The sequence below is a fragment of the Bos indicus genome, chromosome 29, assembly GCF_029378745.1.
Source record: "Bos indicus isolate NIAB-ARS_2022 breed Sahiwal x Tharparkar chromosome 29, NIAB-ARS_B.indTharparkar_mat_pri_1.0, whole genome shotgun sequence".
In the NCBI taxonomy this organism is placed as follows: domain Eukaryota; kingdom Metazoa; phylum Chordata; class Mammalia; order Artiodactyla; family Bovidae; genus Bos; species Bos indicus.
In genome coordinates, this window is record NC_091788.1 from 9985013 (window position 1) to 10057101 (window position 72089).

A 72089-nucleotide genomic window follows, 5' to 3' on the forward strand; every position below is an offset into this window, starting at 1 on the left:
TTTACTTACAGCAGGAGGTAAGAGTTAAGGTTTATTTTTTGCCATACAGTTGCCTAAGCATCATTTATTATTAATATTAAAAAGACCACACCCCTAACTGAATTATAGTGGTATCTTTGCAGAAATCAAGTGACTGTAAATGTGTGGATTTGTTTCTAGACTCTTTATTCCGTTCCCCTGGACTTATTCTTCATCCTTGGACCCATGGGGTGCTGTCTTAACTAATGAAATGTTATATGAGGCCTTGCAATTTGGTACTGTTAAGTGCTGCAGATTGTTGCTTTTCTTCAAGATTGTCTTGGCTAATGTAGGTCTTTTGCCATGTTATAAATTTCCATAATAATGTCAGAAACAACTTGTTAACTTCTATAAAAAATGCTTTAATTTTGATCTGGATTCACTGAGTCTACAGATCAAATTGGAAAGAACAGGCTTCTTAACTATTTTAAATCTTCCACTTCATGATAATCGTGTATATATTTATTCCATTTAAGTCTATTATCTCAACAATGTTTGTCTTCAGTATAGAAATTTGGCTTATTTTTCATTATAAGAATTCCTTGATATTTGATGTTTTCATGCTATTATATTTTATTGTTGCCAATTGTTTGTTGCTGGTATAAATACATTAGATCTCTACTGACCTTGTACTCTGTGACCTTGCTAAACTCACTTGTAAATTCTAATAGTTTGTAAAATACTTTGCACTATCTACATACAAAACTTGATATCTATAAGTAAGATAATTTGCTTCTTTATTTCTAATCTCTATGTTTTTAATTTCTTTTTCTTGCCTTTTATTGGATGGGTTAGAACACTTTAGTGTTCAAGTCAACACTGTTGAATACAAGCATGATGATGAACATATATGTCTTGTTCCTGACCTCAGTAGGAAAATGTTTAATATTTCACTATAAAGTACAGTATTAGCTATAGGTGTTTATTTAAAAAGATACTCCTTGTTTGCTAAGAGCTGTATCATATTGCTTTAAATTTTTATCACAGTCTTGAATTTTAGCAAATGCTGTACCTACTAAGATGATCATATGAGCTGCCACCTATGTTCTGTTCATTATACCCTTAATTTTTTTGTTTTGAGACAACTGTAGATTCACATGCAATTGTAGAAAATAATACAAACAGATCACGCAGGCTTTTTCTCCATTTTCCCTCAAAATAACATTTTTTTCAAAATTCAGTACGATGTCACAACCAAGGGACTGACATTGGTCTTGTTCATGTTTCCGCTCTGATTTTTGAATATTAAATCAACCTTGCTTTCTTTATTCATGAAATATTATTTATTATTATATATTGCTAGATTCAATAAACTAATATTTTGTGAATGATTTTGCGTCTATATTCATGAGAGATACTGGCCTTTAATTTTCTTTTCCTGAAATGATGTTGCCAGCTTTTGATATTAGGATTATAGTGACCCCACAGAGTACTTTGGAAGTTGTTTTTTTCTCCATTCTCTCAAAGATTTTATGTATGTTTGATATTATGTCTTTCTGAAATGTTTGGAAAAATTCACCAGTAAAGCAAGCCAGCTGGCTTTGAAAAAATTTAAAATATAGATTTGATTTGTTAAAACAGATCAAGGCCTACTCAGAATTTTTTTGTCCTGTTTTTCAACAAATGTTTTCATTTAATGTAAATTGTCAAATTTATTGGGAAAGTTTTTTTTTCCATAATGTCTGTAATCCTGTAGTGATGTCTCTTTTTTTCCATTTATTTTCTCTATTTTTTGGTTAGTCTTACTGGTGGTTATCAATTTTAATTAACCCTTTTGGCTTTGTTAATTTTCTCTTTTATACATCCAATTTCTATATAATTAATTTCTGCCCTTTATTTCCTTTCTTCTACTTTCTTTAAGTTTATTGTTGCTGCTTTTTTTTTTAAGATTTTTGAAATAAAGGATTCAAAGATTGAACTTTCAACCTTTCTTATTTTTAATATATAAACTTAAGCTCCAGGAGTTGGTGATAGACAGGGAAGCCTGGCGAGCTGCAGTCCATGGGGTTGCAAAGAGTCGGACATGACCGAGCGACTGAACTGACCTAAGGTTATAAATTTCCCTTTAAACAACACTTACCTGGTGTTACAAGTTTTGATGTCATATTTTTCATTATAATGAAAAGTATTTTTCCTTGTGATTTCTTCTTTAACCTATAGCTTTTTCAGAAGTATCTTGCTTACTTGAAAATTATAGTGTTTTGTTATTGTTGTTGTGTTATTTTCTACCGTGGTCAGAGAACTGTTCACGCATTTCAACTTTTTGAATATTTGTTGCCACTTACTTTATTTCCCAGGATACAGTCTATTTTTGTAAATATTTTATGTACATTTGAAAAATATGTGCATTCTACAGTTGTTCAACTTTTTAAATCCTTCATGATTTAGGTGTTTTTTTATTTTGTTTTGTTTTTGTCTATTAGTTACTGAGAGAGGTGTGGTAAGATCTTCAAGTTTGACTTGGGATTTGTTTCTGCCTTTTTTGTTTTTTTTTATTTTGGTAAAATATACATAGCATAAGGTTTACCATATTGCTTTTTAGTTTGGTAAATTTGGCTTTATATATTTTGAGATTATGTTATTATTTAGAATTGTTATGTCATCCTGATAAATTAATCTGCTTATTATCATGACATATTTTGCTTCATTTTCTCTTTTTCTTAACACTTCTTACCTTAAAGTCTACTTTAATAGTTTAGTCATACGGCCTTCCTTTTGGTTAATGTTTGGTCAATCTATCTGTGGCCTTATATTTAAAATGTGTTTCTTGTAAAAAGCTTTACAAGTAGAACTAGCTTTAAAATGAAATGCCAGTGTCAAATTCAGGTACAGTCAGAGTGTCCTTGCCTTGTGGTACCAGTAACAGGGAAGTAATGATGGCCTTGGAAGGGGACTCAGAAGTTTAGATTTGATATCGCTGTTGGGAGATGGACCTCTCTATTTTTTTAAATCCTTTTTTCTCTTTCTGTTTATTTTTGGCTGCATTGGTCTTGGTTGCTGGCTTTTCTTGGCTGGGGGCTGCTCTCTCGTGGCGGTGTGTTGGGCTTCTCGCTGCAGTGTCTTCTCGTTGCAGAGCACCGGCTCAGGCACACGGGCTTCAGCAGTTCTGGTCCAGGGCTCGAGAGCGCAAGCTCAGTGGTTGTGGCGCACGGCCCCAATAGCTCCGCAGCCTGTGGGATCCTCCCCAGCCAAGGATCGAACTTGTGTCCCCTGCATTGTGAGGCAGATTCCTAACCACTGGACTACCAGGGAAGCCCTGGACCTCCCTACTGATGGACTATTTCTACAAAACAAACTACCACCCTCAAATGGGTTTCTAAAATGTTTGATATGCATTATAAATCGTGTCAGGGTAAAGAAGAGTGGACTTGAATTGTGGACTGGCTATCATCCAGCACCCTCAAAGGGAAAGATATATAGTCAGCGCTACGCAAACCTCTGAATTTTCCTCAGAAAATCTGTAAATGAACTATCTCATATGGGTATCCTAGATCAATTGGTAAATGTCTAAATGGTAAGCACCCTAGGGGACCACTGTTATGCTCCTGACACTTGAAATATGAAGTGTACTTTCATTTTTGTCTCTCGGGCCATGCAAGTAAATGAATAGCTGAATACTCAGAATTTTGATTTTAACTGTAATTATGACCTTTAGAAATATTCACTGCTTTAAAAATGGACCAAAGTGTAAATAAAATGGGCAACTGATACATCTCAGTTCCCCAAAGAAAAGTACAGGAAGTTGTTTTTCACTTTTCAGTTTTAGAGAAAAGACTTCATCATTTTATACGTGATGTGGCTTTCTGGGCTCCTGACATCTTCATAGAATTTGACTGGAGTTTCCTTCTCTTGGAAGTGGATGGGCATTTTCTTGCTCTCCACAGTCATGAGCTTCACTTCCAGGGGGCCCAGGTTTACATAATCCTGCGGTGAACAGACACAGAGGAGACAGGAGAGGTTAGTTAGCAAGTTACCAGTCTTTGGGGGTCAGGTTTTATTTATTATAGTTGGCCTTTATCTGGCAGATTACACTGTATCCTGATTGTCTGAATGCTGTATAACACGTGAAAAATAGGAGCTACTGTAAATAAAAAACTCAGTAAACGCATACACCCACTGGGTCATGGTAGGCAAGATCCCCCAAAGAGCAGGCAGCGAGGCTGGCAGGCTTGTGTCTTGCGAACTTGGGCCGTGGGTCGGGGTGGCAGGGTGGGGGGAGTTGGGAGGCATCAATAGAGGAGGGAGATATATCCTCTGCAAGCTCTTTAATCAGTAAAATAAAGTATTGGCTGCATTTATATAGCCCTCTGCTGGCCAGGATATAACCACAGCAGAGTTTTATATATTATTCGCGATCAAAGGGAAAGATCTGCTAACATTTTTGACAATGAATATCTTAATACTGAGCAAATCCACATGAGTTTTACACATTTCACAGGATCTACTATAGCTATAAAGCTTACCACATTCTGCCAAACTAAATATAGTTTAACATATCAACAAACAGAATGGGAAGTCTAATTGATATGAAATCCCACAGCTAACCCCAAACTGGGTTGAAACAGCTCCAGCCCTGTTCAGTGCACACCTTCCTTTTGAAAGCTTCTCCAAGTCATACCTCCTCCTTTTGAACTCCTTCAACACTTCAGCAAACCTTTCCCAAGTGCCCACTATGTGCCAGGATGTGTACCAAGTGTTGGGGCACAAGACTGGTCACAGAGACAGATAACAGGTATACGTTCCTCCTGAACAGTAGTCAGTGATTGTCCTACCTGCTTTCTACTAGCAACATGTGATTTCGAGTAGGGCCTGCCACACGGGCATCTTGAGACTATACTTCTTCCTGTTCTCCCCCCTTTAAATTCTCAAGCATCTAACAAGTACCTGGCATGTTGTGAGGTTATCAGTAGACATTTATAAGACTTTAGGAGAATCAAAGAATGGAAAAGGAAGGCGATGTTTTATTTCTCAAAAATGCATATAACTATATTTAACTTTTAAAATACACAATTCTAGAGCTGCAATAAATGCATGAGAGAAGAAAAGCAAATTAATGGAACTGTACCATATATTTCAGAACCATCTAGAGCAGGATTCTGAAGTGAAACCCTATATTAGTCTGCCTGAGCTGCCACAGCAAAATACCATAGGCTGACTGGCTGAAACAGCAGGACTTTATTTCTCACAGTCCTGGAGGCTGGAAGTCCAAGATCAGGGGGCCAGCACGATTGGGTTCTGGTGAGAGCCCCTTTGCAGACGTCTGCCTTCTCACAGTGACTCACAGAGCAAAACCTCTTCTTATAAGGTCACAGTCCTATCAAATTAGGACCTTTATGACCTCACATAACCTTAATTACCTCCTAAAGCCCCAATCTCCAGATATAGTCACAATAGGTGTTAGGGTTTTCAACATATGAAATGGAGTGGGAGGCAGGAACACAGTTGAGTCCGTAGCAATACAATGCCATTTCCACCACATCAAAAACTTCCATGGAAAGTAAGAAGGTCTTAGAAGAGAACATAAGCAAAACATTCCCTGACATAAATTGTACCAGTGTTTTCTTAGGTCAGTCTCCCAAGGCAATAGAAATAAAGATGAAAATAAACAAATGGGACTTCAACTTACAAGCTTCTGCACAGCAAAGGAAGCCATAAACAAAACAAAGAGCCTGCAGAATGGGAGAAAATATTTGCAAATGATGTGACTGACAGGGGCTTAATTTCCAAAATATACAAACAGCTCATACAACATGACAACAAAAAAATGAAACAACCCAATCAAAAAGTGGGCAGAAGACCTAAAGAGACATTTCTCCAAAGAAATACAGATGGTCAGTAGACACACGAAAAGATACTCAACAATGTGAATTATTAGAGAAATGCAAATCAAAGCTATAACAAGGTACCACCTCATACCAGTCAGAATGGCCATCGTTAAAAAGTCTACAAATAGCAAATGCTGGAGAAGGTGTGGAGAAAAGGGAACCCTCCTACACTGTTGGTAGGAATGCAAATTGGTGCAGCCAATGTGGAAAACAGTATGGAGGTTCCCCAGAAAACTAAAAATAGAATTATCATATGATCTAGCAAATCCCACTCCTGGGCATATATCCAGACAAAACTATAATTCAGAAAGATACATGCACCCCTATGTTCATGGCAGCAATATTAACAATAGTGGAAGACATGGAATCATCCTAAATGTCCATCAACAGAGAAATAGATATAGAAGATGTGGTACATGTATACAATGAAATACTACTCAGCCATGAAAAAGAACAAAATAATACCATTTGCAGCAACATGGATGCAACTAGAGATTATCATATTAACACTAAGTGAAGTAAATCAGAAAGAAAAAGACAAGTAGCATATGATGTCACTTATACATGGAATCTAAAATAGGACCCAAATGAACCTGCCTATGAAACAGAAACAAAACAAAATCAGGGACATAGAGAATAGACCGGTGGCTGCCAAGCAGGTGAGGGGTGGCAGAGAGGGCAGGAAGGGGAGTTTGGGGTTAGCACATGCAAACTGGTATGTATATATAGAATGAATAAAGAACAAGGTCCTACTGTATAGCAAAGGGAACTATATTAATATCCTGTGATAAGCCATAATGGAAAAGAATATGGAAAAGAACATATCTATATCAGTCACATTATTGTACAGCAGCAGTGAACGCAATGTTGTAATTCAACTTTGCTTAAATAAAAAGTGAATTTAGAAAAATAAATTCAATGGATAAAGGCAAAAATAAAAGTAAAAAGGTCTTTCGCTCAACCAAATGGTGTGGAATTTTGGAATTTTGTAGACAGTTGTCCCCTAGCGTGAGGTCACTGTAGCATGCCAGGTGTTCTGATACCAAGATACGCATGTGGGTTTAAGTGCTATAGAGTCTGGAACCTTAGTCTTTAAATTGTCACTTGATGGCAGCAGGACTGAGTTGTACTTAGTTACAATGGTTTTTATTGACTTATTCAGTTTCTGCTGCTTTCTTAATCACTCTTTTCTCCTATCAGACTTTAAGTTCTAGGAGAACTTTTAAGGTTATCAGTAGTACCAAGAAGGAAAACAGCAAGAGGTGGATATGAAAGTGACTGGAAGGTACCAAGAAGGTTTTAAAATTCAAAGGCTTGTTAATCCAGGTTTTGCCTAATGGTATTATATGGCCATTTGTACTTTCCAAATGGTGACACTGATATACATCCTATCCCATGCTTTTCTTAAAATATGATGCTGACCACCTTCTTTCAAGATGCAGGAGCTATGTTATTTACCCTTTGGGTTGAAATTTGTAGCTACACCAACAGATGGAAAATGATGGACGTGCTGGCGTAAGCTTTCCACGTCATAGGAAACATTTGGTCTCTGGGACTGATGGCTTGGGGGAAGCCAGATACCGGAACAAAGGGACGATCAAGGAGACCCGCGTCTGTGAGGAGACCCGTGTGGAGAGGAACTGAGGCCTAAGCTCCGCCAGCATCACCTGGCCAGCCAGGTTGGTGAGCCTCCTCAGAGGTGGGTCTCCCTGCCCAAACCCAGCCTTCAGCCGACACGCGGGTGTGCCTGCTACGGAACTCAAGTGAAGACGGTCCATGGAAGACCTGGCCAAATTCCTAACCAACAGAAGCCTTGAAAGAGAATAAATGGTTATTGTTGTAAACCACTAAGTCTTGAGGTAGTTTATCACGTGGCCCTAGATGTTCTGCCTTATACCATATACTAGTGATGGAGTTCTATCAATACATAGATGTAGCAAGCTGGGCAAAGAGTGAAAATAGTATCTAGCGACTGGCGTGGATGGCGGGCCACTTTAACTAATAACTTGCAAATAGAATTTTTCAGTATCCGTATTTTCGATTAATTTTCTCCACTAATTAATCAAACAACATTTTCTCTAGCAGTCAAGATGTCTTCTCATGAATCTTACCTTGAAATCCTGCTCATCCTCATACAGTAAGTATTTCATATCAGAGGCCCCAAACTCTATGCTTGAACTCTCTTCTTCATCTATCTTCAGAAGCTGGCCGAATCTGCTGTCCTTGTGACTAAGACGAAAACCACTGCTCCCAAATGAGATGCTTGACACGTCTCTGCTTTTTATGTCTACAGGTTGCGAGTCTGACTTTTCTGGGATGACTGCAAAGAAATTAATTATGTACAGCTTTTGGACAGATAAGAATATGGCGTATACTTTGTGACATTTTGAATTTGAAAGTCCTTTGAGAATCTCCAGGAGGAGACAAATGTGAGAATTAGAAATGTAGAATCGAAGTATCAGAGTGAGAGTGAGTCCCATTGTTTGCAACCATGTCTAAGGTGCATTTCCCTGTGTCAGCTAATAAGTTAACATGATCGTACGGGCTCTGTGGGTATGTTGGCATTTTGGTTGGTTGGCTGAACTGAACTGCAAACCGTGCTGGTGTAGACATCATCCTGTCCGTCTTCACCAGCTTCCAGTTCATTCACTGTGACACATGGTGACTTCGATTTGAAAACAGGGCTAGGGAAAGGAGATGGGTTGGGTCACCTCTGCAAGGACAAGAGGAAAGTGGAGGAGCTGGCAGGTATCTACCCCCTGAATCACTCTCGGCTATGGGGTGCCTGTCCGTAATAAGAAGCTCAATAAGTGTTTGCCAAATTAAAAAAAAATCACCATTACAATAAAAGAATACCTTTATGTGTTTCTGACAACTCCAAAGGCACTTCAGGTGGTACTTCCTGCCCAACAGCCTGGGTAAGATACAGTCGCCTAAAAACAAATAAGAAAAGTAGTCTATCAGCCAACAAGTGTTGTAGCCCCTGCTCAGGAGTGTCTATCTCTCTGCTGGGAGCTGGAGATGCACAGATGAAAAAGGGGCATTGGGCCCAGTTGGGTGGCAGGCAAGACGACAGCGTTTTATGATGATGGTTGTACCAGGATGGTGATCAGCACAGTGTCAGGAGTGCTGTGGTCTTCCCACGTGGTACAGAAGTGAAGAATCTGCCTACAGATGCAGGAGGTGCAAGAGTGTGGGCTCGATCCCTGGGTCGGGAAGATCCCCTGGAGGAAGAAATGGCTACTGACTCCAGTACTCTTGCCTGGGAATTCCTGCACGTGTGTGTGCGCGTGCACACACACACCCCCACACACCCACAAGAAGTGAGAGAAGAAGCACCGGATTTAGTCTTAGGAGGTAAGGAAAGGTTTCCAGGAGGAGATGACACCTGAGTCGAGTCCTGAAACACCAAGAGATATTTGCCAAGGAAGAGCTTGGGGTAGGGGGTGCATCCCATGATAAGGGAATAAGAGACAAAGTCCAAGAAACGAGAGTGATCACAACAGCACTTACATCACTGTTGCAGGAATCCAGATGAGGAATGACAGTGGCCAGCATGGGATGGATTTGAAAAAAAAAAAAAAAAGGAAAAGACTCGACAGCGAGCAGTAGGAATCCAAGATGGCATCACGGTCCTGGCTTTCACTGAGTGGCGTGCTCCAGCTACAAGCCGGTGAGTTACACGTGTGCAGTCGCAGCTCTCTGTGCTGCAGAGGCCCGTGGAGTTTTCTGTCAGAAGACACGATACCTTGAAAGCTGTGTGTGGCATTTCCATGAAGTTTGCCTGAAGACAGCATGAACCAAGTGACCCTTGCAGATACGCTAACAACCTTTCATGCTCAGCCAGCCAGCATCCTGAGTGAATCCCCTGGATTACAGGCTGTTAGTTTCTTAAAGCACACAAAGTGTCATCCGAGATGCTTACAGCTCCAACAAATCATGTCACTACATATACTAGTTATCTCTTAAAACCTCCTTAAGACTTGGTGAAGGTGTGTCTCGGTGAAGCTCTGGTCTGCAGGTGGTCAAGTCTGAGGCCACAGAGTTCTCTTCTTCCCTGGCTTTGGCCTCCTGCATGACTAAGATCTTACTAAACACTGTGACCTTCACGAGTCTGGCTTCTCTCTTAATCACAGGTTTCTCGTCACCTTTGGAACACCGCAGCGCAGCAGCACTTGGTATTTGACGGTGTGGAAAACATTTTAAAGAAGGCCATCATATGAGACTAGTGTTAGATAGATTTGAGGTACTGGTTCCCCTAGACTCGGCTCTGTGGCACTGAGGTCCCTGGGCAGTCACCTCTAGCTTACTCATCTCATCTAATGTTGCAAACAAATCCTGCAATGCCTTATTGGAGTCATGAAGGAAAGCATTGAGGGAGGTCTGATGGGAAATAGAGGATTAATAACTCTATTAGCTAGAATACCCGATTCTTCATACAAATAGGAAAGAAGACAACTTTTTACACGTTCACTGGGTAGAGTTCATGTCTATTTCTCAACTAGAATAGACAGGACTCAATTCTCAACAAAGAAGTGGAATGGACAGTTGTCATAAATTACATGCTATTTATTATTTTGACTTGAAAACGGGTACAGTAAAAGTTCCTGAGGACACTCAACACTTTGCCTTCTGGATTAGCAGCATAACAGATAACTAAGGGTTTGCACATATCTCTGTTTCTGTATGTGGTCTTTCTAAAATGTCCTAAACACTTGTCTAAAAGGAATTTACAGCCTAGGAGGGAAGCAGATGTTAAGTAAGTAATCACTAGTGTGATAAATGCTGGTTACAAAGGAGAAGTTCAGGGTGTCCTGGAGGCATATACCAGGCACGTTTTAAAAACACAGTCTGTGTTGTTTCTTTCCCCTCAGATGGATTTTGACTTCATCTCTCCCAGCTCTGAAGCAAGACTAAGCGTTCATGTCTCCCACTAAAGAAAGCCAGCCCACAAAGCTTGGATGAACACTGTGGGTTTTACCGAAGATTTCCGTGAGGGAAGCTAGAGGACACGGCTAAATGACATCACAGCAAAGCACACAACTCCATGAAAGCCCTCTTTACAACTTTCTCATCTCCCTTCCTGCCCTTGCCAAACTCTCTGTATCCCGGGAAGGAATTCCCTTTTATTATAATGAGCATTTCACCTGCACATCAGCACTGAATCAGGAACAACAGACCAAGCTGACCGAAGCAGGAAGTGAGGTCAGCAGTTTACAGGGTAGCTCTTTCTGGAGGTTTGTGTGGTTTGGAAGAGAGAAAAAGAGCACAGCGGGCAACAGGTGGAGCGGTGGTTAGAAGACCTGGCTGGCAGAGATGCGTGATTACAAAGAGATGAGGCAGCAGGTGCTATGCGGCAGAGGCCATCTGGGTGTGGAACTGGAGAGGTGTCATTGGGAGGGATGCTGGCAAAAGACAGCATTGCCCCTGGGGGGACAGTGAGGCCCCCCCCACCCCCTAGGGACTCTTAAGGGCATCAGCTCAAGAGATGGATGTGCAAGAGTCCTGTAGGAAGCCAGTTCATTCAGCCCAATGGCCCACTTAGCCTACTGGTACCTGCCGCCCGGGGGCAGCACACAGATTGTGGAAGGGAGCAGGTGACTCTTCCTCTGTCCTGCCCACCCAGAGTTCAGGCTATAAAGTCAGCCTACTGTCTCCCAACTTCTCCAGTCTTGTATCTTGACACCCATCATTTAGCTCAGCAAAAACAAAACCAAAATCCCACAACTTACCCATATCCACCCTTCCTGGAACACATTAGGAAGTTTGCCATCAATAAATACTTTACTGGGGCTCAAACAGTACTTTTTCCATGCCACACCAACAACAGAACCACTTGGATGTAAATGTTTTCCTGGGCCTTCCACCGTGTTGAACTTCTCTGCCCAGACCCAGATATTTTTCTCCCATCTTGCACATATACACCCTACATTTGAGTGGTTTAATTCCTCTATCTTTCTAAGCATGTTTTTGTTCAAATTATGAATGCCACTTTGCTTTAATTCCATATTGTATGTGTGCTCAGTCACTCAGTTATGTCCGACTCCTTGAGGCCCCACAGGCTGTAGACTGCCAGGCTCCTCTGCCCATGGAATTTTTCAGGCAAGAATACTGGAGTGCGTTGCCATTTCCTCCTCCAGGGGATCTTCCCAATTCAGGGACTGAACCCACATCTCTTGCGTCTCCTGCATTGGCAGGTGGAGTCTTGACCACAAACACCACCTGGGAAGTCCAATTCCATATTCCAGGGCTCTGATTTTCCATCAAGATTGGTATATTAAGACTTACTTTGTCAGATAAGAAAAAGCGGTAATCTAAAATGCAAAGCCATATATATACACATTTGATTTCACTTACACAGGAATAAATGTGACTTGGAATGCCAGGCTATTTTCTACACCCAGAAAGTAGTTTGGCTCTTTCACTAACTGTCAGAGGAAACCGTTCTAATAGTCTACAAGGTAACCTGAAGTCCCAGACACCTCCAGAAAGCGCCCACAAGCTTGATCACTCCCTCCTCCTGTGCTCCGGCTTTGCACCCGTACTTCTTCTGCTGCATTATTATGCATTTATTTTTATGCCCAATTCCCCTGCTGGCCCAGAGGTTTCTGAAGGACAGCAGTTGTGATATTCATATTAAGTGTTTGCTATTATGAACACAGTGCAATGTTAGAAAAAGCAAGTCAAAGTTTGCCTTGTAGCAACGGTCAATTGTGATAAACTTATAGTTTCCCCATGGCCATTTTGTGAGTGTCTTTCTTTTCAACTAATAAAGAACTGTCATCTTAAAAAAAATAACTTTTTACAGATCCAGATGTTTAAAAAAATATTTCTAGCTACATAATGACTCTCACCTGGGTATCTTGAGATCCACAAGTCTGCAGTTGAATAGCTGATCAATAAGCACCAAATTTTCTTCTTCCAGCTCATGAATAGCATTTTCCAGTTCTTCCACTTCCTTCCTGTGATTTGCAATCTATTCTCAGGAAAAGGAGAATGGATGTTAGTTTTCCACAAGAAATTTAACTTTAAAAAATGTTGATGGAGAGGAAGATCTATCCTGTATTATTTATTACTGTGTTTGCTCTAAGAAGGAAGGGATGGGACGGACTTCATTCCAAGTCATTTTAGGCAGAACTTGGTTTCCTGGTTAGGCAGTTATTAGTGAATGGCAAGAATTTCCTTTCCTACTCTTCAGGAACATCACTGGATTTATGTGTGCTGGAGGCAGAGATAAATAAGAAAATAAGACTAATTTATCAGTCTTGCATTAGTACTTAAATGAGGCTCTATCAAAGGTTAATGATAAACAACAGAATGAAAATTAATAGCACTGGAAAGAAATATTATGGCATTTAAAAAAGAGAAGTACAAGCCCAGGAGTCCTTTCTATCAACCTCTGTATGACAACTATATTCTCTCTGAATGTGCTGCAGTCATTCTGAGAAATATCAGATAGCTGAGATGTTAATCATTCACTCATGAAATTGTACTGTATACCTACAATGCATCAAAACTATAGTGCACTTTGGGAACAAAGGATCAACAAGACACAATAACCTTCAGGGGTCTCTTAGCTTAATGGGAAGGAGAGTGACAGCAACAGAAGACAGCATGATGAAATCTAATAATGGAAGCCATCCAGGTGTGGTGGGAGGAGGACAAGTTTCACCCTATGTCTGCCAGGTGTCGGGGGGTGAAGGAGAATTAATGGAAGAGATGACCTCCATTCTGGATCTTGAAGGCAAAGAAGGGATTCTGTAGCCAGACAAGAGAGGATATATTCTAGGCAGAAGGAACCACACATATTAGGCACCATTATTTTGCTGTGGATAGAAACAAAATGGGTGTGGGGACAAGTAGGAGAGGAACTGCACAAATATGGAAGCCAAATAATGCGAAGAGGTCTGATTTTTATCTTGTAGGTTAGACAGTAGGTCCATTCACAGACATAGCAGGGTTAATTAACTTTAACTGCAGAAATGTGGCCAACTCAAACACGAACACAACTTGCTGGTTCTGTTGATAGAGTTCCCATCAATCTTTAAGAAATGTATTTTGATAATTTTTTGTCTAAAGAAGGCTTGATCATGGGGAGAATATATAGAAGAATGTTACTAGATAGAACCCCCAACTTACCTCTCTGCCCCCCAAAACTTCATGAGCTATGCAGGTGCTGGATTGAGTGGTGCTAATGGGTAGAAGTCAGGGTAATAGCAGAATTAAGAGTATAAAATATAAAGTGATCAGCTGGTAAGAATGATAGAAAGATAGCTGGGAAAGGTACTGTGTCTCTTGAGGGAACATGATGAAATAAGAAAGGCACAGGGGAGGGATATGCATTATCTCTTATTAGGAGTTGCCAAGAGTGTAACTGAGATGAATACTTAGAAAGAGATGACTAACACATTCTTGATTTGCAGTTGAAGTTACTGTATTTTGGAAGCATTCAGTATATTACCACATGCATATCTCTTTCACATAAGTCATTTATTAAATGCCTGAATTCTTACTAAGGGTAAATTCTTGCTTGAGGTAGACGGATACAAAATTCAATAAAGCATGGTTTCTTCCCTCAAAATAGGAAAGAAATCTACAAATCCAGTGAACAAATACATAAACAATTATAAAACAATACCAGTGTCATAGAAAAGGCTTAAAGTGAAAAGAACAGCATCCTGACCAATTTCACGAGACAATTTAAGTCCATAATTCTACATTACCAAGTTAGCGGTTGGTGTTTTAGGATCTCATATTTTATAAGATTATCAGCTTGATTACAAGCATGAATGCCTTAAGGAAAAATTTATAATTTTCAAATGTCAAAGGATGAGAAAGAAATTAGAGGTTGTAAAAGAAGGAATGAATAGAATAGGAAAAATTTGACCTCAGGGCTTGGCATAGCTGGGAGGCAGCATGCAGTTCTTGGTCTTCTGGCAAGCAGGGAATGAGGGCCCTTTGGGGGAGTTAAGTCCAATCTTTCAAGCTACAGATAACCTGTGACATCCCTTATGCCTTTAGAGTACTAAGTAAGGTTCTCAATTGTTGTCTCCCTCTCAATCTTCTGAAATGTTAGGGAAATGAAAACAAATTCCCTTTTTACAGCCATGTCAATACCTTTAGATTCTGCAGTAAGGGTCTTAACTGGTGGCTCAGATGGTAAAGAATCCACCTGCAAAGCAGGAGACCCAGGTTTCATCCCTGGGTTGGAAAGATTCTCTGGAGAAGGAAATGGCAACCCACTCCAGTACTCTTGCCTGCAGAATCCCATGGATGGAGGAGCCTGGTGGGCTACAGTCCATGGGGTGGCAAAGAGTAGGACACGACTGAACGACTAACACTATCACACTTTTTCTGGGGTAAGAAAGTATAAAGAAGGAAATGGAAGACCTCTTTTCCCTCCCAGCCCCTGCTTCTCCCCAGATACCCAAGAAATGTACTTAAGAAATCGGAAAGGAATAACTCAGGCACCTAGGATCCTAATTAAAATGTATGCTCTTAAAATTTTCCCCTGCAAGAACCAAGTTAGCTTTACGCCTCCTCACATTTGAAACTTCGATTGCTAACCTCTTTGAATCTGTCTAGTGTTTCCAGCTTTCCATTTGTTAAGTTAGTTCAAGTTATTTGGAAATTTGAATTTTCTTCATTTTTCTAATAAGCATGCTAAATAAACTCGGATAATAAAAGCCATTTAATGAGACCTAATATCCCTCCCAGAGATCTAAGCTTTTTGGTTATTGTTGAAGAATAACATGTTGAAATAATAATATATTTCAACAATAATATTGTTGAAAATGGAGAAATATTTGGGGGAGTTCCAGTGTTAAATATCCCTTGTTATTCATTCTTAACTTTCTTCAAAATAATTAGCATACATTGTTCTATTTCCAGGCAATTTTCAATTCCTGTGATAGTACTTATAATCAGAAATGGTTTTAATTAATTTTGTGAGTAAATTTAGTAACAGTATAATGAATATTTATTGAAATAAGGAGAAATTAAATATATTGAATTTCTTTAAAATGATTTTGTTCTTGATTAATGAGCTCTTTTTGCTCATGATTAAATTAAACTTGACATCTTTCTGTCTTTTATTTCCACTGAATTATGAAAATTAAAAAATAAAACAAAACAAAATGTAATTTGTGGCTTTAGTAGAAAGGACCAAGGCACCAGTCTTTCTTATCAGTCATATATAAATTTTTGTAGTCATTTTCTCTGAACCTAATGTCTATGGTATCTTAACAGAATTTAAGATCTGAATTGTTAAATTATTATTACTGGGATCATACTGTTATATTTAATAAAAGTATAAGAACTAAGTTCCTCTATAATATTCTTTAACTGTTGAGCTCACCTTGAGTTTGTTTAAATTAATACTTATTTTTTTAAAATTGAGGATTCATCTTGATTAGTTTTGGAAATAGTATGAATTCCTACTCACCATGACTTTATAAAGGCAACTTTAAGATAATTGTCAATATCACAGAAAGCATATTTATTTAAAATTTTTTTGTTTGTTAGACTCACCAACTCTATTCAGTCAAATTAGAGCAAGGAAAATAGAAATGAAGCTGATGGTGACAATTTTACCTTGGGTGTCTGAGCAGATGGTGAAAAAGGAAATGCAGGAAAAGACAATCTAAGAAGAAATTTAATAAATTTCAGGTGCGTTGAGTTTGAAGTACCTATGTGACATCCATGTGGAAATATTCGGTTATTGAATTGTATGAACTATTTGTATATTTTGGAAATTAAGTCCTTGATGTTTGTATCATTTGCAAATACTTTTCTCTCAGTCCATAGGTTGTTCTTTCATTTTGTTTGTGGTTTCCTTTACTGTGTGAAAGTTTTTAGGTTTGATTAGATCTCATTTGTTCATTTTTGCTTTAATTTTTATTGTCTTGGCAGACTGACCTAAGAAAATATTGCTATGATTTATGTCAGAGAACATTTCATCTGTGTTCTCTCCTAGGAGTTTTAGGGCATCATATTTAGTCTTACATTTAGCTATTTTGAGTTTAATTTTGTGTATGGTATGAGGGAGTGTTCTAACTTCATTGATTCACATGCAGCTGCCCAGCTTTTACAACACCGCTTGAAGAGACTCTCTTTTCCCCAATGTATATCTTGCCTTTGTTGAAGATTAATTGACCATAGGTATGCAGGTTTATTTCTGGGCTCTCTACTCTGCTGCATCAATTCACATGTCTGATTTTGCCCTAGCCATGCTATTTTGATTACTGTAGCTTTGTAGAATTCTCTGAAGTCTGGGAGGGTTATGCCTCCTGCTTTGCTCTTTTTCCTCAGGACTGTTTTGGCAAGTCTGGGTCTCTTATATAATTTTAGGATTATTTGTTCCAGTTTTGTGAAAAATGTCATGGGTAAGTTGATAGGGAGGGCATTAAGTTTGTAGATTGCTTTGGGTACTATGGCCATTTTAACAATATTAATTCTTCTAATCCAAGAGCATATAGGACATCTTTCCATTTCTCTGAATCATCTTCAGTTTCCTTTATCAATGTTTTGTAGTTCTCAGCATGTCTTCCACCTCCTTTATGAAGTTTATTCCTATGAGCTATTTTAAAAATGTGATTCTAAAAGACATTGACTGTTTGCATTCCCTTTCTGATATTTCATTGCTAGTGTAAAGAAATACAACTTTGTTATAAAGAAATACAACATTGTTGTAAAGAAATACAACATTGTTAGTGTAAAGAAATCCCTGTGTGTTAATTCTTGTATCCCGCTACCTTGTTGAATTAGTCTATCAATTCTAGCAGTTTCTGTGTGTAGTCTTTAGGGTTTTCTATATACAGTGTCATGTCATCTGCATATAATGACAGTTTTACCTCTTCCATACCAGTTTGAATACCTGAAGAGACAATTTAAAACCGGAGAGAATGAGGTTAGAATGATCCTTCAGCCTTGCTTCCATCAGTTGGGAGCAAATAGGGTTCAGAGGAAGGCCGGGTCAGTTTTAGAATATCAAGAAGTTTTAGACACTTGAGTGTATTGTATGAAAATTGTGACACCAAAATTGACTTCTGGTTATTATTGAAAACATTTACGGTGTTCATTGAGTGACAGCTTGTAATAATATTAGGGCTCCACTTGAATTTCACTTTACCTCGGTGACTCACATATCCATGATTTCCCCATGACTTCAGCTCATAAATAAAAGTCATTTCCGGTTCAGAAAAATGAGAAAGAAGAAATTGTTTTCCTTTTTTAAAATTCCACTTACCTCTTTTTTGAGCCAGTCATTCTCCCAGATCTCTCGATAGCTGCCCTTGTCAATGAACCTTAGAGCATTCTAAAAAAAAAAAAGATTTTTTTCCCTGTATTAAAGAAGTGCTGCCACAAAGCATTTCACATTTTTTTTTAGCAATGATTATATGCAATCAACTTATCTGAACATTTAAAATCATGGTTTACAGTAACTTTGGAAATATGCCTAAAAACATTGGGTCCCATTGTTCTTTATTATCCTATTGTGCTATTTTTCCTGATTTAGATTGCCTAACACGACTGAGCGACTTCACTTTCACTTTCCACTTCCAGGCACTGAAGGAAATGGCAACCCACTCCAGTGTTCTTGCCTGGAGAATCCCAGGGACAGGGGAGCCTGGTGGGCTTCCGTCTATGGGGTTGCACAGAGTCGGACACTACTGAAGCAACTTAGTAGTAGTAGTAACATAGATGATTGAAAGAACTGGACGGACGGTGGTTGTCCAATCAATTTGGCCGCTAGTGTGACTAAATCTGACTGCCGTGATGAAATCAATCATGAAGTGACCTGCTTCACTGTTAAAATGTTTGAATTAATTTTATGTATTCATTTTGGCTGTGCCGGGTCTTCGTCGCTGCTGGGGCTCTCCTCTGGTTGTGGCCTGTAAGCTTCTCACTGTCGTGGCTTCTCTGGTCGTGGAGACAGGCTCCAGAACGTGCCGACTTCAGTAGCAGCAGCGCCGGGCTGTGGAGCACAGGCTCAGGCATAGTTGCTCCATCGCACATGGGATCTTCTCAGATCAAGGATCGAACCCACGTTTCCTGCATTGGCGGGTGGACTTTTCACCAACAGGGAAGCCCTGTTCCACCATTAAGATGGCTAAACTGCAGTGATCAAACTTTCTTCAAGTTTATGGTCACAGGCATAACTTAACATGTAGCAAGAGCAAAGATAGATGATATAACTGCCTTCTAAATCTGAAACATTTCTGCAGGTCAATAACAACAATTTACCTATTTATAAACCTAATAGCAAATAGTTGCAGGTTAGCAGGCAATAGCACCCCACTCCAGAACTCTTGCCTGGAGAGTCCCACGGACAGAGGAGCCTGGTGGGCTGCAGTCCATGGGGTTGCTGAAAGTCCGATACGACTGAGTGACTTGAGTGATTTCACTTTCACTTTTCACTTTCATGCATTGGAGAAGGAAATGGCAACCCACTCCAGTGTTCCGATCTAGAGAATCCCAGGGACAGGGGAGCCTGGTGGGCTGTCGTCTATGGAGTCACACAGAGTCAGACACGACTGAAGCAACTTAGCAGCAGTAGCAGCAGGCTGTAGCTAGGTCATCTCCTGGAGAAAACCATTTTAAATGAAGCAAACAGGGAAAGCCTTACTTTATCAGTAGGATCATAAGATGTAATTTCATTTCAGTTACTAAAATATTTACAGTTTCACCCAAAGGAATTTTATAGTGGACAACAGTTCACGTTTATATGTGAGGTACTTTTATATGGATGAAAGTGAAAGTGTTAGTTGCTCAGTCGTGTCTGACTCTTTGCGACCCCATGGACTATAGCCCACCAGGCTCCTCTGTCCATGGGATGCTCCAGGCAAGAATACTGGAATGGGTTGCCATTCCCTTCTCCAGGGGATCTTCCTGACCCAGGGATTGAACCCCAGTCTCTCCCACATTGCAGGCAGATTCTTTACCGTCTGAACCACCAGGATACCACACGACAAAGTAACTGAAGGATACAACCAAAAGAAGAGAAACTGAGAAAAATATTCTGCCTCATAAACATGGATTGAAAGAATTTAAAACTATCAGATCAGATCAGTCGCTCAGTCGTGTGTGACTCTTTGCCGCCCCATGAATCGCAGCATGCCAGGGCTCCCTGTCCATCACCAACTCCCGGAGTTCACTGAGACTCACGTCCATCGAGTCAGTGATGCCATCCAACCATCTCATCCTCTGTTGTCCCCTTCTCCTCCTGCCCCCAATCCCTCCCAGCATCAGAGTCTTTTCCAATGAGTCAACTCTTTGCATGAGGTGGCCAAAGTACTGGAGTTTCAGCTTTAGCATCATTCCTTCCAAAGAAATCCCAGGGCTGATCTCCTTCAGAATGGACTGGTTGGATCTCCTTGCAGTCCAAGGGACTCTCAAGAGTCTTCTCCAACACCACAGTTCAAAAGCATCAATTCTTCGGCACGCAGCCTTCTTCACAGTCCAACTCTCACATCCATACGTGACCACAGGAAAAACCATAGCCTTGACTAGATGAACCTTTGTTGGCAAACTATATTAAAGGTAAATTTTAGTATGTTTTTTGAGTAGGAAGATTTGCAATAAATTCCTTTTTTTAAATCATGTTAATCAAACAAGAGTGAACCTCCGTTTCCCAGGAACCATATAAAGGGTTCAGCTCCAAATGGTAAGACTAAAGTTTATTTTAGACATAGAATTTTCTTTGAACAAAAGTAGGAAGTAGCTCATAAATGAATTTAGTTAGTTAATGACTTACTTCACTAACAATAGAGTAGTGTTTTCAGCTTTGACTACATATTAGAATCTCCTGGATATTTTGAAAAATTCAAAAGCCCAGGCAAAATCTCAGGCCAATTACAAGAGCATCTTTCTGGGTGGGACCCAGGACCCACATGGGTTAAACAAATTTTCCAAGTGACTCTAATAAGCAGCTGTGTGTTAATTGCTCAGTCATGTCCGACTCTTTTCGATCTCATGGACTGTAGCTTGCCAGGATTCCCCTTCCCTGGGATTCTCCAGGCAAGAACACTGGAGTGGGTTGCCATTTCCTTCTCCAATGCATGAAAGTGAAAAGTGAAAGTGAAGTCACTCAGTCGTGTCTGACTCCTAGCAACCCCATGGACTGCAGCCCTCCAGGCTCCTCCGTCCATGGGATTTTCCAGGCAAGAGTACTGGAGTGGGGTGCCGTTGCCTTCTCCAGGGCTACAGTCTATGGGGATGCAAAGAGTTGGACACGACTTAGTGAATACACCACCACCACCATCCACATAAGATGGCCAGAAAAAAAATGAGACAAATTCATTCACTTATGCGGGTGTTTGGCATTATGTGGAGAAAAGAAAATGTACAGTGTAATGATTAAGAGTAGTGATCTGAAAAGACTTCTTAAATGTCAATTCCGCCACATGCTCTGGGCAAGTCACAAGGTTTCTCTGTGTCTCTGTCTTCTTATTAGCAAGTCTCCCCCTTATAGGATTGTTGAGAGATTTTAATGTAAAATACTAGGAACGGTATTGAGGGCAGTCTTCATAACATACTGAATGTACATCCTGAAAGGATATTTGATTGACATATGCATTTTTAACCATCTTAACTATGATCAGATCACTTATTGATTTCACCATTTAATCATATTCAGTCACAAAGGGGCTGAATTGCATGGGTAAGCAAAACCATTGATCAGTTCCCTCCACATCCTCTGTATTTGTGAAAATCAGTAAAAACTGTGCAATGGCATAGGAATACTGAAAGAACAGTTGAACAAAAAGGGAAGCAAGAAACAATAGCAACTGAAATTCAGTGAAGAACTCTAGAAAAGGCCAGATGCTTATCACTCCAAAGAAAGGATGTTCCGGATAGACAATCCCAGCTAGGATCTCACAGATTTAGGACACAGTCTGGAGCAAGATGATAATGAAAGTGAAAGGCGCTCAGTCGTGTCCGACTCTTTGCGACCCCATGCACTAATACAGTCCATGGAATTCTCCAGGCCAGAGTACTGGAGTGGGTATCCTTTCCCTTCTCCATGTGACCTTCCCAACCCAGGGATCAAACCCAGGTCTCCCGAATTGCAGGCGGATCCCTGGGTTGAAAAGATCCTCTGGAGAAGGGCATCCAGTACTCAAACTCCTGTCCATTGAGTCAGTGATATCATCCAGCCATCTCATCTTCTGTCGTCCCCATCTTCTCCTGCCCTCAATATTTCCCAGCATCAGGGTCTTTTCCAATGAGTCAGTTCTTCACATCAGGTGGCCGGCATATTGGAGTTTCAGCTTCAGCATCAGTCCTTCCAATGAATATTCAGGACTGATTTCCTTTAGGATGGACTGGTTGGATCTCCTTGCAGTCCAAGGGACTCTCAAGAATCTTCTCCAATACCACAGTTCAAAAGCATCAATTCTTCAGCACTCAGCTTTCTCTATAGTTCAACTCTCACATCCATACACGACTACTGGAAAAACCATAGCTTTGACTAGACGGACCTTTTTTGGCAAAGTAATGCCTCTGCTTTTTAATATGCTGTCTAGGTTGGTCATAACTTTTCTTCCAAGGAGCAAGAGTCTTTTAATATAATTTAAATTTATAACATAATAGTATACATCAACTATATTTCACTTAAAATTTTGAAGTTCTGTATGAGAAGAATAAAAATCTACTATAAAAAGAAAAGAAAATTGACATATACCTCTGTGGCCCATTCCTTCTTTTGGTCCAGTTGCAACAAAGTTTCTCTGATTATTCTCTTTCTAGCATCTTCCAGGGTGATTTTATACTGTTCTTTAAACAGAAAATTAGAAAGCTTGAGATCCAAGGTAAAACTATTAAGTTGTAAAGTTTATCTTCCATGATCCCCACCTCTCCTTTCTTCATGTTTTTCCCCCCTGAATTTTCAAAGTATCGTCTTACTGAAGAATCTAAAACCTCTAATTAGCCAAAATGCTCCAATAATTTACTAATGCCTTAATGGGAATTCATTGGAGATGATATCTCTCATGAATGTCTGTATTTTTAAAGGATTTCCAATGCTTTAGTACCTCTGAAGCTGTCTACCCTTCATATGAGACAACTTCTGATTCCACAACATAAATATGAAGAGAGTTGATTATACACTCAAGTAGCATCCTGTACATCTAATGCCATCTAACTAAATTTCCAATATTCTTGGCACACGTTTCCTGGGACAGGAAAGACAGAATGAGGAGAGGAGAGGGAGGTGGAGAGGGGCTGGGAAAGTCAGCAGGCCTGATCTGAGTTGGGCTCAGAGCAAGAGGGGAGAACAGAGATGCAAAGAGCAGGATGCACTGTCCTCTGCAGATTTTCTTACATTATAAATGTCAGAACTGAGAGAGCAAAGGATCACAAAATTTTGGGTCTTGAAGGATGCTGAGAGATCATATAATCAACACTTTTGTTTAAGGAAAGCAAGATAAAATGACCTAAGGGCTGCTTTATGGAGTGGAGAGAAATGAATCTGGATAAATGAGTCTCGTTTGTTCATTCTTTTAGTCAACAAATCATCATCGAGTTCTTTTGCTGTGCATGACACTATTTAAGACACTGGGAATATTACCAAATGAGAGACAAAACTCCTGCCCTTATGACACATACACCCTAGTGGGGAAGCCAGGGAATAATATTTTAGGTGGTGAGGCATGTGATGAAGAAAAACAAAAATTCTCAGACTTCCCTGGTGATGCAGTAGATAAGAATCTGCCTGCCATTGTAGGGGACACTGGTTTGATCCCTGGTCTGAGAAGATTCCACATGCCGCGGAGCAGCTAAGCGTGTGTGCCACAACCACTGAGCCTGTGCTCTAGACTATGGGGACCACAGATACCAAGCCCACGTAGCCACCGCAATGAGAAGCCTGACCACTGTGACAAAGAGTAGCCCCAGCTTGCTGCAACTAGAGAATGCCTCGCAAAGCAAAGAAGACCCAGCACAGCCAAAAGTAAAAGGGAAAAACAATCGAAAAACTAAGATTTTCTATTTTAGATAGAGTGAGCAGAGAAAGCTTTTTTGAGGAGGTAATATCTGAGTAAGGACTGAATACAGTGATGTAGTTAGCCGTGTGCAACAGGAGGGCAGTGTACCCTCCAAATCAGAATCGTCGGAGTTGTGCTCTATGATGACATCAGTGTTACATGTCCCCATTAGATGTGTTTTATTTATAACAGTTGGAAGATAATTATTTGGAAGTCAGAGAGTATTGTCTCCTACAAATAATGTTGACAGTTATGGCTGTAGCCTTTCCCTCCTCCAGGGGATCTTCCCAACCCAGGGATCGAACCCAGGTCTCCTGAATTGCAGGCGGATTCTTTACCAGCTGAGCCACAAGGAAAGCCCTAGATTTCTAGGCTCGTCCACAGCGACTCATTTAACTTATTCTGTAATGAAACAATACTATTCTATTGAGACTGTTGTGGGACATAGCATCCATTTAGGACATTATTTCAAAGGGAAAAATTTCCCCACAGACCAAGTCAGCCAAAGCTGACTCTAAGAACTCTTGGGGGTCTTAGGCTACAGGGAAGAAGATGTGCAGGTCTGGTCTTTCAGTTGTTTGGAGGCAAACTAAGGCTCTGGAAATGGGCACGGGGAGTTAGGCTAGAGCCACTCAGCCCTCATTGTTTTTCATACTGGCATAACCGCTTCCTCTATTCAAGGAAAACTCTGAGAGCAGAGAGTAAAGACTTCTGTTCCATATCCTTCTATTATTGCAATCCTAGGTGACTGTAGCCATGAAATTAAAAGACGCTTGCTCCTTGGAAGAAAAGCTATGATCAACCTAGACTGCATATTAAAAAGCAGAGACATGACTTTGCTGACAAAGGCCCATCTAGTCAAAGCTATGGTTTTCCCAGTAGTCATGTATAGATGTGAGAGTTGGATCATAAAGAAAGCTAAATACCGAATTGATGCTTTTGAACTGTGGTGTTAGAGAAGACTCTTGAGAGTTCCTTGGATTTCAAGGAGATCCAACCAGTCCATTCTAAAGGAAATCAGTCCTGAATATTCACTGGAAGGACTGATGCTGAAGCTGAAACTCCAACACTTTGGCCACCTGATGTGAAGAGCTGATTTATTAGAAAAGATCCTGATGCCGGGAAAGATTGAAGGCAGGAGGAGAAAGACACGACAGAGGATGAGATGGTTAGATGGCATCACCGACTCAATGGACATGAGTTTGAGCAAGCTCAGGGAGTTGGTGATGGACAGGGAAGCCTGGCGTGCTGCAGTCCATGGGGCCACAAAGAGTTGAACACGACTGAGCTACTGAACTGAACTGATTAACCCTGCAATTGTGAATACTCCCAGAGAAACTGGGAATATGTAAAAGTCTCCTCCCCAGAAAAGTCTGGGACCCTGCAAATGGGAGATTACAACTTTGTGCTTTTAGACTCCTGGCTGCTCAGATGCCTGGTCCAATGTGGTCGCTTCTCAGAAGCTGAAGTTTGCCTTCCATTACTCGCCTTTCCTTGTCGTGTCTGGCTGTGCTTCAGCTCCACCCCACAAGCTTTGGGGAGTCGGTTGTTCGCTCTTGACCCACTTCCGGCGTCACACTCGTCACTGGGCTCATCCTCCTCTGTGCCGCTGGCTTCCTGTGACCCCTCTCTAGACAGGACTGAGCAGGGGTGGATGGTAACACTGGCCACACAGCCCTTCCTTCAGGCAGAGTGGGTGTTAGGTGAGTCACGGAGTGGGGAGGACTACTGGACGCTTATAGGCTTGGGTCTGACACACCTGGGTTCACCTCCCATTTCCACTACCTCATACGTCTGTGAGTCTAAAGCCGTGAACTCTTCCAGGCCTCTGTTCCCTCATCTTTACACTGGGCACAGTGGTATCTAACTCAAAGGGACTTGTGAGATGAGACAAGGTGTAGGAAAGCAGGTCCTGGGGCTGTGAGTTCTCGTGGAGGTCCCTGAGGTGATCAGATGAAGAAACTGGCATTCAAAGAGGTGGACTTGAACCCACGCCTTTTAACTCACTTAGTGCCCGGAGAGACTTTTAAGGATCCTTGTCCCACGCACCCGGTCAAGGATGAAAGGAAAAACTCTGTGACTCTAATATCTGCTGTTTTGTAATAACTCCATACTTTCTCTATTCCTGGGGCTCATCTAAAGGTTTAATAAAACCCCAAAATTTTTTAAATAAATTAAAGCATTTCTTAATTGTTTTAAAAAATTTTAAATTAAAACAATTTAAAAAGAAGTTTAAAAAAATCTAAAATTTCCTTTTACTGAGAGCAAGAGTCCTGTCCTGGATATGTCAGTGAGTGTGTTCTCTGCACCCAGTGTCCTGACATCTCCTTCAAACTGAAGTCCGGGGAGGCAGGCCCAGGTGCCCCCTCCCCAGGCCCCCAGGGCTCAGGGCAGCTGCTGAATCGGGATGCTGGATAGCCGACCAGAACTTGGTTTGTGCTGGGGTCAGCTGACCGCCCGCGAGGAGCCATGGGCGGAGGTCTTTGGTCATCCTTGACTAGGTAGTGATCACGATGATGCTCTTCAGAATTAGTCTGCGGGGAGCAAGGACGGAGTGGGGACAGGCCGAGAGAGCAGAGCAGAGGTGCCCTGAGGGGACAGTCACAGACCATGGCGAAAAGTACAGGCAGGAACCCCATCCCTGGAGCCAGCACTGATCTAAGGGCCGTCTGTCTCCATCCCCCGTCCTCCCGTCCTTCACAGAAAGTCCTTGCCCACCAAATGGGACCACGGGGCACCGACAAACCTTGTTTTTCTCTTCCCCCCATTTTTTGTGTGTGTTTGTTTTTGCTTTGGCCATACTGGGTCTTCATTGCAGCACGCAGGCTTTCTCTAGGTGTGGCACGTGGTACAGCATGTGGGACCTTAGTCCCCTGACTAGGGATCGAACCTGTGTCCTCCACACTGGAAGGCAAATCCTTAACCATGGGACCATCCAGGGACATTCCTTCTCTCTTCCCTTCAAAATTCATACTGTGAGGCTATTAGCCCTCTCTCAACAACATGCATGGCAATCCTATGACTTTTTCTGGTTCTTTTGTGATAACTGAAGATCTTCCAATCTGAAATTAAGATATCTAGTCTTTGTAATAATCAAAACTTTAAGCTTCATTCAAAGTTATGGCTATTCCCTTCCTAGCTTGAACCTACTACTGTTTCCTCTGCCTTGAGCTGGCATGCCTCCTTCCCCCTCAGGGCTGGAGGGGAGCCTTGGAAGGACAAGAAAGCCCTCACCTGACTGATCTCAAGCTTTGGCCTTGACTATCTCACTTGACTCACTATTCCACTTGACTATCTCAAGCTAAGGCCTCACTTTCTGGGTCCAGCTGGCATTTGAGATTGAGGCTCCTCTCTCGGGGGTGTTTGTGCAGGTTCCCCGGAGGACCACCTTCCCCATCGCTGGGTACATTTCACCGCATGCCCTTGTGCAGGGGATGTGCTGTCACTGGAGGTTGGCTGATGACTGCCCCTTTGGCCTCTGGTTCTGTCTCCTCCTCCCTCCCACATGTACAGGCGCCTATTTCTCTTTGGAGTGGGTTGACCCCTCTAGTCAACCCGCAGGTAAAATTTAACAGGACTGTGTACCAGCGTGCTCTCAGATAACAGGTCCACAGGAAACACCCCACTCTTTGCTACAACCTACTCCGAGAGTGCATGCTGCTATAGACTGAATGTCTGTGACCCCGCCCCCTTGCTCAAATCATTAGGTTGCAGCCTGAACCCCTGGTACTGGTATTTGGCAGGTCATTAGGTCAGGAGGCTAGAGCCCTCATGAGTGGGATTAGTGCCCTTATAACAGAGACCCCTTATAACAGAGAGCTCTCTTGCCCCTTCCACTCTGTCAGGTTACAGCAAAGAGACAGTGTCTCTGAACCAAGAAGCAAGCTCTCCCTAGGCACCCCATCTGTCAGTCCCTTGACCTTGAACTTCACAGCCTCCAGAGCTGTGAAAAACCAATTTGTGTTATATACAGGCCGCCTAGTCTATGGTATTTCACTATAGGGGCCCGAATAGACTGAGACAGGCCCAGCCCAGGGGGCAGCTACATGCCTCTTACACGCTCTGCTGTTAGAACAGTTACCTAGTCAGTCACTTATCCTGTAGATTTTACAGGGTGAGTCATAAACTAGATCTCAGTGTCCCCCCAACTGGGGGGATACATGTTGAACAGTCTGAAGAATTTCCTTAAAGACCTTCCATCTAGATTTGAGGGGAAGGAAGAATTACACTTTACCTGCCCTTTGGGGAATAGTGTACAACTTGCTGCACCCACGAGCTCTTTCCAAAAATTGTCCCCTAATTTTTAAGTTTTTTCATGGTCTCCTCAATGTCTTTTTATAAACTGGAATTCAGTGCTTGAAGGTATGAAACCTGTTTTCTGCCTCATCATACTGGCAGTCTGCATAGCAGATTCTCGCTTTATTTTGGAATAAGGTATCCATTATATAGGGGGCTTCCCAGGTGGCTCAGGGATTACAAAAATCCACCTGCCAAGCAGGAGGCATGGGTTCAATTCCTGGGTCAGGAAGATCCCTTGGAGAAGGAAATGGCAACTCACTCCAGTATTCTTGCCTGGATAATTCCATGGACAGAGGAGCCTGGCAGATAGTCCATGGAGTCACAAAAGAATTGGACACTACTTAGTGACTAACAACAACCACCACCCATTGTATAGACACCCAGGTTTAAACAGATTTTAGAAGTTTCATTTTAATATCCCATTTCACTTACAATAAAAACCCTTTCTTCTAAAGTACTTATTCCTTGCAATTAAAGCTGTCTAGCTAATTGGAGAAGGAAATGGCAACCCACTCCAGCACTCTTACCTGGAGAATCCCGGGGACGGAGGAGCCTGGTAGGCTGCCGTCTATGGGGTCACACAGAGTCAGACATGACTGAAGCGACTTAGCAGCAGCAGCAGCAGCAGCTAACACAAACTCCATGGTCATGGGTGTGGGAGAAGAATTTCAGAGAAGTCATGGAAGAAGGGGGAAGGTGGGGAAAAAAGGGATGGTAGGAGTAAGATTTCAGACAAGTTGATTTAGGCATTCTGTTCATATTCATTGTGTCCAATGAGTGGCCCCCAAAGTGGTTTAATTGTCCCCAGGCAGAATTGCTGCTGCATGCTTGAAAGTGAAAGTGAAGTTGCTCAGTCATGCCTGACTCTTTTTGACCCCATGGACTGTAGCCTACCACGCTCCTCCGTCCCAGGGATTTTCCAGGCAAGAGTACTGGAGAAGTGCCTAAAACTAATGGCAAATAAGATAAGCCTATAACAGCCACTTTCTCATGATACCTAAAGTTGGCCATACACCAGGGTTCAACCAGCAGCATAAAAATTTTATTACCACCACCCCCAAGTTAGATACAACAGCATGAAAATTTTCAGCTCAAAGAAATCATCCAAATTTCTAATCAGGATAATGGATTAAGTTAATATGAGGAATGCTAGAAAATTATTAAATGAATGCTGGAAAACTATTAAAATTTTTAAAAATACACTTGAACAGTAACATTTTCTTTTGGCCATGCTGCATGTCTTATGGAATCTTAGTTCCCCAACTGGGGATTGAACCTGGGCCTATAGCAGTGAAAGCATCAAGTCTTAACCACTGGACTGGCAGGGACTTCCCTCTATGGCGTTGTTGTACAAATACATAGATCCATGGAACAGAATAGAAAATGCAGAAAGAGAGCCAAACACACATGGGAAATGAAAGTGTGATAAAGTCATCATTGTGGATCATAGGGTAAAAATGGCTCATTTAATAGATGATGTTGAGACAACTGGAAAGCCATCTGGCAAAAAAGAAAGTTGGTTTCCTACTTCACACACAAAAAATCAGAGATTTAAATATAAAGATGAAGATATAATAAATTCTAGAAGAAAATATTAGAGAACATATTTGTAATTTCAATAAAATCAAAGACTGATAAATTGGGCACTATAAAACTATAAATTTTCCTCATGCAAACACCACACAGACAGAAGACTGATAATGAAGGGGGAAATATTTGCACCTTAAATCACATTTAAAGAGCTAATTTCCTTGGAAAGTACAGAGTTCCACAACACAATGGAAAAATGAACAAAGGATGAGAACAGAAAGGAAATCCACATGGTTCTTGAGTTTATGAAAAGATATTCGCTGTTGCTTATAGGAAGAGAAATGGAAATTAAAGCTATAGTGAGTTACCACTGTCTGCCTATGAGACTGTCAAAGAACAGAAAGGCAGATCACATCCCTTGTTGTTGAAGCGGGAAAACAGACACCCTCACCACACCAGCAGGAATACACTTGGGACAGCATCTACAGAGGGCCATGCCTATCAAAATAAAAATGAATGGGCTGTTTGGGCCAGCCGTTTCCCTTTAGAGATACACATAAATGAAATTACATATATACAAGGATATTTGTCACAGTAAAATGAGATTGTGTAAGGACAGTCATGGCAGAATTCTTTGTAATAGTAAGACAGGAAGTAACCTAAATGCTTATGAATAGGGGAGTAGTTAAAAAAATTATAGTACAATAAAACAAAGGAGACATTGGGAGGATGAGGCAGTATTAACATGTACCGGTCTGTAAGGACGTCCATATTGTTCCTTGAATGAATAAGTGAAAAACTGCATCTGTAGCATGCTGTTTTGTAACATACATGTATATTCTGAGACATGAACAGGATCTTTCTGAAAGGTTACATAAGGAACTAACAATGGTGTTTCTATCTAGAAAGGGGATCTCAGTGGCTGGGGGAACAGACAAGCGCAGGAGGGTGTCTCTTCTTTTGGGGGAGAAGAACCTTTTGAAATATTTTAACTCCAACTGCAGACTGATTTAGGGCCAAATTTATACCACCGATGTGGTGCAGAGGCCCTGAATTGAGAAACACACTGGAAAATTGGTCCAGAAGCGGGGTGACCAGGCAGAGCCTCAGAGGGCATATTGGGATACCCACATAAACCCTCCTCCCACAGAACAAGCCTCCAGGACCCGCTGGGTTTAGAACTGCCATCCACCCACACTGCTCTTCGAGGCCAGATTTCTCCCGTTTGTCCTACCCTATGACCTCTGTGTCTCTGGGTCTCTGGTGTTCTTTGAAGGCACTCTGCTCAGCCTCAGGGACAGACAGGTGGCCTCCAGTAAGGTCTGTCCCCTGATGCCTTCCTGCTCCACCCTCTTCCTTTCCTGTCCCGTGTTTGTGCTCCGGTTTTCTCCCGACTACAACTTAGCATTTACTTGGCCATTTTTCTATAATGATTCTGGTTGTCCAGCCTGGGTAGGTTGCCCTAGCTGGCCTCAGGTGAATTTCTTCTCTAATACGACCCCTTTCCAGGACCCTCCTTCCATGGTGGAATTGACCCAGAGCCAGGTATGAGAGCATGCAGACCCCACCCACTGAATGCAGCTTCTTTCTCAAAGTCAGTGGCAGGGTTTCTGCCCACACAACCATCCCTTCACTTCCCCTCCTCAGTTCAACAGGTAGTTCTGGGATAGTTTCTTTACTTCCTCCACTGTATCCTTACTCGTAGTGCTCATGCTGACAGCAGAGCGTGATGGATGATTCCAGAGCACCTCTTTCTTCCTTTCACTAAATGTCTGCCCCCTAAAGATTTTTTTTAAATTGAATCTGAATCAGTTTTCTTGCAACTGACCTGACATTTTCTCGGCATTCTCCTTAACTCTGTTGATGTCGTTCTGTAAGGAGGTAATGAGTTTACCATGCTGTTCACTCCCTACATTCTTGTATTCCTCCCAATATTCTTTCTCACTGAGTTTCTCAAGAAATAGCTTCTCGGCATTACTTATTTGGATGCGCATATCTGTTGAAAGAACATCAAGATTTGGGGTCATTTCTGTTGTTCTTGCAACCATCATTATGTGGCACTCTGATTTTGTGAAGTTAAAGTCTGATATGAAAATATCAACTCTTAAATACAACTTTATATCTACAATTTAGGGAAATCTAAACTATTCAAACTATTGTTTATCTATCCCTCATGATTCAAAATCTCAGTAAAAATAAACTTCCAATTTTAAAGTAGATGGTGTGGTTTGGGGCTGTGACCGAGAATGACAATATGCAATCAACCTATATGCCTAGGGACCCACAAGTTTAAATTATGCCTGTGATAGCTTGATAAGCATCCTGTTTTATACAATGTATTATTTCACATACACTTTTTATTGTAAATTGTCATTTTTCTGGTCATTATGTCTCTGGGCAAAGTAATTCCAACTTACATCCTTCTTCTGTCCTTGGTAACCTTTTTTTGTTAAGTACATTGTTTGATTCCATCATTTACAGATCAACTCTTTGAGCTTTCCTTGTGTGAAATGACAGCATATGATAGTCATAATCACCGCTCTTCCCAGTCGCCACCGAGTTAAGACTTCAGAGTGAAAGCTAAGTTCCTCAGTTAAATGTGTACAAATTTGGAGCTGTCTCATCATATAAACTTCCAATTCGCCCCCAGTGTACTTAGGCTTCACGCTGAGTATCAGTCTTTAGGCTGAGTATCAAGCTGCTGAATATTCTGGAAAAGGAAGCATCACCAAAACCAGGTACAATGAACTTAATGGCTGTTTGACTCACTGCCCTGCCCCATCTTGTTTGAGAGCTCCTGAGGACAAGACATTTTATTCATCTCGGTCAACCCAGCACTTGGCAGAGAATCTGGCCATTAGTTGAGGCTCAATAAGTATTTACAAAATGAATAAAGCATTCTTTCAGGCCAGAGAGATGCTCTTCAGCTCAAACATCCAGAAGGACTCCAGACATGTCTTTGTCGAAGGCGTGATAATAATACATTTTTAATACATACTTAACATATTAGTATTCAAAATATAAGATTATACATTTTTTAATTCCCTTAACAAGTGGTTCTTGTTATTAAACAATTAAGAACACTAGGCGCCAGTGATCAGCTGTCCTCTGTGAGCAGACTGCCCGGACTCAGCCCTGCACCACATTCAGTCTTTGCGGGGAGGGTTGGTTGATGTCACTGAAGCTTTTGAAAGACAGATGGGGGCAGCAGCTGCTGTTCTGCTTTCTTAGCACCCCTCTCTCCCTTCTCGTCTAGTAACACATGTCTCCTATCCCTCGTCATGTAAATACACTGACTACAGACGTCCCTTTTCCTGGCCAGAGGGATTGGTCCAAGGCTGAGCGTGCACCCCAAGCTAGGCCTCGGCTCAGAGTCCTTCCCTAGAGATGCTTTCACTGAAACTGGTAGAAAACATATCTTTTTTTGTCTCCACTCCACTTTGAGGTTATAAGGATGTACGTTCAGAGGTGTCTGTGGTCAGAGTTCTAGACTCACAGGGAGAACATTCTCAGGAAAAGGAGCCAGCTTTCCAGGGGAAGACAGAGAGAGAAGAGGGATGAGAGGGGCAGTGTGTGGAGGGAGAGGGTGGGCTAGAAAGAGGGGGTGATGGGGGGGAGGAGCAAGAGAGGGAGACAAATAAAAGGAAGCTGAGCTCTGACAGCAAGTGAGGCTCTGGAGTCAGCTCAGTAGCGCCCTGCCTTTTCTGTCTGGTTACTTGAAGAGATTAACATCTTCTTTATGCTTGGACTAGTCTGGGTTGGATTTTTATCCTTGCAACTGAAAGCATCCCAGGTAAACGTTGGAAGAGGGGAGTTTCGTCAGCACTTCTCAAACTTGACTATGCACAGAAACCCCCTGTGACCTTGTCCAAATGTAGACTCTGACTCAGCAGGTCCAGATGGCTCAGAGGCTCTGCACTGTCCCAGGCTGCTGGCGGAGCTGCAGCCGCTGTTCCATGAACTCAACTGAGTTGCAGGTGACTGCCTGGTGCCGACCGTGACAGCCTCAGAGACCCCTTGTAGACACATCTGTTCCCTCCCTTTCCCTCTCTTCATCAGCATCCATGGGCTTCTTTCTCCCTTGGACCACCGCACATGCCCAGCCCTCCAATTCTTAGTCACCCAGCATGTCCCCAGTCTTGGGTGCCACACACCCCAGCCCCAGCCCAGACCGCAGACAGGCACACCTCCACTAACCGGACCATTCCCTGCAAAGGCAGCTTAGTGAGCATGTCTGAGCATCGGCTGAGGTCTCACACCTGTCTCTAGAGAGTTTGTAAAGCATCCCTTGCAGGATTCTCCCGGAGACGGGCCCGGCCAGGAAACGCATCCACCACCTCGTGCCGTCACGTCACTGCTATCACTACAGGGGCTCAGCCAGAGCAGGCTTATGGAACAGTGGTGGATAGCCCCTAAAAATGAAGCCTGCTGACTGACCAGGGGCCTTGGTAACTATTTCACCCAAAACGACAACTCTCTACGAATGGAGGGCCTCTCCCGGCCAAGTGCTTGAGTAAGTGGGCTCTCTAGAGAGCTTGGGGAAATCCAGGAACATCTACCCCTCGTTTTTGCCTCTCAGGTTCTCACACTGCTTTCTGGTACCACTCCAGTCTCTCCCCTGTTTTCCAGGTTCCTGGCAGGGATGGTATTTATAGAGGTTCTGGCAAAAAAAAAAATCTAGAAATCTGAGCAGCAAGCTCAAGATGAAGGAATAGGAATTTTTTTTCAGTGCTTGTGTCAACACTGAGGGTCCAGCTCTCAGGACCCTGGTACCTCCTGAGCCCCTGGCAAGACTATGTCCTGCGTCTTTCACCTTCTGTACCAGCATCATTTCTATCCACGTCCTGTAAACGTCCCCTTTTCCAAATCCAATCCCTCTTTCCCCATCTAAATAGGGGGTTTAGCTTCCTTAGAGATACTGGGGCTGGGGAGGAAGCTTTATACTCCCCTTACATTCCCAAGTCTGAACGGAGGCTGAAGCCATTGAAGACACCAAACAAGACAATTTCCCCGCAAAAGAGCAGATCACCGCTGCCTGGAGTTCGGGGTGGCGCCTCACAGGATGCGGGCTGGTGTTAAAGGCCAGAGGGCTTTGGTCTGTGTTTCTGACCACTGCTCTTCCTCCTCCTCACTTGGCTTCATTATCTCCACCCACTTTGCTATTTCCTTCTCTCACCCACTTACCTACATTTGTGGGTTTGTGGTTGTGGCAGTAATGATGCCCTTTGAAGTATGTCCACGGCATTTTGAACATATTAGGAGACAAAAGCATTGATACATTCAAGAAATAACTTGATATGGCTTTATGATAATTTTCTAAGTTCCTAAATCACCTTTCAAGTTTTGTTCCTGGTCTCTTTCAAACTTCCATTTTTCCTTCATTGCGTTTTCAACCTCCTCTCTTGTTACAACTACGGATCCCTCTGACTTCTCTTCACTGAGTTCCTTCAGTAGGTTCCGTATGTGCCAAATTTGTTCATCCTTTAAGCGTTTATTCTGTCGTGAATATCAAAGAGTTGTTAATTACCTCTGCTGAAGTATCTCCATTGTTTTCCCTCAAAACAGAATCTCATGCTGAGGCTTGCAAAATAAGAAATAGTTAATGAAATAATTTATTCAATAGTATCTCCAAAGAGCATGTGGAAGATGGAAGACTCAAAATTAAATCCATCAAATCAGTAATCACTGAAGAGACAGTTTCATTTTAAAACCTGTGTTAATAATCTGCCAGTCTATCGCCCTATCATAGGATCAATGAACATTAAAATTAGACTTCAGAGGTCAATTTCTTCAACTCCCACAAATTATCTTTCTTTTCTAGGAAACATCATTCATTTATTCAATATTTATGGAGTTATCTACCATATGCCAGGAGTATCTAGACACTAGGCATATATCCATGAACAAAATAGACAAAAGTACTGCTCTTGTGGGATTTACATTATTTTTTGCTTTTCTCACAAGTGACCCTAATTCTCTTCTTCTGGGGTGATGATCACTCACCATTCCAATACTCCACACTTGAAACATGAACTGTGTTCTTCTTGTGAATATCCCGTCCACGTTTCCATGTTTCTTATTTAATCAACTTAGAGTTTATTTTTGCCCTTGCTAGTTTATTATGTATATGTAGAGATATTTTATTGTGTGTCAACTTAATACATATTTCTTGTACTTTTCTTAGCCTTCCTTTTTTTTTTTTTCTCCCTTTAAGTTTTAATACTCACTTCCCTGGGGTCTTTCCTTCAATTTCTTAAACCTAACAAAATGTATATATTTAAAATATTCTAATACTACTTTTAAAAATTCCTTATTTTCCTATAATTTAACATTCTCTTTACTATAGTTTTTCAACATTATATTTTATTTCTGACATTCATGTTTTTATTCTCTTAACCTTCATAGGCAATGGCACCCCACTCCAGTACTCTTGCCTGGAAAATCCCATGGATGGAGGAGCCTGGTAGGCTGCAGTCCATGGGGTCGCTAAGAGTCGGACATGACTGAGCAACTTCACTTTCACTTTTCACTTTCACGCATTGGAGAAGGAAATGGCAAACCACTCCAGTGTTCTTGCCTGGAGAATCCCAGGGACGGAGGAGCCTGGTGGGCTGCCATCTATGAGGCTGCACAGAGTCAGACACGACTGAAGTGACTTAGCAGCAGCAGCAGCAACCTTCATAGATACTCTACTGTAAGAATATTTTCTTTCTTAAAATTGATTCTCTAAGCCAATACTTCTGAAACTTCAATGTGTATACCCAGCACTTGGGGACCTTGTTAAAAATGCAGATGCTGATTAAGTTTGGTACGATGCCTGTAATTCTGCATTTCTCATACATTACAGATGATGCCAAACCTGCTGGGCCACAGCCCACACTTTGGGTAGCCAAATTCTTTCTGATAATCTAAATATCTGTGATTTATTGATAGTGCTGCAGCCTACTAAAACCCAGGTCTTTAATATTGAATCCAACAAACTTTAAAGTTGATGGCTGAAAAATTTGATTTCTTAAAATTGTTTAGCAAAATAGACACTAGTTTAATAAACTCCTGAGAGGATTTTAACGTAACTTTAATGCTCTTTAAGTCATTCCACAGGCTGTATGACATGATTGTCATATCAATGCTTTAGAATTTTAATTTAAAACTTTGATAAACTGAACAAAAGCAACAAACAATTAACTTTATGATGCTCAGTATTGATAAATATAGCCAAAAAACAAAAAGACAGACTGGACAGGCTTTGAGTGATTTAAAAAAATAGAAATAAAGATGAAAAATATATGGTGTTCAAAATCCCGCAGTTTAACTTCTCTGATTTTTTGTTTGCAATATTCTAAAGTATCTGAATTCTATCTCTGAAGAATTTTTAGTACCAAAGAATTCATGATATGATATATATCTGAAAACGGAATTTCTTTCCTTCTAATTTTGTAAAATCTTGTAGAGAATGACATAAACAGAAGTGGTGGAGTAAGACTGCTGAAAATCCGCTTCTTCATAAAGGCAATGAGAAAAAATTGGCAAAAATTGGCAAAATCAACTTTTCAGAACTCTGGAAATTAAAGCCTTTGCAGTAAGTTCCAGGGAGTGTTTATTCAAGAAAAATGGTTGAATCTTAGTAAGAACAGTGAGTTTCGTGGCATTTCAAACTTACCCTAAAAACCAACAGCCCCACAATTATGGCAAAACCCAGCAATCTAGCAGCCTGTGGCTGAGGGTCGGGGAGAGAAGTAAGAGAGGCAGAACTCTTGCAAAGCCAAGTTCCTAAATAAGGGCCATTATTTGACTTATCTGGTAATTCCCTGGAAGATCCCACTGGCAAGCCTTGTCTTTATTTGACCTGACTCAGAGCTTACCCAGTGTCTTAACAGCCTTTTCCCAGATTGGCTTGTCAAAAACAATCAACAGTTGTTGAACATTACAGCTCCGTGTGTGTGTGTGTGTGTGTGTGTGTGTGCACTCAGTTGTGTCCGGCTCTTTGAAGCCCTATGGACTGTAGCCTGCCAGGCTCCTCTGTCCATGGACTTTTCTCGACACAAATACTGGAGTAGCTAGCCATCTCCTCCTTCAGAGGATCTTCCTGACCAGGGACTGAACCCTCATCGCTTGTGTCTCCGGCATTGGCAGGTGGATTCCTTACCACTCTGCCACCTGGGAAGCCCACAGCTCCCTGAGGTGTTGATAAAAGTTGGGGTAAACAACAAGCTGACCAAAAACAACAAACTTCAGAATAAAACTGAAGATGAGATGTCCATAGGGAGTTTTGACAGCTCTTATGTATTCCTAAGAATCTAAAAGGCCATAAGCATTTAATAACATCTATATTAAACTTCCCAAATCCTGTATGAATTTCAAATAGAAAAGAAAGGTGTCTGACGGTGTTGCAAAGTTCACTATATCTGAAAAATTATTTTGAGTGATATACTGAAAAATAAATTTAAATATATCCACCAATATGCTTAAAAAGAAGACATTTATCTTATGAAGTAAATTTATTATTTGAGGTAAGACTAATTATCATATTATAAATAGAAGAAAGGAGATTTAGTATCTAAGCTACAAAGGAAGGATTGTTTTTGTTTTGTTATAAGGCCATCTCATGGCCTTTTAAAAATTTTGGACTCACAAGAACAAGAATAGAAGTTGCCAAAATAGGACACACAATTCCCCTCTACTGTCCACCCAGCTTTCCCAAATGGTAACATCTTATCTAATGAGAGCACAGCATCAAAGCCAGGAAACTGACATTGGTACAATGTTACTAATTGAACTAGATATTTTATTTCTATTGCACCAGTTTTTACATTTTTTTCTTTTTAGTGTATGGTTGTGATACTGTCATTTATAAGAAATATATGTATGTATATCTTTGGTCACTCAGGTGACTAAAATGTATTTCTTTGTTGTTCAGTCACTAAGTTGTGTCCAACTCTTTGCGACCCCAAGGACTGCAGCACACCAGGCTCCTCTGTCTTTCACTGTCTCCTGATAGTGAAACTCGTGTCCATTGAGTCAGTGATGCCACCCAACCATCTCATCCTCTGTTGTCCACTTTCTCCTCCTGCCCTCAATCTTTCCCAACATCGGTGTCTTTCCCAGTGAGTCAGCTCTTCGCATCAGGTGGTCAAAGTATTGGAGCTTCAGCATCAGTCCTTCCAATGAATATTCAGGGTTGATTTTCTTTACGATTGACTGGTTTTATCTCCTTGCTGTCCAAGGGTCAGCAAGAGTCTTCTTGCTCAAGAAGACTCTTGAGAGTCTTGCTCAAGAGTCTTCTCCAGCACCACGATTTGAAAGCATCAATTTCTTGGCACTCAGCCTTTATGGTCCAGCTCTCATATCTGTACATGACTACTGGAAAAACCATAGCTTTGACTAGATGGACCTTTGTTGCAAAGTGATGTCTCTGCTTTTTAATACACTGTCTAGGTTTGTCATAGCTTTCCTTCCAAAGAGCATAAATAGATATGATAAATTTATGATATAAATATATATACATAGATATATAAATATATATCTGTATTTCTTAGATATATTCTTATGGGTTTTTTAAAAATGATTTTCAACCATAGTTCCTAGCCCACAGTGACCAAAACCCATGGAATTTTCTGCCATCATAATTGGGTTTATGTTAATGAAAGTGACTTTTGAATCTGGGAGAGAGAAAGGGAGGGGGCCTGATTGCCAGGAGAACTGATCAAGTTATTAGAGGATTGCAGTCCCTCGCGTTGATTCCCAGGGACAGGAGAGGGACTTGAGGTGGAATCAACTGCTACTGGCCAAGGATCTAGTCAATCACGATTATGTAATGAAGCCTCCATTAAAACCTGGAAAAGGAACATCTTTTGGTCCTTTCCCAGAGAGTTTCCAAGTGCTGCTGGGCCAGACCCCAAGCTCCGCAAGGGCAGAAGCTCTTTTGTTTGGTACTTTGCTCTCTAGGGGCTTCCTGATGGCTCAGCCGGTAAAGAATCCGTGTGCAAAGTCGGAAACCTGGGTTTGATCCCTGGGTTGAGAAAGGAATAGCTACCCACTCCAGTATTCTGGCCTGGAGAACTCCATGAAGTTGCAAAGAGTTGGACACGACTGAGCAACTTTCACTTCACTCTGCTCTCTGTATCTCTTCATCTGACTGTCGATTCATAGCCTTTAATACCTTTTTAATGATCTAGTGAGTAAATGGGTTTTCCTGGTTCTGTGAGCCATCCTAGTAAGTTAATCGAACCTGAAGAGGATGGGGTTGTGAAAGCCCCTGATTTATAGCCAGTCAACCATATGTACAAGTAACACCCTGGACTGGTAACTGGCATCTGAAGTGCAGGGTGGTCTTGTGGGACTGAGCCCTTTACCTGTGGAATGTGATTCTATCTCCAGGTAGGTAAGTGTCAGAGAGAATCACTTGTTGGTGAGGGGAAGCCTCCACACACACAAGTTGGAATTGGGTCAGGAACCCTTTCAGTAGGATTATAAATTCTGTCACATATGCATATGAGACATATCACCACAAAGATGGCATTTGAAGCCATGATGTTAAATAAGATGATCCAGAGAGAGTTTAGAGTGAAAGAGTACATTTAAGATCAGAACATTGATAAATACTCTAATTAAAGGGTGGGAATAAACACTCTAATTTAAAGGTAGTTTCTTTTCCTATTTGAGGGGAAAAAACAATGAAAAAAAAGAAAAAGAAGAAATATCAGAGAAGTAGAAGTAAATTCAAGAAAGAGTGATGTCCTGGAGCTCAAAGAAAAAAGAGTTTCAGGACGCCAGGAGTGACTGCCGGAGGAGTGAGGTGTAAGGTTAGGCCTCGAAGAGTACATTCATGTAATGCTAGTCACTCAATCATGTCCGACTCTGCGATCCCACAGACTGTGGCCTGCCAGGCTCCTCTGTCTGTGGGATTCTCCAGGCAAGAATACTGGAGTGGGTTGCCATGCCCTTCTCCAATAGAGTACACTGGGCCTGGCTAATTGGTCAGCACAACTTTCGCTGGAGCGGTTGTAGGGGAACAGTAGGAGTGAAGTGTGTCCTGGGAAGTAAGGACGTGGGCACAGTGAGCTGTGAGATGGCTAGTGCTGCAGAGGAGCAATGAATGCAGACAGAGAAGGAAAGAAAGATCGGGGTAATCATCTAAACAAAGCTAAATGCATAGGAAGAAACGATGAAAGAAGAGGGCATAACTTGTCCGATTTGGACATTTCTGATTTGGACTAACTGCAGAGAAAAATGTATCTTGCTAACGAGTCATGTTAAACTTAGCAATTTAAATATCTGTGACCTCAAAATTTTTTCCTCCCACTGGTACTTGTGGATCAACCCAACAAATATTTATTGAACACCTACTCATGCTGGGCCCTTTGGAGAAACAAAGATAAGATTTGATTGCTGCTACCTAAAGGGCTTTTATTTAAATAACAAAGAAATATTTTTATGCAATATCCCAGCTAAGATGGGGGGAATAAAGAGGAGCTACCCAAGAGAAGAGCATTCTGGGAAGAGGAAACGGCCTCTTTGTTGTAAAGGTACCATAGTGAGAAAAAGATGGGCTTCATAATATTTAAAAGAAGCTGCTAAGTCACTTCAGTCGTGTCTGACTCTGTGCAGCCGCATAGATGGCAGCCCACCAGGCTCCCCTGTCCCTGGGATTCTCCAGGCAAGAACACTGGAGTGGGTTGCCATTTCCTTCTCCAATGCATGAAAGTGAAAAGTGAAAGTGAAGTCGCTCAGTTGTGTCTGACTCTAGCGACCCCATGGACTGCAGCCTACCAGGCTCCTCCGTCCATGGATTTTCCAGGCAAGAGTACTGGAGTGGGGTGCCAACATTTTCTCCGATTTAAAAGAAACAGGGGTAAGCAAAGGATGGGATGGCTGCAGGTGAATTGGAGAGGTGAGTAGAGGTCAAATTTTGAAGGACCTTGAAGGCTTCAGGAAGATCTATGGATTTTATTTTCTGTGCAGCAGGAAGCCACTGTGGGATTTTAAGCACTGAAAGGTTTGCCATATTCCAAGGGCCATTCTGGTTGCTTTGTGGAAAATGTGCTGGTTAGAGAAAGGATGGGTAAGAGACGATGCTGGCTTAAACTGTCGCAATAGCAGTGCACATGGAAATAAATAGATAAATACAGTTGAGCTAGTCTGTCTTCCTATGCTCTTCACTGCTGGGTCCACTGATAACTCCAAGAGCCAACTTAGACCTATCACAGTCTTGAGCTAATCCTCCTGGAAACAGGAACATTGTCTCTGGCTCCACTTGATGGGTTATGGGAAAGTGGTTCCTCAGTCCTGATCCATTGTCCTTTCCACAACCAAACAGAAGTCCCAAAGCTAGCTGGGGTTCCAGTGCTGATCACTGTGGGGTGTGCATGGGCCTCCTGGTGGCAGCTCACTCTCCTGTGCCCTGGGACCTCTCTAAGTGGGACCTGTCTCCAAGTGCTGCAGCCAGACTTCCCCTTCCACTCTCATCCATCGACCTCAGTTTCTTAGTTCCTGCTGCAAGTGCCTGGTCCTTCAGAATCATGACAACATCAGGGTTGTCTTGCCTAGCACGTATTTGCTGAACAAATGGACAAATTTGCCCCAAGAGGAAGACAGGAATCCTCGTTTCCCAAGGGGTTGATATTTCTCCTGGCAATCTTGATTCCAGCTTGTGCTTCTTCCAGCCCAGCGTTTCTCATGATGTACTCTGCATAGAAGTTAAATAAGCAGGGGGACAATATACAGCCTTGACGTACTCCTTTTCCTATTTGGAACCAGCCTGTTGTTCCATGTCCAGTTCTAACTGTTGCTTCCTGACCTGCATATAGGTTTCTCAAGAGGCAGGTCAGGTGGTCTGGTATTCCCATCTCTTGAAGAATTTTCCACAGTTTCTTGTGATCCACACAATCAAAGGCTTTGGCATAGTCAATAAAGCAGAAGTAGATTTTTTTCTAGAACTCTCTTGCTTTTTCGATGATCCAGCAGATGTTGGCAATTTGATCTCTGGTTCCTCTGCCTTTTCTAAAACCAGCTTGAACATCTGGAAGTTCATGGTTCACATATTGCTGAAGCCTGGCTTGGAGAATTTTGAGCATTACTATACTAGCGTGTGAGATGAGTGCAATTGTGCAGTAGTTTGAGCATTCTTTGGCATTGCCTTTCTTTTGGATTGGAATGAAAACTGACCTTTTCCAGTCCTGTGGCCACTGCTGAGTTTTCCAAATTTGCTGGCATATTGAGTGCAGCACTTTCATAGCATCGTCTTTCAGGATTATAGTTTGGTTAAATAAGAAATTAAAAAATAAATGGGGTTGCAGAGCTTCACATTTTTTAACATAAGATTCAGTGTCCTCATGATCTAAATAACACAATTCAAGGTGACTTCCTTTGACATTATAATTAATAAATAGAAACAGCAGTACCCTCTTGCGTCGCATGTACAAAAATACATTTAAATATATTGTAAATTAATCAGCTCTAAGCACTAAAGAAGATAATTTCCTAGAGTTCATTTCATTATAACTCAAAAAAATTTTAAGCATTTGCATAAATGTTTAATGACTAGATATCGGCTTTATATTTTATACTCACTCTTTCATGATACTTTTGATTCTTTTCTCTAAGTTTCTTTATTCGAGCCATAAATCGTTCTAGTGCGTTTTCCTTTATTTGACAGCTAATAACAGAAATAATGTGTTACAATTATTTCCTTTAGGAAAAATTAATGAAAGAAAATTTTTAAATTATACTATTTGACTTGAAATAAAGTATTAAATATACTATAAAACCCTGTTTAGGGATAAGAATCTTTACTGATGTTGTAAATAGTATATTTTACTCACTAAAATATGTATTAGAGAGATAACTTCAAGTTTTAAAAAATATCAATCCCCATTTTTATTTCATAGTCATAACTTTTATACTTTCTCATTATCTATAAATAATTCAGCATAAAAAGAACCCAGGAAAGGGCATACAGAAAAGATGCTTCCTGGAAATCCAAAAACATTCAGACAAAAATGACAAGACAAAGACTTTACAGGGACAAGCACAGCTTCTTACAGTAGGGTAAGCCAGGCTGACCTATTGGTCAAGTTCATTAGGATACCATCTTGTCCATAAACAGTAAAAGGTTTCTTTCTTGACACAAGTACATTTTTAAAATACCAAACAAGTATTTGTTGAATGTCTGTTAGGTATAAAGTATAGAAAGCATGGGAAGACTCTGGTATAGGCAATTTGATATGTATTTGAAGAGTTAAGGGTATCTCTATTACCTCATAAATCTTACCACTTTAAATCTGAGACCAAAATAAAGGAACAGAACTAGCCCAATGTAAATCCCTTGCCTCTATTAAATATATATAAATATAAATATATATATATATAGCACCTCTGTGGTGTAGTGAACAGAGGAGTATTTACAAAATGAGAAAACTCTGCTTTTCAATCTTGTCTCTTCCACTTCTTACCTACATGACCTCAACAAGTCAATTCTCTGAACTTCAGTTTCCAAGCTGTCAAGAGAGAGATAACAACACCCACCCAGCTCTATGTATTTTATAAAGATGAAAATAAGAAATCATATGTGCATGTTTCTAGCATAAAGTAAGTACTCAGTAAATTTCAGGTGAATTTTAATGTTATGTCCTCAGTCCTTCCCCTGGAATATCGTTTATATTTGTTATATTGTAAACTTTGTTGATTTTGCCAACAAAGGTCGGTCTAGTCAAGGCTACAGTTTTTCCAGTGGTCATGTATGGGTGTAAGAGTTGGACTGTGAAGAAAGCTGAGCGCTGAAGAATTGATGCTTTTGAACTGTGGTATTGGAGAAGACTCTTGAGAGTCCCTTGGACTGCAAGGAGATCCAACCAGTCCATTCTGAAGGAGATCAGTCCTGGGATTTCTTTGGAAGGACTGATGCTAAAGCTGAAACTCCAGTACTTTGGCCACCTCATGCGAAGAGTTGACTCATTGGAAAAGTCTCTGATGCTGGGAGGGATTGGGGGCAGGAGGAGAAGGGGACAGAGGATGAGATGGTTGGATGGCATCGCCGACTCGATGGACGTGAGTTTGAGTGAACTCCGGGAGTTGGTGATGGACAGGTAGGCCTGGCGTGCTGCGATTCATGGGGTTGCAAAGAGTCGGATACGACTGAGCGACTGAACTGAACTGAATTGAAATTTAGTAGAGAGAAAAATAAAGCTCTTTCTTTCCAAATGAAGGCGAAAAGCATTTTTAAAGTGAGTAAATCCTTTAGGCTTTGCCTTGAGTTGCTTCTGCAGGGGGCAGTTCGGAGAGGTCTGAGTGGCATCAGCAAGCCTGGGGGTGGGGTGGATTCTAAGATGCCCTGAATGTTTGGCTGCTTCAACGGCCCCCTTGTGGACTGTTCAGTAGTTGCAGGCTTAACTTCACCTAGCCTATCCTGGGAATTCACTTCAGCCTCCGCAGGCCTCAGAGATGATGAATTTATCAGGAAGCAGGGCTTCCTTGGTGGCTCAGACGGTAAAGAATCCACCTGTAAAGCAGGAGATCTGGCTTTGATCCCTGGGTCGGGAAGACTCCCTGCAAAAGGGAAAGGCTACCCGCTCCAGTATTCCGGCCTGGAGAATTCCATGGACAGAGGAGCCTGGTGTGGGCTACGTCCATGGGGTCACAGAGTAGGAGTGAATGACTAACACTTTCAGAGGAAGCTAAGCCTCAGGGCTCCCCACCATTAGCCACTGTGGGAACTCAAGCCTCCCTGTTCTCTGAACACTTCTTCTTTTCCCATCTCCCTTATCTACTCAGTGCCCTAGTAACCCACATGTCACACTAAATGCTGAAGCAAGTGGGAAAATAAACCAATGAGATTTATACTGAGCACTTAATATACACTGAAGTGCTTTGAAAAGGGCATTGCACTGTTTTGAAGCACAGTGATATGGAATTAACACTAATGCAGTCGTCTGTCACCTTGTCCCTTCCCTCCTTATTAAAATGTTAGTTGATGGAAGGAATTTTCACATATTGAGGTATGAGGAAGTCATCCTGGCTTATTCCTGATTTGGCTTGAACTTTATGCTGACTAAAACAACCTGAGGCCTGTCAAACATCTATTGTTCATCTGCTTTAACCGTGACAGAAAAGTATGCATTTAAACATGAAAATGGAGTAACTGTGGTTCAGGCATTCAAAAAGGAGCTGGGCAGCCACACTGGATGCAGTTTCAGGCACACTTCTGTATCACTGAGAACTCTGTTTTGAACTGTATCAAACTCAAAGATGCCACCGGCCATTTTCAAAACAATATTTTTGCCAGGGGCTGCCAGCTGCAATTTTATGGCCCCAAAGTCCTTACTTTGAGCCCTTACTTCTCACCAATTCCAACCCTAATTCTTGACAAACATGTAACTGTGGTTTGGGCCTGTATGTTGCTGTCGTTGTTAAGTCACTAATTCGTGTCCGACTCTTGGGCCCACGGACTGCAGCTCACCAGACTCCTCTGTCCCTGGGATTTTCCAGGCAAGAATCCTGGACTGGGTTGCCATTTCCTTCTCCAGAGGATCTTCCCAACCCAGGGAATTGAATCTGCATCTCCTGCATTGGCAGGTGGATTCTTTACCACTGAGGCACCAAGGAAGCCCTTTTGCCTACATAAGCCTCCCCATTCTGCAGTCAGTGGAACACAGTTCAGCTGCTTCTTGCATCTGTGTCTCCTGGGCTACAGCCCTAAGTTTGGCTTGAATAAAACTCTTTCCTATTTTTATTATAGGTTGTTTATTGAGTATTAACATAGTAATGTGTCAACTTCCTTCCTCCATGCAATTTTGTTAAAAATTCTGAGAAGGAACACAAATGTGGGTTTCAAAAAAGAATCTATACTCTTACTTATTATACTTTTAAAACCTGTAACTGTATCTGTACCTATTGCTATGCCTATGTCCATACTCATTGTCGAAAACTGGGTTGAGGGCGGGGAATAAATATAAAGGAGAAAATAAAAACCACCGTCACCTAGAGATTTAGTATTATGCAATAAGATATTTTGCTAAAGGGAAAGAGAGAGGAAGACCACATTCACATAACTTTAATATAGTATATTGTTAGAACTGTTCTATTTTATTATTATTTATTGTTAACCTCTTACTGTGCCTAATTTAGAAATTAAACTCTATCATAGGTGTATATGTGAAGAAAAGACATAGTATATAAAGGGTTCGGTACTATCCATGATTTCAGGCATCCCTTGGGAGTCTTGGAACAAATTCCCTGAGGAAAAAGGCTGACTAAGATGTGATCACTCTGCAGATTCAACATTGGCAGTCTCAGTTCTTCGCCAACAACCACAGAGGTCTATGGCCTTATTTTCTTGAGAGAGATTAAGAAAAGTTCAGTTGCTCAGAAGTCATGGACGACCTACTCTGGGCCCTGAGCTCTTTGTTAGGGGCTGAATTTGTATAAGAGAAACGTAAGATGGTGCCGGGGACCCTTGGATGATCCTTCCTCAGATGGTGAGGGGGGCGTCTTGACTATTCATCGTGTGACGAAAGTCCCGTCACCTGGGACCTCAGGGAACAGCTGAAGTGTCGCCAGAAGGGCGCGGGAAGGCCCAGGCTGTTCCACTCCATGAGGCTGTTTATTTAGTTTCAACAAAGGAAGAGAACGGAAAGCATGCGAATGCTCAACTTACGTCTTGTACTAGATCATGAGAATTTTTAAATGTTCGCCTGTTTGGAAACCTCTGTTGAAGAAGAGAAAGACTGGCCTCTGGCTGACCCAGAGGAGAGAGAAGGAGCCATAGCTGGATGCCATCCCTGTGGGCCGTGGGGAAAAGGTGAGAAATCAGACTGCAGTCACGGAGCTGGACTTTCTGCCCACCTCTCAGAAGCCACGGTGCGCCAAGTCTTCAGTTACGCTGCGAAACGAGCGCAGGGAGAATCTGGCTGTCGCTGAATGTTACCTCCAGTGTTAAATAAAAGGGCACTTGGTGAAAAGTCCCTTCCCGTGGGTGCTGTCAGTGTTCTGACCCTCTCACTCACCATCTTCTAAAAAGAACATACAGACTCGGAGTCTCACAAGAAGGACATTGGATTTTCCCCGAATGTCGTTGAGACCTGGTCTCCAGCATTGCTCCCCAGTTTCAACCTTGTCACCCTCCAATAGACGGCCTCCTACTCCTAAGACCCACGTGTCCACGGGGGTCTGCTAATCTGACCCTGCCCTTGCCCTCTCTCGCTCCCTCTGCCTTCTCTCTGTTCCTGGACTGCGACACGCCCTTCCTCACCCGCCCTCTTTTACATGAGCCTTTCCGGCCCTCACGCTCTGGCTCTGTAACATACATCTGTTCCTCCTCTTTCTGAGATCAGCTCCCACATCGCCCCCTCAGACGAGCTCTTCCTGCTCCCTGCGACTGAAATGACCGAGAATGTACGCACTGAGTCTGTCCCATCCTTCGGTTATGCTGTTGCGGAGCACCCTACACTGTTCTTCCGTAGCATCTTCTTTAGAGGTATGCAATTTTTCAGGAAAGACCGGACTGTGTTTAATGTCCATCTCCCGTGCTTCGTTAGGAAGGGACCGTGTGGGCCTGTTAACTGTTGTCCTCTAGTGATCAGGATTTGCCTGTATTTGGTTAACATTCAAATACTTGCTCAACAGGCATGAAGTGCCTTCTTATTTGAAAAAAAAAACTGACATGTATTCATTCACTGCCTAAGTGTTACACATTAAAACACCTACCCGGGACCCAAAGTTGAAGTTCAAAAGCTATCGAAGGGCTTACTCTCCATCAGTTAGATAAAACAAACAAACAACAGGTATCACCTCTAGTCTCGTCTCTAGCTCCTGGGATAGAAATATTAAGATATTCTTATTAAAGTGAAAGTCGCTCAGTCATGTCCGACTCTTTGTGACCTCAGGGACTATCCAGTCCGTGGAATTCTCCAGGCCAGAATACTGGAGTGGGTAGCCTTTCCCTCCTCCAGGGGATCTTCCCAACCCAGGGATGGAATCCAGGTCTCCTGCATTGCAGGCAGATTCTTTACCAGCTGAGTCACCAGGGAAGCCCGTTCTTATGAAAAATAATTATAAATCATTTGGTTTTCATTTGTAGGCATTTGAGGACAATGCAAATTGGAATGTCTAGAAATAAAAAGTTAAATGAAGAAGAGAAGTGTGTGTACATTTACTCTTTTGTAAACGGACACTGAGGTGTGCTCTATTTGAAGAGGTAAGCCAGCAAGTTGCTGTGCATTTGAGGGAGGGTGACCAATAATTCAATGGAGGGGGCGAGGGAGCCAAGACCCATTCACGAATGCTGTTTCATAGCTTGGCTTGTGTTACTGCCAACGTGCCAAAACCTAAAAAAAAAATGCACATAGCACGAGAGTGAAATTATGCCTCTAATCCAGCTTCCTTGACAGCTTTGGAGCGCTTCATGTTCCGCTGGAGTTATGCGAGTGTTAGCAGTGCTTGCCACTTATGTATGAGAACTTTTGGATTCCATAATCTAAACTTACTGATAGTCTAGAAGTGCTTCACTGATAGGCAATTTGACTTCTTTTGGCGGCCCATCTTGAATATCCCTTTTATTTGTTTTCGCCGCGGTTTCCATTGTGTTGCTTAGCTATTAAGAAGAATACCTGCTTGAAAAAAGAGACACAGGAAAAATAAATAAATCCTTTGTTCCTTTGTGTTTATCATATAAAGCACTACTGGGACTTAACTTTAAACTGGCTCTTCCATCCAGATTGCTCCCGTATCCCCAGAGCTGACATCATCCATAATGCTGGGTCATCAGGAATCAATTGGATTCTTGAGTCTGAGTTCTATGCTTAGAGCAGGTCCAGACCAGTACCCCAAACTTTCTGAGACTCACTCTCTTAAACGATCCATCAACAACTGTTGCCCCCATCGAGCTTCATTAAGAGCAAGAATTTAACTTTTTCAATCATTTCATGTCTCCACAGTGTTTGGCAGAGTGCCCTGCCTATAACAGCAGCTCAATAAATGTCTTTTAGTTATTAAAAATTAAGATGAAACAAAAGCACAACCTTTTATGAGGACCAGGAAACTTGGCTCCAAAAGAGTCAGAACAGGGATCCAAAGAAACTAGGTTTGGCCAGGGTTGCTATAAAGAGCAAATATAAGGACTTTAATAAAAATGTCTTTTAAATGGTTAAGAGGTTTATAAATGCAAAATAACAAGAGTGATAAAAATAATGTATTCTCATTACCAGTGACTGTTTATCAGCTATTAATTGCTTTTGTATCTTATAATAAGAAACATCAAAAACAATATTTTTTAAAAGGGAAAATCAGACTCACTGTTTTTAGTTTTTATGGTAAAGAGGAACACTTTGAGAATTTGGTATAAGTACTAATGCACATCTTTTAAGATCATAGTTTTTCTTGACAGATTTTTATCTTTGGATTTTTATTAATGTATATTGTCACTCTGCTTATTAACTTATATGTAGAGTATATCATGTGAAATATTGGGCTGGATGACTCACAAACTGGAATCAAAATTCTGGGAGAAATAACAGCAACCTCAGATATGAAAATGATATCCCTTTAATGGCAGAAAGTGAAGAGGAACTAAAGAGCCTCTTGATGAAGGTGAAAGAGAAGAGTGGAAAAGCTGGCTTAAAACTCAACATTGAAAAGACTAAGATCAAGGCATCTAGTCCCAGCACTTCATGGCAAATAGATGGGGAAACAATGGAAACAGTGACAGACTTTATTTTCTTGGGCTCCAAAATCACTATGGATGGTGACTGCGGCCATGAAATTAAAAGATGCTTGCTCCTTGGAAGACCTAGGAGTGTATTAAAAAGCAGAGACATCACTTTACTAACAAAGGTCCATATAGTCAAAGCTATGGTTTTTCCAGTAGTCATGTATGGATGTGAGAGTTGGACTATAAAGAAGGCTGAGTGAAGAACTGATGCTTTTGAACTGCGGTGCTGAACTCTTGAGAGTCTCTTGGACTGCAAGGAGATCAAACCAGTCCATCATAAAGGAGATCAGTCCTGGGTGTTCATTGGAAGGACTGATGCTGAAGCTGAAGCTCCAATACTTTGGCCACCTGATGCGAAGTTCTGACTCATTGAAAAAGACCCTGATGCTGGGCAAGATTGAGGGCAAGAGGAGAAGGGGATGACAGAGGATTAGATGGTTGGATGGCATCACTGACTCAATGGACATGAATTTGAGCAAACGTAAGGAGATGATGAAGGACAGGGAAGCCTGGCATGCTGCAATTCATAGGGTTGCAGAGAGTTGGACATGACTTGGCAGCTGAACAACAACAACAGATCTCAAAAAGGTAAGTACCTAACCTGCATTCAATGTATTACTAGGTGGGTGTGGGTGGGTGTGGTAGGAAAAACAACCTTTGTAGTTATTTGTTAAAATGGCTGGAAACTCCATGAGAGTGGGGGTGATGTAATTCTTGTACATTACTATATTACCCCTCCTAGCACAGTAGATCTGGTCCTTGTCAAATGAACAATTAGATGGATGAATCAGGTAGACATATTTTAATTCTAGATCTACCACCTACTATCTAGGTGACCTTGAGTAGGCTACTTAATCTTTTTGAGCTTCAGTTCCATCATCTGTAAAGTGAGAACAAAATTCTTATTTTAAACACTGGTAAGGATGAAACGGGTTAGTATTTAAAGCACCTGGCATAGTGTCTGCCATACAGAAAGAACTGAGTAAGTATTTTTGCCCCTTTAGTTATGGCTCCAGAAGCATAATCTGGTAAATTTCAGGTAACTAAAGCAGAGGACTGTCTGCCTGCTACCAAGTAAGAGGTGAGGTGTAAAGACGAATCCATGTAGTTTTCGACCATCAGCCTTCATCACCAATTTGGATCACCGAATAGGCAATCTACACAAATCATTCAGATCCACAATGGAAACACTCTCTGAAATAAAAACACACTTTTCCCCTACAGACTTGCTGTTTGCATAACCAGACCTCTAGCGAGGTTCAGTCTTGGTGCCTAAGACTTTTCTAGCCAAGTGTGTTCATCTCTGTATCCTAATAGATTCTAGGATTTGTGAATGTAAATATACTACAATACTTTTTAACTGAAAACCACAAAGGTAACATATCAGAAAGATTCAATTCAGTAAGACAGGTTAATATATTGTGTTATCGTCTCAGATGTGGAAGTATTGAGAATGATTCCATAGGCTGCATACTGGCACAGTTCACAGAAACATCACTAGGAAAACAAAATTGCTATCTTTTGTTTCAGGAAAACTGAATTTTTATATTACTTTCTATTTTAAAATTAGGATTTTTAACTTAACAGCTACACAAAACCATAGCATGCTGTCAAGGGTTGCTTTTTACAAGAACTTAGTGTTTAACAAAAACTTTCACTATAAAATATTTTATTTAAAAGCTGAAGCAAATAACATTAATCTCTAATTTTCTTTCTGAGTCATATGGAAGAGATCAAGTGTTATAGTTCCCACCTGTGGTACCCATCTGGTGCTGGAGGAAAAATGACCTCATTTTGCTCAATTACTTCAGTTACCTGGCTCTTATGTTTCTGACTCTCTGACCAATTTACAGTTAGTTACCTAATTGCAGCTCAAGGCAAAAGATTTTAATAAAATATGAGTGAAAATGTGGATCCATTAAGCATCAGTGGTTTGTGCATAAACTATATTAAGATTCATTGTTTCACATACTTTACAGAAAATTAGAAAGCCATTTGGGTCACCTGCTTAACAGTTGCTTTTTTGCAGTGAGCTAATGACATTCCGTCAGAATGTACTTTTGCATCAGATAATGTCCTACAAACAATGGGGATTTTAATAAACATTGACAAGGATTTACAGTTCCTGACCACCTAGAGGATTCCTCGGGAAAAGGGGAGAAGTCTAGAAAAAACAGCTACAAAATAACTATCCTCCAAGAAGATTTCACTTAAAATAATTCCTGACAAACGAATACTTGCCCGGATTTGTCAGTAACTTCAAACATCTATTAAGGGCCTGTTCGTCTGTGGCAATTTTTCTGGCCTGTAGTTATAAAATATAAAAGAGGTGAGACTTCTACTTAGACTGATAGGAAGAAAGAAGCATACTCCAATGGAACTTAAAAAAAGAAGAGAGAGAGAGAGAGCAACTCTAAAAGGCTTTAGAAAACCATACAAGTAATAAATGCTAGAGAGCTACTTCCCCAGGGCATGATCTTTTGTGCTTGTTTTTCCTCTCCCAACTCTGTTGGGGCATCAATAACATACATTACGGGTGGCACTAGTGGAAAGAACCCACGTGCCAGTTCAGGAGACGTAAGAGACACCAGTTCGATCAATGGATCAGGAGGAGGAAATGGGAACCCACTGCAGTATTCTTGCCTGGAAATTTCCATGGAAACAGGAGCCTTGTGGGCTACAGTCTATGGGGTCACAAAGAGTTGCACAGTACTGAGTGCACGCATGTGCACACCCACACACAAATACACACACCCAGTGAGGGCAGGAGAAGAGGCTGGGTTTTAAGGACTTGGGTATCCATCATTTTCAGAGACTATTCCATAATCATTTTCTATCAGGAAATGTTTCAAAAAGTATTCCCCAAATGCTTCTCAGTGAAAAGTAAGAAGTCTATTTAGTAAAAAGCAATATATAGTAAGCCATCTTCTTCAAATATCCTCTCATCCCATAATGCTTTGACTCTGTAAAGTGTGTTAGTCACTCAGTTGTGTCCAACTCTTTGTGATCCCATGGACTGTAGCCCACCAGGCTCCTCTGTCCATGGGATTTCCCAGGCAGGAACACTGGAGTTGGCAGCCATTCTCTTCTCCAGGGAATCTTCCTGACCCAGGGGCCAAACTCAGGTCTCCTGCACTGCAGGTGGATTCTTTACGTTCTGCATTATCCCCCAAACAAGGGTCCTTTCCTGCACTGTCTCAGGGTCCTGGCTCAATACCTAGAAAGTTCCTCATGACTTTGTGGAGCCATGAATATCCAGAAGCTTCCTAATGACTCCTTTCATAGTTCTATGGAGGCTGGGAGTGGCAATTCTGCCCTCATGCCTTTCTAGATGTTTGAAGTAGATCCTGATGTTTGCTAGCTAATGTTTCATAGATTGAAATGGTGGATATTTACTTAATAGCATCAGTAATGATAAAAGTTCCGAATAAGATTCCATCAGGGGTTGAGACCATGATTTATTTAAAAAAAGATCTCTCTATGAGTATTGGAAGTCTTGAAGTCTAGACATGGCTTTGCCATTAACAAGCTATAAAATTATGTCAGTCTAACAACAGCTGTAATAATGCAGTACTTCCAAAAGCCTTTGTTAACGAACAATCTGACATCTAACCATTAAGGCACTCATCTTCAACAAGGCATAACTCCTCAAATACTGAAAGGTAACTACTTCAGCAACTCATTTTGGGAATTCAAAAACAGATATTACCATATAGGTCACCATCTCCCATTAGGCACAAACTGGGTGTTCAGACCTGATTCAAATGCCCGACTGGCAAATAATATGCACAGTCACTTTCTTTCCTGATGGTCCTATTTATTTGCTCATAATATTGTATATACCCTGATTGGAAAGTAAAATGACTTTTAAATTCAAATTCTCAGTTAGGCTAGGATACTATTTTTAATACAATCTAAAATGTTGTGGAAATGCTCTCCAGCATATATTAAAAAAAAAAAAAAAACCTGAATGCATTTAAAGGCTCTTAGTAGTGATGATATCACCTAAATTTAGTCTCACAAAATTTCAGACCCACCTCATTTGTATAGATCATGTACATATAGCCTCAAACAACTTTAAAATGTAAGATACAGCCAATTTGGAAAAGAAACATAACCATGAAGAGAATATGGTGAGAATAATGGACATATATACATGCAGGACTTTCCACACTCTGATGGCGAAGGAGAATGAAAAGACCTCTCTCCTTTAACAGTGAATAAAGCGTGCCAACTGGGGCTCGGTCTTGGGGGTGGTGGAAAGAAAACAATGAGCAATTATTATACATGTTGATAAATACCTAATCTTATTCTTTTCCTTCTCTGCCTTCACAGGAAGCTTTCTCTCTTGTTTTGTCATCAGATGTGACATGTTCTCTCACCTCCCAACTGCTTTCGCAACTCTCTCCACCCAGCAGAGAATTATGGGGTAAGAAGGGGAATGAGGAGACAAACAAGCTGCGATACAAATCTAATAGATTAATAAAAGAAAGAAGCCAAGCGTCCTATTTAGAACTAAGGATGCTGCCAGCAGCCAGGGCAAGAAGCTGAGGGTGAAGAGCCATCAATGCCACACCCAGAGCTTATAAAGCTCCTGCAGCGGGAGGGCTCCATGCTGGTACTAAGGACGCAAAGATTTGCGGGGTCTGTTATCTAAAGCCTTTCACCAGACTGCGGATTCAGCGAGAAGAGCATTAAGGAGATTGGAGTCTAGACCTAGCTCCTCCATGAAGGAGTTTTATAAACTCGGACAGGTCTCTAGACCTCTCTGACCCTCGCTTTCTCTTCCATCTTTCCTACCTGTCAGGATTATTAATGAGGCTCAAATGCTTTGGGAAAACTGCCAAGCGATAAAGCCCCATACGAACAGAAGGCATGATTAGTCTACTGAGCATCCGTTGTGTGCCAGAGGCTGAGGGCATCACGAAGGTTACAAACCTGAGATAAAGTCAGATCCTGCTCTCCGGAACTGAGATCTCAGAAAGGCAAATGAGCAACGTATCCAGGGGTTCTACTGTGAGGCGGAAAGAGAGATGCGTTAGTATTCTGATCGGATCCAAAAAGTTCTTCCTCCCTTTGTGTCTCCTGAGTGAAAGGTTAGAAGGTTAGCGGCTCCTAACCGCCCAGCACTTCACTCGATGTTGGACCCCCAGAAAGTCGGAACCCCAGGCCCGTTTTGTGGCGGAGCCAGCTGCAGGGCCAGTGGGTACCGGGCGGAGATGCTCATAAAAAGTCTTAAGAGTCAGACTGGAAGGAGCCGGGGCCGAGCAAGGAGGCTAGGCGGTGTCCTGACCTCCCCTGGACGGTTTCCGGGTGCGGATACACAGCAGTGGACCCGAAGGCAGCGCGCACGGCCGGCGAGCGGACCAGGCCAGTTCACTCCAGTGCAGCCGCCGCGCCCCCCGTTTCCAAGGCGACCGGCGCGCGCGGGCCTCCCCAGTCCACCACCGCAAGCCGCGAGCGGCGGGCCGGGCCCGCCCCCTGGTGGCCGCAGCGGGGAACAGTCAGGTCGCGGGTCCGCGCTCCCGTTGCCTCCCTACCCGGTTCTCACCGTCTCAACTCGCGCAGCTGCACCCAGACTCCCTCAGTTCAGTTCAGTCGCTCAATCGTGTCCAACTCTTTGCAACCCCATGGGATGCAGCACGCCAGGCTTCCCTGTCCATCACCAACTCCTGGAGTTTACTCAAGCTCATGTCCATTGAGTCGGTGATGCCATCCAGCCGTCGCATCCTCTGTCGTCCCCTTCTCCCGCCTTCAATCTTTCCCAGCATCAGGGTATTTTCCAATGAGTCAGCTCTTCGCATCAGGTGGCCAAAGTACTGGAGTTTCAGCTTCAACATCAGTCCTTCCAATGAACACCCAGAACTGATCTCTCCTTTAGGATGGACTGGTTGGATCTCCTTGCAGTTCAGGGGACTCTCCACAGTCTTCTCCCAACACCACAGTTCAAAAGCATCAGTTCTTTGGCGCTCATCTTTCTTCACAGTCCAACTCTCACATCCATACATGACCACTGGAAAAACCATAGCCTTGACTAGACGGACCTTTGTTGGCAAAGTAATGTCTCTGCTTTTTAATATGCTGTCTAGCATATTAGGTTTGTCATAACTAACCTAGGTTGGTCTAGGTCTGGATTGGTCATAACTTTTCTTCCAAGACTCACTCGCCCACTTTTAACTCCCTCGCGAGGCGAACTGGGAGGCCGCGAGTGGTGTAGAGGCTTGAGATCTAGGCTCTGTGTTGTGACTGTAAGCTACTCGCTGTTTCTTCCGTTGTAAAGTTAGACATCAGGATTGGACCGTGGTTTTCCGACAGCTTGTAGGATGGGAAAGGGATGTGCGTTCTGCCCGCCTCTCCGCACCCCGCCCCTTCCACCACGGAGGCCTCTCTCCTGCCTGCTTTCATTTTGTGTAAGCATTTTCTCGGGTTTAACTCCAAGGAGAACTGCAGACCCCTGGACTAAATGCTTTTAAGGTAACTGGAAATGGCAACCCACTCCAGTATTCTTGCCTGGAGAATCCCAGGGACGGAGGGGCCTGGTGGGCTTCCGTCTATGGGGTCGCACAGAGTCGGACACGACTGAAGCGACTTAGCAGCAGCACAGCTCTAAAAGCCCCTGATACTGCTTATGTTCCTTCTCGTTTTATCTTTTTTTTTGGCTCCAAAACCTCAAGAAAACCAGTATAGATTTCGTCTTTCCCTCTCTTTCCACTTTTGGCAGCTCTGGTTTTGGAGAAGACTCTTGAGAGTCCCTTGGACTGCAAGGAGATCCAACCAGTCCATCCTAAAGGAGATCAGTCCTGAATATTCATTGGAAGGACTAATACTGAAGCTGAAACTCCAATACTTTGGCCACTTGATGTGAAGAACTGACTCACTGGAAAAGAACCTGATTCTGACAACTGAGCGACTGAACTGAACTCCTAATTTCAAGGGGGAAAAATATACACCTACAACCTGTGAATTTCCCCTTTTCCTCACCTGGATTCATTCTCATTTCCTGCCTCAAGACAATTTCTTATATACTAAGAGCACTTAGTTACATTTGAGTCAAGTAGGCATCCTTTTTGTCTTGGAAGTCTAACATTTGGCATCCTTGAATTTGATTTTTTAAAAATACATTTTCATGTATTTCATGATTAATGCTGTTACGTGAATACATATTAAGGGCTTATGGAGGAGAACTGAAGCAGCGAATAAAAATATTAATTACCTTTGGTTAAGGTAATTTTTCTAAGTAAAAAGTCACCTGAGACCTAGCTAGTTTGAGGTCATTTATGTCTTCTACCTTGTTCAAACTGCCCTTTATTCTACTAGGGTTTTATATTTGTTCAGTGTTAATTTGCTGTGTTCTACACATCTGATAAAGTGTTTTTAATTCCTTGGTCTTCTCTAGAACAGCAGCAAGAGGTTGGGGAGTAAAATAATTGAATAGAGTACAGGTATAAGAGGAAAAAAGTTACCACCATCCCAATTTTTAAAGCATGGGGATTTTTTGTTGTTGGTAAACAGAAAAACAATTTTGTGATTCTTCAGGACTTTGAATTCCTTCCCAAATCACGTTCTATAAATCCCAGGCCAGCTTCTTTTGCTAGAGGCTGGGCCCATGGTCAAAATGTACTTTTACCCTATTGTTTATCTCCTGTGCAGTTTTTCTTATGGTGTTTGCCAGTTGGTGGTCAAACAGTGAAGCCGGATAAAAACCATTTGCTGAGTTTCTTCATTTGGCCTTGATTTTCTGTGAGCCTTGCCGTGTTGAATGATGCAGAAATAGAGGTAGGAGAGTGTCTGTGGTAGAAAAAGCCAAATGTTGTCTGATTTTGGCAGAAACACAAAAAATTTGTTTGGTATTTCTGTGGCTAAACATTTTTATACTTTTAAACTTATTTTCATTACCTCTGCAAATAAACCATAAGGCAGTCAACCAAATGTATTAAGTCTCACAATAATTTTTAGAAATATGAGCTAGTGATTAACCCACTGATTTTGTAAAACAGTTCAGACTTCTGGTAAATCAGAGCTTTAACTGACAACAAAATTACTTTTAAGCACTGGAAAAGCCCTGCTGTAACTTCTTATCCAAAAACTTGGTTCCCGAAAAATTGGAAGCAGTCAAATTGGTGTTTTGCAAAAAAGTCATGAAGTAAAATGCTCTCTTGAGAGGGAAAGTTTACATCACCTTTAAGCAGGCATGGTGACAAGCTCATTGAAGGGATAATGTTTTGACCTGTCATCCACTGGTATGACTATAAAATGGGGTTGTTTCCACTTTATTTATGCGTGCTTAGCCGCTCAGTCATGTCTGATTCTTTGCTACCCTTTGGACTGTAGTCCGCCAGGCATCTCTGTCCATGGGATTTTTCAGACACGAATACTGGAGGGGGTTGCCATTTTCTCCTCCAGGGGTTAAAGTTTGCATTTTTTTTTCCCCTTCAGGCTGGAGGTATGGCTCTTCAGCCTATGTCTCTTCATCTCTTCAAACCAAGTTTAAGTTGAATGAAGAGTGTGCTGGCAAAAAAGAAGTCACTTCTCTTCTCTCCCACTGATCTCCTCTGAGTAAGTTTGGAAATGTGTGATCTCTGTTCACTCTGGAGAAGAGGAGCCCAGGATGCTAAGTTGGAGACAGAAGGTCATGTCCCAGGAGCTTGAGCCAGGTGCTGCACATGGTGCTTGAAGGCTTCAGTGTGTGGTGACACGAGAGCAATTCAGCTTTCAGGCCATTTTCAAACATGACCACATAGGATAAACATTCAGGTAAATGTGTGCATGCGTGCTAAGTCACTGCAGTCATGTCCGACTCTTTGCAACCCTGTAAACCACAGCTGGTCAGGCTCTTTTGTCCATGGGATTTTCTCCAGGCAAGAATACTGGAGTGGGTTGCCATGCCTTCCTCCAGGGGATCTTCCCCCACCAGGGATCAAACCCTCGTTTCTTGTGTCTCCTGCATTAGCAAGGGGGTTCTTTAACACTAGTACTGCCTGGGAAACCCCATTCAAGTAAATAGAACATGACAAAAAAATCTGGAAATAATATAGCCAGTTGCTTCAGACAAAAATGCCAAGGTAATTAACAAAAGGATACTATTTTCAACAAATGCTACTGTAGCAATTGCATATCTGGGGAGAAAAAAGTGAGACTTACCTTGACCATACAGAAGAAAATTAAAATGAGTCATAGATCTGAACATAAAAGCTGAAGCTATAGAACTTTTAGAGTAAAACATAGAAGAAAATCTTTGTGACCTTAGGTAGGCAAAGAGCTTGAATCTAAAGAGAAAGAGAGAGAATAATAATTTGGACTTAATCAAAATTAAATATTTCTGCTCTTTAGTTAGTTTCTTTAAAAAGAAAATGGAATTTTAATCACTCACTTGGTATGTTTTTAAGGTCAACAGGCAGGAATTCTTAAGAAACAGTTACATGAGTTTCAAAACAAAGAGTCATCATGTACAGTATTTTTGTCTTCTGGTTCCTTGAAGTCAAGTCAAATGCAAGAATGTTCTAGGCGATCATGGAACATTTCATTGGCACTGTAAGGAAATCCCCTGATTTGTGTCCAGAAGTTATCTTGGGGCCCCCATGCATTGAAAAAGAATAAATTTTATGGCAGAAGAGGAATATACATTTGAGAGAAGGGGACTAGGGAAGAAAAGAACTTTGAGTGCAGTCCTCAGGGATGAAGGGGAAGTGAGAGCGGAGGGATTTTCAGTGCTCAGTGCATTATTCTGGGAAGTCTCTCAAGGGTTCAGACAAGCTCCCTCTTTCACCTAGGTTGCTGCAGCCCAGTGTCAATCACACAAGCTCAGTTTTAGATATCAGGCTCTTCCTGCTCGAGGTTTCATTTGGAGATGGATCTGCATGCCTGAAGACTGTATGATCACTGCTGCCCAGACTGAGAAAGACTTTAGGAACCTTAGTTTAGGGACCACATACTTATTTACTCAATTTTGCAAAATTGTTCTGTTTCCAAATATGAGCGACTTTATGTTTAGCAGTAAAATTCCCAGGTGTTTAGTCTTTAATTAGTTTTAAGAAGATGAAAAGGCAAACCACAATCTGGAAAAATATTTTCAATTTATATACTTGACTAAAGGCTGGTATCCATAATTTATAAATAACTTCTAAAGCTCAGTAATGAGAAAATAGAATAGTTGGATATAAATGCCAAACGATTTGAACAGACACTCTGCAAAAGAAAATATATCATTGGCCAACTGGTATATAAAAACATGCTCAACATCATTAGTCTATAAGGGAAATACAAAATAAACCCCAATGAGATATCACTATTTACCCATTAGAATGGCTAAACTTAAAAAGACTGATAATACTATGTGTTGACAAGGATGTGGAGCGGTTAGAACTTTCTTGTATTACTGGTGGAAGAGGAAGATGACACAACCATTTTGGAAAACAATTTGGCAATCTCTTATAAAGTTAAGCATATCTACTGTATGACCCAGCTACCACACCCTTGTTTTCCCTCGTAGCTCAGTCGGTAAAGAATCCACCTGCAGTGCAGGAATCTGCCTGCAATGCAGGAAACCCAGGCTTGATTTCTGGGTCCAGAAGATCTGCTATAGAAGGAAATGGCAACCCACTCCAGTGCTGCATGGGAAATCCCATGGACAGAGGAGCCTGGTGGGCTATAGTCCATGAGGTCGCAAGAGCTGGACACAACTTAGCAACTAAACCATCACCATACCAGTAGATATTTATCCAAAAGAAATGAAAATGAATGTCCAAGCAGCTTTATCATGATAATGTAAATCTGGAAACAACTCAGATGTCCATTAGGAAGTAATTGCATAAGCAAAAAGTTTACATTCATACAATAGAATCTACTTAGTAATAAACAAAGAAATTAACTATCCATACATCCAACAGCATGATGGTCACAAAAGCATTTAGCTAAGTGAAAAAGTCAAGCGTGAAAAGTTATATACCGTATCACAGAAAATTCTAGAAAATTCTGAAAGCAGATCACTGGTTACTGAATGCTGATGGGGGTGGGGGTGGGGGGGATGAAGGGATTGACTATAACAGGACAGGAGGGAACTTTTCAGGAGGAAGGAAATGTTCTAGAGCTCGATTGTGGTGATGGTTACAAGGGTGTATGTATTTGTTAAAACTCATCAAATTATCTTTAAATGGGTGCATTCTATCGTATGTAGATTACGTGTTTAAAGTTAATTTAAAAATGGCTACACGTTATTTGATAACTCCTCTCATCAAGAAATGGGATCTGTTTCCTCTCCTTGAATATGGGTGGTCTTATGCCTTGCTTCAACTAACAGAATATGGCAGAAACGACTCTATGTTGCTTCCAAAGCTGGATCATAAACACGCAGGCAGCTTCTTCCAGGTTCTTTTGGGATACTTGCTGTGGGGGAGGTCAGCTGCCTGTAGAAAGTCCACTCTGAAATGACCATACTAGATAGACCAAGTGTATGCTCCGTGGTCAACCAGCTGAGTTCGGCCTTCCAGCCCGAAAAGTGCCAGGCATGTGAGTGAAACCAACTTGGATCTTCCCAACCAGCCCATCTATCAGCTGTGTATTGCTGAGTTGATTTCAGTTGATGCCACAAGCGGATCATCAGTTACTAACCTACGGAGTCTAGGATATGGTTGTTTAAAACCATCGAGTTTTGATAGTGCATTAATGGTCCATTACTACATAACAGATTACCCCACATTTAATGATTCAGACAACAATAATCACTTACTATCTCACAGTTTTTTATGGCTCAGGAATTTAGGAGCAAGTTGACTGGGCAGTTCTAACTTGGGGTATCTCATGAGGTCAGATGTTGGACAGATTCTGACTCTTGCCTGGAGGAGGTTTCAGTCTAGGGAGAGGAAGGGGCAGTAGAAGCAGGGTTGGGTAACCCCTGGAACAGGGGTGAAAGCAGAGTGTTAAGGGAAAACCCAGCCCAGTCTTGAGACTCAGGGAAAAAATTCCCAGAGGAAGTGAGGTCTAAACCCAGACTTGACAGTGAGCAGGAATGAGTCGTTTTGGAGGCTGGGGCGTGAGAGGGGCTGGGACAGAGACACGGGCGTGTCCCAGGGCCTAGGGTGGAAATGAGCATGATGAGTCAGCTCCTTATGGAGCTGAGAGAAATGGTTAGGGTCTCAGAGAGAGGAACGGAGAGAGAGGGGAGGCTGGGTGAGCCAGCAGGGACACCCTTGTACGATCAGAAGCGTTCACGCTGGCTCCAGTGTGAAGGAGGGTGGGGGAAGTCAGATGGAGACAGTTTCCAGGATGAACTCCACTGACCACGTCTTTTTCTGCCTCAGCGCCTCTCACCTAAGGTCTAGTTTCTCAGGCTCTGCCTTTTGCCAGAGGGCAGTGACTGGCAGAAAGAATGAGCTCATCTCCTGGGCTCAAGTTATCAGCTTGCCCAATCTCTGGAGCCTTCTCTGAGCCTCAGGTGGGATGCCCACCCCCGCACCAGAAAGTCATCTATGAAACTCTGCCTCTAACAAACGTATTAAAGGAATCAGAACATGTGGAGTGACACTGCCTCCATATGGAGAATGGGGCCTTACAGATAATAGCTTCCATCTTTTAGAAGCTGTATTTGTATAATTGGTTTTCACTTGGTTTTCTTATTATTGAGGTAAAAACACGTGAGATATACCCTCTTAAAATCTCAGGTGTTTAATAACAATATTGTTAACAACAGGCACTCTGTTTTACAGCAGACCTCTAACATTTATGCAGCTGCATAACTGAAACTTCATTCCTGTTGAACAGCAGCTCCCTATTTCCCCTTCCTATGAGTCTGAGTATTTTAGGTATTTCCTATAAGTGGAATCATAGAGTATTTGTCCTTCTGTGACTGGCTTATTTCACTTAGCATAATGTCCTTCTGGTTCATTCATGTTGTTGCAAGCAGTAGTATTTCCTCCTCCTATTAAAGGTACGTAACAGTCCATTGAATGAATATACCATGTTTTGTTTATCCATTCATCCATCAATGGACACTGATGCTGTTTCCATATTTTGGTTATTGTAATACTCCAGTGAACTTACAAGTGCAGATGTCTCTTTGAGATCCTAATTTCAGTTCTTTTGGATAAATACTCAGAAATGGGATTTCTGGATCATATGGTAGTTCTATTTTGAATTTTTTGAAGAACCTCTATACTGTTTTCCAAAATTTTAATTCACAATTCAATAGCTTTCCTATCAGAAACAATGATTTAGAACAGACTATGGGAAAATATGCCATATAAAAATATCACAGAGTTTATAATACTGATAATATATAGTCAAAACCTAAATTATATATATATATATAAAAGCTCTTAAAACTTTTGACTTAGCATATTTCATTGGAAAGGAAATACTATGTACCTAAAGAGAAAATACATAACATTGAAGAATGTCAATGTCAGTCCTTTCCAAATAAATGTTTAAGTTTAATGCAGATCTACAAAAAAATATTTATTTGCAGAAGAGAAAATAGTTGGGGCATTTTCAGGACTATATATTAAAATTAGCAAATCCAAGGTAGTGTGCTCTATTTTTAAATAAAAAGAAACAATGAGGCTTTGGATTATTCCCTACATTTCATAGGGTGTTGAAGAAATACTAAATATTTTACCTTTTATACAACGCACTAAGAACACCTCACAAAAAACCACATGATGTGATTTCTTTTAGATGCTACATCCAGAAAAAGCAAATCTACATACGGACAGAAATTGAGGCCTCAGTTTGAATTGTACACAATAGGGTCACCAGCAGGGGGACCACTTGGAGAGAGAACTGTCCAGGTGACTGCTGAGTCGCTCAACAGGGCTCTGCAGAGAGCCTTTGGGCCCTGAAATGGAAAGATCCTTCTAGTGAATGCACCTGACTTTGGAAATTGCTCACTGTGGGGTGCAGTGAGGCTGAGAGAGACGTAGGATACAGAACCACTCTTTGCTGATGCTTATTTTCTTTAAGACCATGAAATTTGAAGTAAGATAGTTCAGGATTTTTCTGAAGCTGCTTCCCAGCTGTGTGACCTTGAGTAAGTTACTTCACTTTTCTGCACCTCAATTCCTCATCCATAAGTGGAGATAAGGCTTCATACTGTTCTGATGATTAAATAGACACCTGGTACAATTCCTGGCACATAGTAGCTTCTCCGTCATGGTGGTGGTTTAGTCACTAAGTCGTGTCTGACTCATTGAGTGCAGGCTCCTCTGTCCATGGGACTTCCCAGGCAAGAATACTGGAATGGGTTGCCATTTCCTTCTCCAGAGGATCTTCCCAACCCAGGAATACTCTTTCACACTCCATCATAGTCCTTCTAAAATGTTACTTTAGAGAGAACTCCAGAAAGTTGGGGAAGTGGAGATCTTCTGGGTCATATTTGGCTGATCTGGTGGGACCCAAACAGGCATCTCTGATATTATCGCTGAGTCGTGTCCGACTCTTTGCGACCCCGTGGTCTGCAGCATGCCAGGCTTCTCTGTCCTTCACTATCTCCTGGAGTTTGCTCAGGTTCACGTCCATTGAGTCCATGATGCCATCCAACCGTCTCATCCTCTGCCACCTCCTTCTCATTTTGCCTCTAGTCTTTCCCAGCATCAGGGTCTTTTCCAACGAGTCAGCTCTTCGCATTGGGTGGCATTAAGTATCGGAACGTCAGCTTCGGCAACAGTCCTTCAATGAATATTCAGGTTGATTTCCTACCCAGCTCCAAACCTGTATAGTCAACTGCCTACTCAACATCAGTTAGATGTCTCACATGTATATCATGCATCAAACTCGTCTCCTACCCCCTGTAGTCTGCCCCTGCTCCTTGAAGCTATATCCATATTCAGCAAATAGAACCAGAATCCACTTAGCTGTTTAATTCTGCGGACGGGGAGCATTTTCAATTCCTTCCTTTCCACCCCCCCGCCCCAGATCTAATCAGTCTTTGAGTTCTGTCAGTCTACCCTGAGATTGGGTCGATTGAGCCCATTCATTAATTTTCATCCAAAAATATTTGTTGAGTGGCTCGCTATGGACCAGGCACCAAGCCAGCCTCTGTCTTCACTGCCTCCTTTCTAATATGGCTCACGATTTAGTCCTAATTTGACTAAAGAAATAGATTCCCAACTATTTGCCTGAATTGACTTTTCACCTCCTCTAATCCTTTCTTTACATCCTTCCAGAGATTCAGTCCTTTGCTTAAGACCTTAAGTGGCTTCCTACAGAGCCCTTAGGAAAGAATTCCTGACACAGTTGGTAAGGCTTTCTAAAATCCCATCAGGTCTAGGGCAGGTCCACCATTATGTCATAGGTTGGGTTCTCCTAGAAGGATACCTTGAGATTGAAATTTGAGTGCAAACTGTCCATTTGGGAGGTAGTCTCAGGACACTCTGGTGGGAAGACGGGAAAATGAAGAGGGAAGGAAAAGAAACCAATTCAGCGTGCATTAGTGAGCAGGTTACTGGGAGATGGGTAACTGGGGCTCAGCCTCACTGGAGAACTCTGGAAGATGGTATATGCTGTGGGCTGAATTGTGTTCCCCCAGAATGTGTATGTTGGAGCCCTGACCTCAACTGTGACTGTGTCTGGAGATAGGGCCTGGTGGTGGTGGTGGTTTAGTCGCTAAGTCGTGTCTGACTATTTCGACCCCATGGACTGTAGCCTGCCAGGCTTCTCTGTGCATGGGATTCTCAGGCAAGAATACTGGAGTGGGCTGTTTTTGGTCCTTCTCCGAGATAGGACATATAAGGAGGTAATTAAAAATCAAGAAGGTCCTACAGTGGGATCGTAAAGGTGGGGCCTAGATATAGTAGGACTAGTGTCTTTATGAAAAGAAGCACCATATTTGCAGAGACGTGGATGGACCTAGAGATGTCATTGAGAGTGAAGTAAGTCAGAGAAAACCAAATATCGTCTATTAACGCATATGTGTGGAATTTATAAAAATAGTATAGATGAACTTATTTGCAAAGCATAAATAGAGACAGACATAGAGAACAAACGTATGGCTAGTTATCAAGGCTGGAAGGGAGAGCTGGGTGAGCTGGGAGATTGGGGTTGACCTTTACTAACTGCTGCGGCTGCTGCTTAGTCGCTCAGTTGTGTCTGACTCTGTGCGACCCTATGGACTGCAGCTGCTTTGTCCATGGGATTCTCCAGGCAAGTGTAATGGAGTGGGCTGCTGTGCCCTCCTCCAGGGCATCTTCTCGACCCAAAGATCGAACCTGGGTCTCCTTCTTTGCAGGCAGATTCCTTACCACTGAGCCACCAGGGAAGCCCCTGACATATACACACTGCTATGCATAAAATAGATAACTAATGAGAACCTAACTCCACTCATTACTCTGTGGTGACTAAATGGGAAGGAAATTCCAAGGAAGAGGCAATATATGTATATAAATATATTAAAAATCAATATAATAAACATATTTTATATTTAAATAAATATTTTATATATATATGAGGTAAAAGTTGCTCAGTCGTGTGTGACTCTTTAAGACCCCATGGGCTATACAGTCCATGAAATTCTCTAGGCCAGAATACTGGGTAGCCTTTCCCTTCTCCAGGGGATCTTCCCAACCCAGGAATTGAACCCAGGTCTCCCACATTGCAGGTGGATACCAGCTGAGCCACCAGGGAAGCCATTTCCTTCTCCAGGGGATCTTCCCGACCCAGGGATCGAACCTGGGTCCTCCCCCATTGTAGGCAGACGCTTTTACCGTCTGAGCCACTGGGGAAGTCCCATATATATATATATACATGTGGCCAATTCACTTTACAGAAGAAAGTAATACAACATTGTAAAGCAACTATACTTAAAAAATAAAAGGAAGACGCCGGAGACCTCTCTCTCTGTCTCCTCTGGGGTCACACAAGAGGTCACGTGTGCACACAGAGATCTGGTGGCTGCCCACAAGCCAGGAAGAGAGGCTTCACCGGAAACCAGCCATGCTGGCAGCCTAATCTCAGCCACCCAGCCTCTCAGAGCTGTGAGAAAAAATGCTGCTGTTTTTGGCATTTTGTTACTGGCAGCTCCAGCTAAGGCGGCAGAGAAGAGCCTCAGAGCTGTCGGAGGGCGCCCCCGGGGGGCGTGGGGTGATTAATTCTCAGTCCTCTTTTGCCGTTGGTTCAGGGCGGCCCCAGGGGGCCCTGACTCTCCCGCGGTTAAGCCTGCGCCATGGGAGGGCCGAGCTCCTGTTCACTGTGGTCAGAGGCGCTCCTGCGGGGAAGGAGCCTTCCGTCTGCCTGGTGGGTGCTGAGCGGACGCGGGCGGGCCAGCCGTGTCCCCACGGCTCCCGGAAGGCGTCTCATCTCCTCTTGGCTCTCCTTGCCCTGGCCTGAGTCATCGACTCATCTGTTAGCTCTGTAAGGCTGTAACACGGCACCGCTCTGCTTCCCCAGGGTACCACCAGGGCTTAGCACAGAGCCAGATATGTGATAGGTGCCCAAGAGATATTTAGTGAATGTTTGGATAAATGAAATATGATCCTTTCAGAAAGGAACCCAGTCACATCATGCTTTGTATTTGACAAAAAAAAAAAAATAATAATAATAAATTAACACAGCCAGCAACAAAAGCTCTAACTACTGTTAAGTCTGAATCCCACACTCATAAATCACTGACATTTCTTAATAATGCCAACAAAAGGCCTAATTAGACTTCCTAAGTAAAACTTCCCAGGTGGTAAGGAATCTGCCTGCCAAACAGGAGATGCAGGTTTGATCCCTGGGTCAGGAAGATCCCCTAGAGTAAAGAAACAGCAACCCACTCCAGTACTCTGGCCTGGAAAATTCCATGGACAGAGGAGCCTGGTGGGCTATAGTCTGTGGGGGTGCAAAAGAGTCAAACACGACTGAGTGACTGAACAACAGCAACAGACAAAGCTTAGGGTGTGCATTTTTATCCCTTTGCGACCAATATGGTCCCAGTGTCTTTCGTCTAGTCCCCAGTCACTCCACACACTGTGCCGGGGCCAGGGAACCTGAAATGCCCAGAGTCCACGTGGGCAGAGCCGGGCTCAGCCCTGGAAGCTGGCTCCCAGCTGCTCCTCAGCAGCAGGACGAGCAGGTGGAGCCTACGAAGACGGCCTCCCGGAGTGTGGACTTTCTCCTGTGGGCACTGTCCAGCCGTGAGGAGAGACTTCCCAGCAAGCTGAAAGCCCGACTGCAGAGAGAGACGTGGAACGGTGATGTTTAGACAGAATGGCGTGGGAAGAGGCTGGAGGCTGGGGAACAGAGAGAGAGGAAAGAGACTGAGATGGCGTGACTGACGGACGCTGGGGCCGTGTGAAGCTCTCCACTGCAGGTGACTGGGCTGGCTGGCGACCGAGAAATTGCTGCGGTGAATAAATCAAAGTCTGCCCCTTCCTGTTACGTTCTCTTTGAAGTTGTTTCCTAAAGCACCGAAGGGGTGTTTCAAAGAGTAAGATGTGTGCACGTGTTCAGTTGCTCAGTCGTGTCCAACTCTTTGCGACCCCATGGACTGTAGCCCACCGAGCTCCTCTGTCCACGGAATTTTCAGGCAAGAATACTGGAGTGGGTTGCCATTTCCTTCTCCAGGGGATCTTTCTGACCCAGGGATCGAACCTGCGTCTCTTGCATCCCTTGCATTGGCAGGTGGTTTCTTTACCACTGGCACCACCTGAGAATTGCAGTAACAAAGGTTTCCCACAAACAATAAGAATGCAAGTTCCCAAAATGGTGCAGGTTTAAAAAGGAGGCAAGTTCAGTTTAGTCGCTCAGTCGTGTCCAACTCTTTGTGACCCCATGAACCCCAGCACACCAGGCCTCCCTGTCCATCACCAACGCCCCAGGTTCACTGAAACTCACGTCCATCGAGTCGGTGATGCCATCCAGCCATCTCATCCTCTGTCATCCCCTTCTCCTCCTGCCCCCAATCCGTCCCAGCATCAGAGTCTTTTCCGATGAGTCAACTCTTTGCATGAGGTGGCCAAAGTACTGGAGTTTCAGCTTTAGCATCATTCCTTCCAAAGAACACCCAGGACTCATCTCCTTTAGAATGGCCTGGTTGGATCTCCTTGCAGTCCAAGGGACTCTCAAGAGTCTTCTCCAACACCACAGTTCAAAAGCATCAATTCTTCAGCGCTCAGCTTTATTCAACTGATAATAGTCCAACTCTCACATCCATACGTAACCACTGGAAAAACCATAGCCTTGACTAGACGGACCTTTGTTGGCAAAGTAATGTCTCTGCTTTTGAATATGCTATCTAGGTTGGTCATAACTTTCCTTCCAAGGAATGTCTTTTAATTTCATGGCTGCAATCACCATCTGCAGTGATTTTGGAGCCCAAAAAATAAATTCTGACACTGTTTCCACTGTTTCCCCATCTATTTCTCATGAAGTGATGGGACCAGATGCCATCATCTTCATTTTCTGAATGTTGAGCTTTAAGCCAACTTTTTCACTTTCCTCTTTCACTTTCATCAAGAGGCTTTTTAGTTCCTCTTCACTTTCTACCATAAGGGTGGTGTCATCTGCATATCTGAGGTTATTGATATTTCTCCCGGCGATCTTGATTCCAGCTTGTGCTTCTTCCAGCCCAGTGTTTCCCATGATGTACTCTGCATAGAAGTTAAATAAGCAGGGGGACAATATACAGCCTTGACATACTCCTTTCCCTATTTGGAACCAGTCTGTTGTTCCATGTCCTGTTCTAACTGTTGCTTCCTGACCTGCATATAGATTTCTCAAGAGGCAGGTCAAGTGGCCTGGTATTCCCATCTCTTGAAGAATTTTCCACAGTTTCTTGTGATCCACACAGTCAAAGGCTTTGGCATAGTCAATAAAGCAGAAATAGATGTTTTTCTGAAACTCTATTGCTTTTTCAACGATCCAGCGGATGTTGGCAATTTGATCTCTGGTTTGTCTGCCTTTTCTAAAACCAGCTTGAACATCTGGAAGTTCACGGTTCACGTATTGCTGAAGCCTGGCTTGGAGAATTTTGAGCATTACTTTACTAGCGTGTGAGATGAGAGCAATTGTGCAGTAGTTTGAGCATTCTTTGGCATTGCCTTTCTTTGGGATTGGAATGAAAACTGACCTTTTCTAGTCCTGTGGCCACTGCTGAGTTTTCCAAATTTTATGGCATATTGAGGGCAGCACTTTCACAGCATCATCTTTCAGGATTTGGAATAGCTCAACTGGAATTCCATCACCTCCACTAGCTTTGTTCGTAGTGATGCTTTCTAAGGCCCACTTGACGTCACATTCCAGGATGTCTGGCTCTAGGTGAGTGATCACACCATCGTGATTATCTTGGTCGTGAAGATCTTTTTTGTACAGTTCTTCTGTGTATTCTTGCCACCTCTTCTTAATATCTTCTGCTTCTGTTAGGTCCACACCATTTCTGTCCTTTATCGAGCCCATCTTTGTATGAAATGTTCCCTTGGTATCTCTGATTTTCTTAAAGAGATCCCTAGTCTTTCCCATTCTGTTGTTTTCCTCTATATCTTTGCATTGATTGCTGTGAAAGGCTTTCTTATCTCTTCTTGCTATTCTTTGGAACTCTGCATTCAGATGTTTATATCTTTCCTTTTCTCCTTTGCTTTTCGCTTCTCTTCTTTTCATAGCTATTTGTAAGGCCTCCCCAGACAGCCATTTTGCTTTTTGGCATTTCTTTTCCATGGGGATGGTCTTGATACCTGTCTCCTGTACAATGTCACGAACCTCATTCCATAGTCCATCAGGCACTCTATCTATCAGATCTAGGCCCTTAAATCTATTTCTCACTTCCACTCTATAATCATAAGGGATTTGATTTAGGTCATACCTGAATGGTCTAGTGGTTTTCCCTACTTTCTTCAATTTAGGTCTTCATAGAACCGTTCAACTTCAGCTTCTTCAGCGTTACTGGTTAGGGCATAGGCTTGGATTACTGTAATATTGAATGGTTTGCCTTGGAAACGAACAGAGATCATTCTGTTGTTTTTGAGATTGCATTCGGACTCTTTTGTTGACCATGATGGCTACTCCATTTCTTCTAAGGGATTCCTGCCCACAGTAGTAGATATAATGGTCATCTGAGTTACATTCACCCATTCCAGTCCATTTTAGTTTGCTGATTCCTAGAATGTTGACGTTCACTCTTGCCATCTCCTGGTTGACCACTTCCAATTTGCCTTGATTCATGGACTTAACACTCCAGGTTCCTATGCAATATTGCTCTTTATAGCATTGGACCTTGCTTCTATCACCAGTCACATCCACAACTGGGTATTGTTTTTGCTTTGGCTCCATCCCTTCCTTCTTTCTGGAGTTGTTTCTCCACTGATCTCCAGAAGCGTATTTGGCACCTACTGACCTGGGGAGTTCCTCTTTCAGTATCCTATCATTTTGCCTTTTCATACTGTTCATGGGGTTCTCCAGGCAAGAATACTGAGGTGGTTTGCCATTCCCTTCTCCAGTGGACTACATCCTGTCATACCTCTCCACCATGACCTGCCCGTCTTGGGTGGCCCCACAGGGCATGGCTTAGTTTCATTGAGTTAGACAAGGCTGTGGTCTGTGTGATCAGATTGACTAGTTTTCTGTGATTATGGTTTCAGTGTGTCTGCCCTCTGATGCCCTCTTGCAACACCTACTGTCTTACTTGGGTTTCTCTTACCTTGGACATGGGGTATCTCTTCACGACTGCTCCAGCAAAGAGCAGCCTCTGCTCCTTACCTTGGACGAGGGGTATCTCCTCACTGCACCCCTCCTGACCTTGAACGTGGAGTAGCTCCTCTCACCCCTCTGTGC

At 42.2% G+C, this 72089-nt stretch overlaps 1 protein-coding gene across 9 annotated transcripts; it reads right to left on the reverse strand.

Moving 5' to 3' along the window:
• Window positions 1-2630: 2630 nt before the first annotated feature.
• Window positions 2631-55756, reverse strand: CCDC83 (coiled-coil domain containing 83). Of its 9 annotated transcripts, none has more exons than XM_070782983.1 (15): window positions 55651-55756; window positions 55296-55371; window positions 54476-54603; window positions 52599-52662; window positions 49669-49745; window positions 49135-49257; window positions 43226-43310; window positions 34990-35152; window positions 31485-31652; window positions 22528-22619; window positions 18091-18159; window positions 12698-12819; window positions 8700-8776; window positions 7955-8163; window positions 2632-3942 (listed from the first exon to the last, which is right to left on the reverse strand). In XM_070782983.1, exons 6-15 carry the CDS (start codon window positions 49227-49229, stop codon window positions 3781-3783), a joined length of 1242 nt encoding a protein of 413 aa, XP_070639084.1. In that variant the 5' UTR covers window positions 49230-49257; window positions 49669-49745; window positions 52599-52662; window positions 54476-54603; window positions 55296-55371; window positions 55651-55756; the 3' UTR covers window positions 2632-3780. The 9 variants fall into 9 exon arrangements, with proteins under 9 accessions (XP_070639087.1, XP_070639086.1, XP_070639090.1 ...); XM_070782984.1 differs by having other exon boundaries at window positions 55296-55368; window positions 55651-55744; XM_070782986.1 differs by lacking the exon at window positions 49669-49745 and having other exon boundaries at window positions 2631-3942.
• Window positions 55757-72089: the final 16333 nt, after the last annotated feature.

What these genes read in the sequence shown, in the direction of transcription:
- CCDC83 (XM_070782989.1), bottom strand. Translation starts at nt 49,229, where the DNA reads ATGGAAACCGCGGCGAAAACAAATAAAAGGGATATTCAAGATGGGCCG. An exon ending in CCAGGAACAAAACTTGAAAG is followed by an intron (nt 31,653 to 34,989) that starts GTGATTTAGGAA and finishes TTCTTTCAACAG; the next exon opens with ATATGCGCATCCAAATAAGT. An exon ending in ATGACTGGCTCAAAAAAGAG is followed by an intron (nt 12,820 to 18,090) that starts GTAAGTGGAATT and finishes TCCTGAGAATAG; the next exon opens with ATTGCAAATCACAGGAAGGA.